The sequence below is a fragment of the Danio aesculapii genome, chromosome 11 (assembly GCF_903798145.1).
Source record: "Danio aesculapii chromosome 11, fDanAes4.1, whole genome shotgun sequence".
Classification (NCBI taxonomy): domain Eukaryota; kingdom Metazoa; phylum Chordata; class Actinopteri; order Cypriniformes; family Danionidae; genus Danio; species Danio aesculapii.
Window position 1 is genome coordinate 3810041 of NC_079445.1, and position 72089 is coordinate 3882129.

Below are 72089 nucleotides of genomic sequence, written 5' to 3' on the forward strand. Positions count from 1 at the left end.
AAATGTATCACTTAATTATGATTGGCTGATTGGAATTTTGTTCCAGGATCAACACAGATGTTAATCCAGGAACATGTGTGAAATCAGGTTGGTGTTACAGTGAAACAGACAAAAAGTTAAAAAATTAGCATTGTGTTTTTTTGCCAGCATAGTCTGGCAATAAATCATTAGCTGACACACCACAATATTATGTAAAATATTATTAAAGGCATTAATTAGCTGTCCATATTTTAAGACTAAACTCATTGTATTCTTACTGTATATAATGAGAAGCTTTGGTCAGGGATTTTACAACAGGCTTGTAACTTAGAGTAGATGTAGTTGAGAACGATTCGCTCCATTGACGACACACAGTTCAAGCTCTCACTATTAACATTAACATCTGCTCATTAATTTGGCCATGAAGGTGTATTCTGGATGAGATCTGATGTTTGTGAAAGGAAGGGTTCTTATAAACCTTGCAGAACTACTTTCTTTTGGATGGTTACACAGTTTAGTCATCATTTCTGCAGCCATGCAGGTTTTATTTTTTATTTTTTTAATGTTGTCACTTCATAACATTTGAGGTTATGGTTAACATCTTACCTGAAATTTTTTTTTATTTAAGTCAGAATACATAAAGATCCAAAAAGTAATTATTAAAAATTGTGAGGACTGTTAACTAGGACCAGCACCAGCAATGTACAAAAATCCCTCATTTTCCTTGTGATTTTTAAGGGCTATTTTTTAAAATTTGATTTAGAATACAGACTTTTAATATCAGCCATAACATTAAATATTTTCATCAATCAGTTGTACTTTTTATACCAGTGCATTCCCACTAATGGTCTTAAAATCATATTTTTATGACATACATTTTTTTAATTCCAAAATTCATTATTGAAGCTACATAAGCATCCAGTTTTTTAACAGTGTTCTAGGCTATTTTTTTTAAACAGCAGATGGTTTTTAAGCAGCAGATTGTGCTCTAGGCTAGTTTAAATAGCAGATGGCGATTTATGCTAGTTTTTAGACAGCAGAATGCGTTCTAGTCTAGTTTTTAACAGCAGACATGCTCTAGTCTAGTTTTTGAACAGCAGATATTGCTCTAGGCTAATTTTAAACAGCAGACGGCGCTCTATGCTAGTTTTTAATATCAGACAGTGCTCTAGGATAGTTTATAAACAACAGATGGCACTCTAGTGTAGTTTTTAAACAGCTGATGGCGCTCTAGTCTAGTTTTTAAACAGTAGATGGCGCTCTAGTCTAGTTTTTAAACAGCAGATGGCGCTCTAGGCTAGTTTTAAACAGCAGATGGCGCTCTAGGCTAGTTTTTAAACAGCAGATGGCGCTCTGGGCTAGTTTTTGAACATCAGATGTCACTCTAGGCCAGGGATCACCAAACTTCTTGGAGGTCCGGTGTCCTACAGATTTTAGCTCCTACCCTAATCAGACACAAGCTAATCAAGGTCTTACTAGGTAAACTTGAAACACCCAGGCAGGTGTGTTGAGGCAAGATGGAGCTAAACCCTGCAGGGCACTGGACCTCCTGGAACGAGATTGGTGACCCCTGCTCTAGGCTAATTTTAAACAGCAGACAGCACTCTATGCTAGTTTTTAGACAGCAGAATGCGCTCTAGGCTGGTTTTTAACAGCAGATGGTGCTCTGTGCTTGTTTTCAAATAGCAGATGGTGCTCTAGGCCAATTTTAAACAGCAGATGGCGCTCTATGCTAGTTTTTAGACAGCATAATGTGTTCTAGGCTAGTTTTTAACAGCAGCATGCTCACGGCTAGTTTTTAACAGCAAACGGTGCTCTAGGCTGGTTTTTATCCGGGGATGAAGCTCTAGGCTGGTTTTTACCAGCAGATGGTGCTCTCGGCTGGTTTTTAACAGCAGATGGCTCTCTTAGTTGGTTTTTAACAGCAGATGGCACTCTAGACTAGTTTTTAATAGCAAATGGCACTAGGCTAGTTTTAAAACACGCACAGTATTGCCATATTGGGCGGTTACCCACCCAATTGGGCGGTTTTGAATTTATTTTTGCGGGTAAAACAGGACATAGGCGGGTTGCATTTCAGCGGTTTTTGGATAGCTTTTCGGCTGGAATCAGTCAGCTACATCTGGCAACACTGAACAGGCAAATGCTCATGAGGAAGAGCCCTTGCACATTCGGCAAGTCATGTAAGTTGGCTTTAATATCATAAGATTAATGTAAGCACAGTTCAACATCCAAACTCTTTTTATTTACTTTTTGTAAACTTTAACTATCTTTTTTAATAATTCATTTTGGTTCAAGTGGTATATGTACGTATTTGATGCAAGCAGAGCACATGTGTTTGTAAAGCATACATCCCCATTCGCTGTTAAAAACCAAGCTCAGAATTGATTTCCCAGATTTTTTTGCGTATCATTTTGATGTTTCAGATGATTCAGAGTTTTGTAAAGGTTTGTTTTTCCCATAAGGTGCATTAACATGTGCCATTGACATAATAACAACATAAAGCTGTTTGACATTTCTTTTTTAATTAAAATACAAACCATACAGTGTCTTTCTCAGAGAATTGAAAGCGAAGAAGCTTGGCTGGTATATATATTTTAAAAATATGTGTAGTAAAAACAAGTCACTTATTTCAGTTTTGCTGTATGTTGAATGATTGCGATCTCATAATACTAGTTCCAAACACAAATGATGTTTTAAAATTGCATTTAAAGGCGGATGGCTTAATTATTTTGATGGAGATGACTTGTTCTTAAATTGACTTGAATAGACCAGAGACGATGTAGTCTGTAAGAACTCCATCAAGCAGTCCAGTGCCATTATTATGAATGAACCAACAGGGCACTTGTTCTCCGTTTTTCACATCCTGCCTGAAATCTCTCTGCAAACCCCTGTTGACACAGAATAATACAATGGTAACCTCAAATCCTTCATGTTAAGTACAAGGGCTAATCATAGTTTCTTAAACGTACCTGGTAACTACAAGCTCTTGTCCTTTCACAAACATGATGGCATCCACTTTGTTTGGATCCTTTCCTGGAAATGGTTCACCCACTTGAAATTCCAGTCCATGGTAGAACTGACCTAAAGAAACGTGAACACATCAGACCATTTAGAGACTGTTCTGCTCTGTGATTTACAACATTAACAGATAGGAAGTTAAACAAGATTTACAGTATTTTTGGCATTTTAATATATAAAAAAAAGATTACAGTACAATTTTAAATATAAGTGGCTTAGGATAAAATATAAACACTAAATTACTTATACTAAGTTGAGTGCATAATGTAAAAATAGCTATGTTAACTATTTTTAGTGTAGGAAAAATGCTTATTAAGGTTTTCTGTGTAAAGTAATATAGTATCCAATGTACAGTTAATCAAAATTATTAGCGTTCCTGTGGATTTCTTTTTTAATATTTCCCAAATGATGTTTAACAGGGCAAGGAATTTTTCACAGTATTTCCTATAATATTATTTCTTCTGGAGAAAGTCTTATTTGTTTTATATCTACTAGAATAAAAACAGTTTTAACATTTTTAAAAACATTTTAAGGTCAATATTATTAGCCCTCTTATACAATATTTATTTTCAATTGTCCACAGAACAAACCATCATTATACAATGACTTGCCTAATTACCCTAACTTGCCTAATTAACCTAGTTAAGCCTTTAAATGTCACTTTAAGCCGAACACTTGTATCTTGAAAAAAATCTAGTAAAATATTATTAATGTTTTTACTGTATGTAACCATTTAAAATTACTATAATATTAGTGATACTAAAATAACACTGTATGTAAAGTAACACTACATGTATTGCTGTAAGTTTTTATCTTACCAAGCAGGCCATGGACATTGCTTGAAAAGAGGTTACTGTCCAAGGTGTAGAAGCCAAGATAGTCTTGATGATATGGATGCTTCTTCCAGACTTTGTGCAGGATGATAAGAAACTTGACAGAATTTCTCAAAGTCACTGTTAAACTACGATCTTTGTTCACCTGCAGATCCATGCTGGAAAAAAGAAGAACAGTGGAGCCTTTTTACAACTCCTTTTGAAAGGTACACATTTCATTTAGCTCTAAATGTGTTTACATGGACAGTTTGTTGTATTAGAATAAAAAAAGGTAATTTTTCATATGTCATCCCACCAATCTTTCCTTCAGAAGATATATACAGATGCTTTGTTTTGGTCTAGGAAGGGTCATTTTGATTAATCAATTTTGTGTTCCAACAGTTTTAAAGGGGACCTATTATGCCCCTTTTTACAACATTTAAAATAAGTTTTTGATGACATTCGAGTGGGAATGTGCAGTTTCAGCTCAAAATACCATACAAATAGGGCCCTATCATACACTCGGCGTGTGTTTGGCTCGATTTGTTGCTATTGTCAGACCAGCGCAACTGTCATTTTCATATTTTGCACCACATTGTCTAAATGGCAAATCCATTTGCGCCACTGTGCACTCATGGGTGTGCTGGTCTGAAAAGGAGGTGTGTTTGTTTGCACATTGCTATTTTAAAACTGAATTTAGAAATAGTTTTGAAACAAAATTAAATATGTTGGTTAATGTATGTCTTCAGTGGAGTGAGTTTCCACCGTTTCCTTACTCCACGAAAGTAAAGGAGTAAAGTAAAGAGTAAAAGTAAAGGCAAGAGAAAGTAAAGAGGCTCAATGGAGGAGGCTTGTTCTTTATCCTTGCCCTGCAGATGGTCTTTAACTGTTTTCTCTGCAGTGAAGCATTCAGTTTTTCCCCTTACAAAGTCGGCCATGTAAATAGCAAATGCGCCATGGTGTGACGCAACTGACTCTTAAAGAGAATGGGAGACAAGTCTCTGATACGTTTAATGCACGTTATGCTCAAAACACACTCATAACTCATTAAGAGAATAAGTACAGCACTGTTAGACCAGGGCGCAGACTGTTTTTTTCTATCCTTAAAATAGCAAAAGTGGACACGCCCTTAATGCTTTTGCGCCATGCGCTTTAGACTTTGCGTCTAGATCGCTAAAATAGAGCCTATAATGTTTTATAGCTCTTTGAAACTGACCCTTTTTGGCTTTGATCATAATCGTGCTATTTTGGTGACTGTTACTTTAAATTTTAATGAGATTGTGCTCCCATCTCTCTTTTCAAATGAAATTTCATTGCATCTGAAGCAAAAGGTTTCCATGTAAACCTTGATACTGACTTTAAATGCGTAAGTTCAAATCTTACTTGGGCCCTTTCACCGTGGCAGCTTCAGCCCAGAAGAGTTTTGCATGTTTTCCTTTCTCGGTCACTGAGATTTCCTTTGTGCTCACCATCATTCTGATATCAAACTTCTCATGAATGAGCCCAAAGCGCCCAAAATAGGTGTTTACCTTTTCCCCTGGAATGACTTTCTTATCACCAATGGTTTGGCCATTGACCACAATACCTGTGGAGGGTCAAGAAACCAAATGAAAGAAATTTGACTTTTTTCAGTATTACTATGCTTTTTCATGATCCTGCGTAAGGGTCAAAGGTGAATTTATTGATTGAATGTTTTAATCATGGCACATAAATATTTTTTTAGCAAAATATATATTTAATTATGGTTCTCCAATGTTAAAGCACCTGCCTATTTGGCAAGTATACGCGTGACAGTGCTCATTCACTAAAATGTATGTAGTTTAGTCGAAAATGCATATGCAAAATGCTCATGCACCCTACGGTCAAAGTGGAAATATTTTAATGATTATGTACAATTTACATATGTAAGTTACTTAGAAGCCAAACTAATAGCAGCACATTTCTGTCAGAAAATCTGATGGGTAAAACCATATCAAACTATATGTGCTTAATGGCCTTCCTTATGACTTTTTTAAACCCTTAAAGGTGCAGTATGTAAGTTTGACACCCAGTGGTTGAACTAGTTATTGCACTCCTAGTTTAAAACACACGCAAGCACAGGTTGCCAGATTGACAACATCAACAGGAGTGTGCCTGACTCTCAAGCCTAAAGGTTGATTTAAGGCTGATTTAAATCGTGTTCTAAATAAGCAACAGCACACGATAGAAGGAATATTATCCATATTACAAGAAGTTTTCGTTTTAACCAACACATCCAATTTATATTTTAGAAACGGCTTCTAATTCTTGCAACGGAACAACAGGATAAACTGACAATGATCAGCTCAGGTACACCTCATGTGCTTTATTCAGTGTTAAATGCTAATAATGTGAGTTTGCATGCCATTTTACATGACATTTAATGTCATACTACTAAAAGCAGCAACATATCTTGACCTGAGATCTTGAAAATAAAGTTAATTGTTTGAAATTGAACTTAAGAAATGTGAATCAGTGCAAACCAACACACATCAGTGATTCAGCATGTATATTTATTAATGTTAAAGAGGTTTAATATATATTAATTAGATTCTAAACCTTACCATTTCGTTGAAGTGCAGTGAGTGCACTATTCTGTGCTTCTGAATGGCTGAATTTAAATTTCTGTTGTGTTTCGTCCGGTGCAAACAGCCAAATTGCTTATCACTGCAAATCTCGTCATGTATTGTGTTGTTAGGGGGATACAATATAACCTGCCCACCTAATGTTTACATTCGTAATATTTATATTATTTGCTAATTAATATCCACCTCATGTGGAACTCTGAATCTGTGTCTCATTTCGGAGTCTGCTACTATCCACCGGAGGTTGCATTTCACGTTTTTTTACCAAGGCAAGCCGGGGTGCTGAAATATAATTGGCTAAACTTGCATTAGGCGAGTTAAAGGGACCAAAACAAAGACAGACGGTCTGGCACGGAAAGCACATTTTCAAAGCAGAATATCTGACTTCAGCATTGTTCTGAAACAAGAATGTTCACTTCGCATGTTTCTTAAATATCTGCAACCATATTATGGTATTTTTATGCTTTAGAAGAGTCAAAAACTAACATACAGCACCTTTAATACAAAGCGTGACTCATACTTTGGATCATGAACTTAGCTCACTTTGTGTCCTTTGCTATGATATTGCTTCATTCCATAGCTAAGTTTGAAAAAATATATATTAATATATTGTATAATCCATTTAAATATTAAAGTGGAAAAGTTGTTTTGACCTGTAAGCGGGTCTTTAACCAGGTTGAAGATGGTACCAGGTTCGTCATCAATGTTGAAGCACAGAGCATCATTCTTATCTGGCAGCTCAATGATGAAATGTGGATCTCCATCAACTGTTACATTTGACAAATTGTAAGAACAAACATTACAGATGCCACTTATGAGCATTTACCAGCATTCCATAAAAGGCAGTGCAATGTCAATGACATACCATAATATGTAGGTGCATGTGAGCTGACTGGCATGGCTGAGTAACCTGCAAAACATAAAAATAAATGAATAAAATACAAAAATAATTGCACAAGAATATTTCATTTGCTTTGATTTAATTTCCAGGTTTAATTAAATGTAAAATATTTACTTACAGTACAACTTTAAGACAAGAAGGCACAAATAATAATAAATTATAAGCTCTAGGGCTCATATAGTATCCACTTATGACACCAATAGTTTAGTTATTCATAATATCTCACAGAATTTGTGAAAATGATCACAACTTAGTACTCAGGAAAGCACACAAAAAAAATAATATGCATTTTGTATGATCTCGCGCAATTACTACTGTCCTGAGCAAGATATTTTACATAAAAGTTGTTTACATATAATTCACAAGACCAAAAAAAGATAGAGCTTAAACATTAGATCCTTTGCTATCAAGTTTGGCTAATATGCAAGCGTAGCATATTAAACTCGAGAAATTACTTTTTCTGCTTGTTAAAAGATCTTATTTAAAATTAGTTAAAACAACACAATAAATAATAGCACTATTCGCACGTAAATAGAGGCATGAACATTTTTAGTCACTTCACAATAGATGCGGATTCGCAACATGGGCAGGGCTTCTGTCTGCCCGGTGACTCTAGCTTTGTAGCTAAATGGCTAACATAGATTTCATTGAGAAAGTAGCTATGCTTTGTGTGCTTAAGGAAGGCTGAAAAATAGCGTAGATTCGTTCGGCGCCGTGTCAGAGTCCACTTTCAGATGTGCACCCAGCTCTTTGAGTTCATCAGCTCCTCCTGAAACTGCACCTGGATGATGGAAGATTTCAGCAGTGCTTCAGACTTAGCCGAGCTCAGTTTGATGAGCTGTTGTTATGTGTTGGCAAGAGGATTTCCCCGCAGGACACCAACAACAGGCACTACGTCATAATTACGGCCTTACAAGCTCCTGATTGGTTAACATGACGAAAATGTTCGCTAAAGTTTAGATTTTCCAACTTGAGCAATTCACTCGTTAAAGCGTGTCAAATGCGCAAATCACTCAGTTCGAGCCGCTTCATTTGTGCGAATCGCATCTTTCGTGCCGCAGGATGTCTATTCACGTCTTTGCGACTTTGACCATCAAGGTTTTTTTGGACAATTGTTTTATGTTCAATCTACTTAGATTTTTAAAAACGATTAAGTTAACCTAATCAATTTGTGTTGGCAGAATATGAAGGAATTGTGTGGATACCTGCATTTTTTACAGCGTAGCACCATTTTTAATTTGGTTTTGTGAGCTGCATTTTGGTGCATTTGGACTCAGAAATGATGGAATGTCAAACGTAACAATCAGACTTAGACCTTTAAAGCAAATTTTTAAATATATAACTTATATTAATAAGTGCTAATGCAATGACTTACCATATCTCTGAAATTTTCCACGTTCCTCTGTGAATTAGTGTTGAGAAAAGAGTGAGTGCCATGAAACTGGTTAAAACTACTTATTAAAGTAGTCTTAGTTTGATAACGACTTTAGTCAGATTAAGGTAATTAAAAATCACTGTTTACATGGTAGACAAAAGAGTATTGTCTTAATCATTTTAAAATCAGATTATTGGTGTCCATGTAAACGTACTGATTGTGAATATCTTATAAGCATAAGTTTCTGTGATTTACAATCATTCTGCTGGTTCAGTCATACCTTCAGTCAGCTTGTCAGCAATTAATGTGTCGCTTTTGAATTCATCTTCTGGTTTAGTAACGACCATGGAGGTAAGAGGTGTAACAAAGTTGTACTTTAATGAAAGGCTCAAAGCATCAGCAGTGGCATTGCCTTTCTCCTCTGGTGTTCCCTTGTCTCTGTCAGAAAATAATGGCTGTAATTGATGGATATGATTCAGGTGGTCTGGTTAAATCATTATAAACGAGGAGTAAATATAAAAAATTTATTCTATGCTATATTCTCACATAGAGTTAACTATTTTTGTGTTGACTCATAAGAGTTTTAGGTTAGCATGCTAAAAATCATGCTTTCTCAAACTCACTTCGATTCCAAGAGCTCCTGGATGGTCAGATATGCCCAGAGACGCTCGGTGAAGTCCCCAAAGATGTATTCGTCGTCAGGAAAGATTGTATCCCACTTTTGTGCATTTGCCTGACCTTTGATCTCAAAATTGTTGTCAAACTGTTGTACATCAAACAAAGTAAGATTTCTACAAGTGTCACTTAAATGGAAAGGTTATTCTTCACTCAACCCAGGCTTATTGGAGATATGTGCCCAGGGCTACATTTTTGAAAACCAATACATAATTATTTGCTTTCACAAATCCACTGGAGGCTGCAGTTTGCATTTTTGACAATCTCAAATATGTTACTGGGGCACATTTTCTCATAGGTGCCATTTCCCTAAATCCCTAAATTCCATTACAAGCATCTAAATTTACCCCTTTCCTAAAACCAAGCTATTGCAGCCGCATGTTTTTACCACAATTTCGCACTGCATATTTTTGGTTTGCCTCCCTGTCGTGTTCATTTTACACTCAAATTCAGCCATGTATGTACTCCAGGGCATACATTTCTCAGTTCTTAAATATGTAGCCCTGGGCACATTTTCCCAATGAGACTTTGTTGCATTTATGAATGAGCTACAGTTTTTATTTTTACAGTAAGCCTGACATGGCATTAATGACTCAACCAATGATGTGAGTTTGGGGTGGAGCTAATCTGTTTGAGTATCCAATCAGAGGTGGGAGTGTTCTGAAAGCCTATTGGTACAGTGGCCGAGAGAGCTTAACACACTACAATTTAAGAAAACATATGCAAAAAAACAACTGCAATTTAATAAAAGATCTTCATCGGTTTGACAGCATACATGTTGCAAATTCTCACAACGCAAATAAATTAGGAAAATGTGTTGCATTTTCACACAATGCATTCCCTTGTCTTTTGTATATTATTAGCCTCAATAACCATAACCTAAATAGCCGGGTCTGTCTGTTTTAGGGTTCCCCAACATTTCTGTTGTGTCTCGTATTATTTACATGTGTTGTGAGAAAATGAAATGCATATTCTTAATTTGTTTGCGTTGTGAGAATTTGTAAGACGTATGCTGGTCGTAACACAATCTTATCTTAATTTGCTGGGTCTTTTTTGGTAACTGTATGGGCTTTTGTAAATGAATACCCCAGTTATTTGTATTCAGAATTACAGTTTTTCACTAACAATGAGATATCATTTTATACATTTTAAACCATCCAACTAGGGCTGCACAATATTGGAAAAATCTAACATTGCAATATATATTCAGGCTTCGAAATTAACCTTTTTGCTTGGTAGCACTGGTGCTCCTAACTTGAAATATTTAGGCGCACCTGCCAAAATTTAGTCGCACCTACCAATTATGAGCACCAATATTACAAGTTTTATATGAACAGATTTATTGCGATTGAAAAGCAAAAAAATATATATGCATGCGTGAGTAAAATATGTCTCAACGAAATCTCGTTATCACAAGAAAATACATTTTTATAACATAATTGAGTGACGAAAAGTTACACGGACCACTCACCAGCCCTGCACGCACTGCTTGACATGAAATCTGTTAACGGTACGTTAACTGTGCTGTGTTCTCACGTGTGGTTGCACAGATGCTTTTGAAATATACCTTATTATTAGTATACGTCATTTAAATAGCAATAGCGGTCAATACTGGATTCATGAGCTGCAATATTAGTTTAATCTTAGTCAGTGCAGTCCCCTTTGCGATGTTGTACGTGGTGTTAAATTTTACTTATACCTTGCCACTTGCATGGCTGACAGCGTCTGGCGATTAAATGAAGGTTTAAACAGAACCTATCTTACTTAAAATGTGTAGATGTGGCAAACAGTTACCTGAAAATTCCAACTCACAGACTTTGCAGTGAATGCTTTAGTTATATTCGTTGCGGACTTGAGGCCAATGGAAGCCTTTTATCCACTCTTCGAAAAATGTAGATGGTGGATTAACATTCACCACATGATCAGTAATCAGATGTGCCATTATTTGTAGCTTTAGGTGGTTTCTAAAACTAAATCTGTCAGTGTTGTTTTCATTCTCATCTTCAGCGCTTTACATTTTCACGGATGTATCTCTCCCTGTCATCTGAAGGCAGAAGGTTTTGACAGAGGGATTGACAGCTGATTTTAACCAATCCATTCGCGTTCAGTTTTAGAGCAGTGGGCCAATAAGAAGAGCGCGAAGGCGGGGCAAGCATTGCGGGCTTTGTTTACTGCAGCAAGCTGACATGACAACAGTTTTAAACTATTCCTAAGCGCTGCGTTTCAAGTGGAAAGATGCATTCTGCTTGAATGCGTCCTGAATCCATGCATGCGGTGAATATTTTGCTGTGAAAACTGGTCGCTCCACGCATTTTTGAATTCTAAACATAGGTTTCTGCAGCAGTCCGCGGCGCCCAGCCGTCGACTTGAGTGTACCCTGATAGAAACCTATGTTTAGAATTCTAAAACGCATGCTAGTTAAGATCAAAGGGAGCTTCTAATTCCGATTAGAGCGATAATGTGGAGAATATTGCTCTTGTGTTGAGCCCAATGAGCCTTGCATCTAAAAATAGAGCTAGCGTGTTTCTTTAATGATATCACTTCGACTCGCGCTGAAAATGGCGGCCGTAAATCAACAAACTGAGGATATGATGACGCGCCTGTCAATCAATATTGGTGGGCGGGGGGACCACTCTCCTACGTAAAGTTGCGGTCGGTTTGAAAATTTCTCCAAATGGTCCACCGTTTTTTATGTTGTTAAATTGAAAAAAAGGCACTGGGTGTGCTTTTATCACCCCAATATGACAGTCTATACACCATACATGCACATATGGCTGTCCAAACAGCTTGAAAAGTAGATTTAACTGAATGTAACTGAAGTAACTGAATGATAAAATAATTCAATAAAATTAATCATTAATTAGTTAAGGTCACAAATGGTACAATTTCTTATACCTGAATGCTTTTAAAATCATTATACAATCCCAGGCATCAAAAACACATGCAAATGATCAATTATAATACAAACTCAACATTGCATGTCCTGTGATGTGACTATTGTGAGTGATCACATTGTGATATCAATGCTGGAACAATATATTGTGCAGCCCTACATCCAACCACCATTTAGCCCATAGTTTGCGATCTTTAGATAGTACTGGAGTTATTTATTTTTTCACAGGATCTACAGATGTTTTACTCACCCCTTGTGCAGACACTTCAATGTCGAAGTCGTTTATGTCATTTAAGTCATTAAGTCGACCGGCAACCATGATTTCAGAGCCGTTGAATAGCTGTTTAAAATGACTTCTTGTCAATGAGTTAACGGTGTTGTCCGGATAGTGAAAATTCACCTCTGACAATAGAGGACTTGACACTTCTTCATAAAATCCCTTTATTGAAGATAATTAACAATATTAGTTATAATTTAAGTCATCATAATAACTATTAAGTTTAACATCTTAATGATATGGAAAGTTTGAATTCAATTCTGATTCAAAAGGATTTGTTTTGATTACATTTTGTTGCCTAAATGTGTGTGTGTTTGTGTGAAAGTATATACAACTTTTTTCTAAATAAAAGAATTTCTAATGTTTAAAGAAATATCAAGATTGGATAAAGATAACGAAGATAAAGGTACCGATCCATTTATCATTATTTACTTTTTAAACCCAGCTAATTATAACTTAAATTAATAACCTAAATTTGCATGAAATCAGTCATTTGTGAAGATTCTAGTTTTGTTACCTTCAGCTGAAGCGGAGCATCCGAGTCCTCATAAATTCTGCGAACAATGCCATTGTTTTGCTTGCTTAACGTATCCAAAAATCCATAATCTGCATCATTACCGAAGGCCAAACCGAATAGAGTGATGTTGCCATCAATGGCTTTGCGAATGCTCTCTTGGATCTCAGGAAGAGATCTCGGGTCTAAAAATGAATACAAACTAAGATTTCCATTACATGAAACAACATACTACAAATTATCTGACTACAACATACTACAAAAGAGTATACTGCAAAAAACTGGTTGATAGAATGCTGTTTAAATTGAACATGACATTTTGAAAGTTCTTGTTTTTTGGATATAAGATGTTTTAGGGTTAGTTTGTATGTTTATTAAAGCTACATGTCATAGAAAATAACAGAAACATTAAATGGTTGTTGGTATTGTCACATACATTGGTTTGGTTGTCCATCAGTCAGCAAGAGCATCATCAGTACCATATTCTTTGGCGCTGTACCATTTCTCTGTTCTGCGTACAGCATTTCCACACCATGTATTGTCGCATCATGCAATTCTGTACCTGAGACAAAAACAAAAGTTTCTCACATCGAAATAATTGTGCTGAATTAATTTTTATTTTATTATTTAATATTATGTCCTTTTATAATTAAAATATAGTGGCCTGAGGTGCTTTTTTTAGGTGTTGGTTGTTGTATTTTCCCGTGCTGTGGCAACAATTATACACCAGCTCTTACAAAATACCTGTGTTTGTTCAGTGTCTGTAACTTTGAAACCGATGTTCAGTTTTTATCAGATAATTAGTCTATTAATGCTTCGGAAGTGGCAAACCGCATCCCACTTGTCCACGCTTTCCTGTTTATTTGCTATTTTGTTTTTTATTGTGAGTGTCCCACATAGTTCGGTGGCGCAATTCTGATTGGGCAGAACGAAAGTGTGCTTACTCAATTGGATAGTAAGATTATCACACATAGACAGCAGTCACGCATTTACTCTGAGCAAGGGAAATTAAATAATACATATATATTTCATATCGCAGCCTCTTTGTCATGGTTGTCAGGTGCATGCGCTCTGTCTATTCATGTTTGTTGTTGTGACGTGGGTTTGTGTTGTAGCTTCCATGTGTCGGTTCTTTGCACACTGATTACTCAATTAGCTGGGTTTGGATATTGACAATTTGACACAATCCAGGATCGTTTCGTTCTTCAAAACTCATGCGAGAGTTGTTGTCATAGCAACAGTTCTGGTAGCTCAAACCTGCTCGAGAGCAGGCTTATTTCATATAAACAGGATTAGATCGGGTCAGTTTAAGCAAAGATAATACCGAAAGTATGTACCGATTTCTGATATTTTATTACAGTCGTAGTTATATACGCTTGAGAAAATATTAAATATATTTTTAATCTATATATAAAGTTTAAAAATATATATTAATAAAACGTATGCACTCTGCACTCTGAAATAAAAGTACAAATAGCCTACTGCCACCTGGTGGTTCAAAGACAAAATGTATTGATATGAATTTTTAAATACAAACGCATACAATTGCTTTAGTACAGTTTGTGTATGATATACATGCACAATATGCAACTTTTAAAAAAAGGAATAATCCATTTATGCAGTTATGAACATGATTGACAGTTAATATGACAGTGATTTAATGCTTCACAAAAGTTGCAGACACATTTACCAATATCAAAATGGAAAATGGTGGAACGGACACCATTTTAAATAACACAAACATAAAGCTTCATATTTGTGGTACTTTTGAGCTCAATTTATAATAAAGAAATACATTAACCTTCTGAATGACTCAGGACACAAAATTAATCCAGGTGGGCCTGTTGATCACCCCTCACCAATTTCTTTGTGGCCCCCCTAGCGCCACCTGGCAGCCCCCAGTTTTAGAACTGCTGTCCTAGATGTCCTGTTGTTTGCTTATTGTTGCACTCTTCATTGTTAAATAAAACTTTCATTTGTATTTGGATCCTTTTGACTTTGATTCGTTACCATAACGTGACACTCTTGCGATTTAGCTAATCGCAACGTTTCAAATCGTGATTGCGATTCTATTTCTATTAATCGCACAGCCTTAGTAGACTCTTAATCAAAGTATTGTCTTAACTGTATTAAAATCATAGTATTGTTGTCCATGTCAACACACTGACTGTGTGAGGTTAATGACATAAGCAGTTAGTAGTTACCACATCTGGCAAATATTTGAGAGAAATAGGCATTTTGTGAACATAGAAAAAGTTTTAGATCTTTGAGTTTCTTGAGAGAAAACAAAAGTGTTGCTGTTGTATTTTCGTATTTGTACCAAATTAATGATGTTAGTAATTTGGTCAGTGATAACAGGAAATTTGTGTATATTTCATATTCATACTTACTACCAATAACTTCAATTGTTTTGACATATTCTTGGGCTTCTTTCACATTTTCCGCAGTTGCTTTGCTTAAATATGGCCGCCATACAACAAAAGTGGTGGAAAAGACTATGATCGCAAAGTAGTCGTCTTCAGGGAGTTCACCCAGAATGGTCCCCAAAGCTTCTTTTGTCTGATTCCAGCAACAAAGACATATGTCTTTCAAAATATTGAAATTTGTCAAAATATTGACAAAATATCTATTGAAAACAGTGTTTTGTCATTATTTAATGCTTCACATCTCACCTGTGCCATTTTATTTCCCACCATAGAGTAACTGTTGTCTATCACAAAAACAACCATCTTTGGCACTCGCGGAAGATTGGCTGGTGCGAAAAAATGGACAAAGTATCCATTCACAATCTGCAGACAGTAAACACGATTTATCATTTACTGTTATACATTAGTTAATTAAAATGCAACATTTCATTATTTAAAAATACAAAAAAGAAATAGAAGTCGATGGACTAATGACAATGTCTGGATTCAAAATACAATGTATTAAAGTGCAACATGGATGGACAGGCCACAGAATAGTTTTTTTCTTCATGCATGTTTTTATTGTCCTAATGATATCTGACCTGGATGTCCCCGATGTCATGAGGACGATTGACATCATACTTAATGAAGAAATCTCCATCAATGAGTGTACCGTCACACTCAATGCATTTCCTCTGTTGATCCAGTGTTGGAGAGAAAGACACATGGGCCTGAACAAAAGTTCCAATTATTATTATTATTATTAATAGCATTACTAATATCTAACAAAGATAATGCTATTTCTAGTATTATTCAATATTCAATATAACCTCCACCACCTCCATCAAATTTTGCATCACCTTAGCCTTTTGACAAAAATCAGGCAGGCAGTCACAATAATGCTCAATCATTGGTCATGTATTTAGTTACATTTAACATTAGCCTTCTGTTAAATCTGTTAAATAAGATAATGTTTTACTTGATAAGATTACAATACTGCAAAATGTGTTTGTTTCAAATAGCAAAAATGTCATGATTGCGACCACCACCGCCTCATTTTGAGCCAGGAAAAACCCTGTATATGTTAAGCTGTATACCATTCATCCTAAGGTTTTTGAATAGTTACCTTCTTATCGGTGACAGTTTTGTCCACTAGAGGCAGCAGTTCATTGGTGATGAATGTACCGTAGGCGTCCACAAATGCAATTCCCTGAGGCTCGTAGATATCTGCCACAATCTGTGGATAGGAGACAGGACTCATCATTTTTTTCATTTATTTATTATTATTATTATTATTATTATTATTATTATTATTATTAATATATAAATTATAAATTATAAATTATTAATAAATAGATATAAAAATCAATAGATTATTGAAATCAAATCATTCATTTGAAGTAAAATGAAAATGGCTGCACTCGAAATTGCGCACTTCTATCCTTTATAGTATGTTAAAAACAGTATGCGAGCCAAGTAGTATGTCTGAGTTCATAGTATCCGAAAAACAGTATGCGAGCCAAGTAGTATGTCTGAATTCATAGTATCCGAAAAACAGTATGCGAGTAATACGAGAAATAACCTACTACTTCCAGTGAGATTCTGAAGTGCGTATCTGATGGACACTACGCTATCCCGTGATGCCATGTGAGAGAATTCAGGAATGGGAGTTAGGCGACGCAACTGATGCGAGTAGATCACGTGATCATGACTAAAAGTGTATGTAGTACGAACTCCATTCATACTACTCACAATCATACTATATAGAATGCGCTTTTCTAAGGGTCATCTAGTAAATTCTAATTCAACTGTAGTACATACTCAAGTAGTAAATTTCAGACGCAGCCTCTGCTTACAAAAACTTATTAAAAGCGTTGTTAAAGGTGCATCATTGACACCTAGTGGTTGAACTAGGTATTACAGTACGAATTCAAAATATTGGAGAAGGTTTTTTCACCCAGCCCCGACGACTGAGATGCAGGTTGCCAGATTAACGTCAAAAAACAAGAGCGAGGATGCCTAATGAGCGAGCCTTACACTGTAAACTGCTGTTTACGTTTATAATGTGTCTGCTACTGTCCTCTGGAGACCATATTTTTGGCTGCGCCTGCATATATTGAGAGTCTCAAAATCTAAATTTTAGGCCTTAAAAAGTCTCAAATTTACTGAAATCTTGTGTTGTAGTTCTTAAATCTTTTTTTAAACCGGTCTTAATTTTCCTTTGTATGGATTTTGGCCAGATTGGGTAGCAATACATAAACAATCACCAACAATCCATCTCAATAAAATCTTTTATTTTAAAAGGTAATTTTTAACTCTATTTATCATAATAGTTTAATTATTTTCCTTACAATAACATTTTGTTAAAAGTGCTCCATGTGTTTACTGCTGAGGGCACTGACTTGAACAGATTGTTGTGCATACATTTAGTTTATTATAGTTTTTAAAACTTTTAAAACATTTATTAATTTTTTTATTTTAAAGAAAGTTTATGTTGTAAAAAGGTGTATGCATACAAGTATAGTTTGCTTGTTTTTACACAATATTTAAAATATTTTGCTAAGAAATATCTAAAATATTAACATTTTTTAAATTAAGAATATATAATTGAATTATTAGATGTATTCTACTAAAATATATTGTTTTGATAGCACAAATAAAACTCTTTTTTTCATCTGGCCCATTTGAAAAAATCTAATCCTTAGTATTTAGCTCTTTATGAGTCTACAATTTCATTCTTAATGGTCTTAAAAATGTCTTTAAAAGTCTTAAATTTAACTTGGTGAAACCTGCAGAAACCCTGCTTTATGTTTTAAATGAAATGCGCTGCGCTTTCTGTCAAGGCAACACTGGGAACCGGTATATTTGGGTAAACTGGCAGGGGGCTGGTTATAGAGACCAAAACAAAGCCAGACATTCCGACACAGAACGCACAATTTTTAAGGAAGAATATCTGACTTGAGCATTGTTTTCCAGATAAATCTGTTCACTTAGTATGTTTCTTAAATATCTGCACACATGGAGAGCTAATAATTTTGACTTCAGTTGGCAAGTAACATTATTTGTGTACATTACTTGTAAGTGTTTACTTTTTTACATTTAAATAATTGAAATCTTTTACAAGTAAAAATGTAAAAAAAAAACATTATTAGTTTTAAATCTTTTTGCAATTCACTTCTAAAAATATACACGTGGCTTCAGTGTAATGCTATAAGATCTGCTGTGGTTATTTAATAATGAACCTCAAAGTGCTGGACCAGCTGTTTGGGTTTGACTCTGATCATTAGCTCGTATTTGCTAAACCGCCGCTGAAGAAGTTCCTCATGGGTCAAAATGAACGTGACACTGCTGTTTGCTGCAACATTCACTGAAACAGAAAACTTCTCCATTTTTCTACCCGAAGCCCTGGGAAAATATCAATTCGTTAGTTTCATGTTTGCATTAAGCAGTCTAAAATTTTTGTTGGCTTTTAGTTTTTGCCTTCTCACTTGACTAAACCAGCAGTCCGGCCTGAGGAAACAGCCCTCTGATACTGCTGCTGGGCCTTCTCTTTTTCCTTCACCACACCTGTGTACATCTTGCCATCAATCTCCCTGAAAAGCCCACAAAAAACATGTTGCACACTGTAAAAAAATATCTGTTAATTATCTGCTAATAAACAGTTTCTATATTTTGTGTTTTCTGTTTATTTATGGTTGTGAATTGCATTATGGGAGCTTGATCTCTGCTCTGTTGATATTTTGATTTTTAAACTCTACAGTCTAACTTTTATTGACATTTTAATAGTTTGAAATAATATAATGGTGAAGAAATAATAAATAGAGAAATACATGTGGAAAGTATTGATAGCGCTTCACTTTTTCCAATTTTTTTTTTATGTTACAGCGTTATTCCTAAAGGGATTAAATTCATTTATTTCCTCCAAATTCTACACACAATCCCCCATAATGACGATGTGAAAAAAGAGTTTTTGAAATTGTTGCAAATTTATTAAAAATAAAAAACCTGAATAATCTTATGTACATCAGTATTCACAGCCTTTGCTCAATACTCTGTTGATGCACCTTTGGCAACCATTACAGCCTCAAGTCTTTTTGAATATGATGCCACAGGTTTGGCACATCTGTCTTTGGGAATTTTTGCCCATTCCTCTTTGCAGTACCTCTCAAGCTTTATCAGGTTGGATGGGAAGCAATGGGGTACAGGCATTTTTAGATCTCTTCAGAGATGTTTAGTAGGATTTAAGTCTGGGCTCTGGCTGGGCCAGTCAAGGACACAGAGTTGTTGTGAAGCCACTCCATTGATATTTTGGTGGTGTGTTTTGATGAACCGTCGCCCCAATGTATATGTATATATAGTTATTTACTATTTTAGGGAACCTACTATGTTTGGTGTGCAATGTGAAACAATGACACAAATCATAAAAATAAAGCGTATTTATTTTTTCACAAGATCTGAAACGGTGGGGATTAAGCCAAAGGAAGGTTGTATTACTCTTATTTTTATCCACGATCTTACTTTCTCTCAGATTTCACTCCCAGGAGCATCTGACACCATGTCACACATAGGACATGCGTTAGGGCTTTCCCTACCGTAATACACCAAAAACACGAATTGCTGTAAAACTCGTCAATGGCAAGGAAGCGTTTTCTCTCGTTAACCGCAGGAAATTAGTTAGACGAAATAATTTAGCGATTTGACGCATATCATAATACCAGCCATACATGTAAAGCAAAGCACAAATAATGTCTTTCAATTCGGTCACGTCCAGCGGCCGTCACCCTTGAACCAGTCTCTTCTCCACCTGTCTGTCCTATTGCTCCGTTTGCTCCAACTTTCTTTTGCAGTCTGAAGCGCGTCAAACGCACAAAACGCCCAATTCGCGCCACATGATGTCTATATCTTATCTTTGCTATAACTTCACATGTAAATCACTCATGCTTCATCTGCGTCTGCTCACTGCACAAGCTGAAAACTCCCCCCGCCCCCCATTCCATGTACTGTAATGATTGTGAGGGCACAGGTGAGATGTCATATTTTGAAAGACACTCAAATACATCACGTGCACTGCGTATGCAACATCTATAAGTCATGTAAAACAACTCATTGCAAACTGAAATAAATATCATTTGATTTAAATGGTTTGGAATTGGATGTTTTATGAGTTTGTAAAAAAAAAAAAGTTTCTATTATTTTGGTTTTAATTAAGAATTTTGCAGGATTGCAAAAATTTGCGACTTTTTGTTGATTTTGCGTTGGATTCAGCAATCACAGAATTGCGAAAAACTAGTCTGTCAAGGTCCCATGATGCAATTCCAAAGCATAAATAAAGACAAAATTACCAAAAATAAAAACATGAATCAAAAAATTTGGATACCTGCTAAATTACAGATATTTTTTACAGGATGGATTATGCCGAGTATTGATTTCTCAAATTTGAAATGAATTCAGAGGGAAACGAACTGACATGCTGAAGTTGGTGATGAAGGATGTCTTGGGTAACTCCACCTCAAAGAACACTTCCTGTGAGACGTTGGCCTTATTAAGAGCTTTAGTGGTCATGACGGTGTGGGCGAAACGGGACGTCACTTTGCAGTTCACCTTTACACTCTGCACCTCTATCTGAAAATAGGAAATGAAACTGTGATATATTTGGTCATTTTAACATTTTGTTGCTCTCTTAACTTCTGTGCATTGATTGGTAACTGGTATCTAAACTTGTTGCTTCAAAGATATTTTATTTCTTATTAATTTAAGCAGATGCTTTTAATGAAACCTTTCCAATACTCAGCTCCGCAAATCACACAATTGGAGTGAATGGCAGAAGACTTTGCAACTGTCATTTTCTCTATTGACTGCTGGTGTATTTACATATTCATACTATGGAGATTCAAATAAAATAGCATTGACAGACAATGAAAAGATCCCACCTCAGCACTGCTCACACTTCGCTTCTGTAAGGAGGCAATTAGGAAAACAATTATTTTGGATTGCACATATAAACTAAACAGAGAGTAAAATCAAAGTTAAAGTAAATCACGGAAGCATAGTTTACTTCAAGTGCTGTGTATTAGTTGACTTGTTTATAACTCTTAAAGTATAATTGCAATACTGTTTATCAGTGGTTCTCAACCTTTTTGACCGAAAGTCTATTATTGTTGTAGTATATTACCTCTGGTATTTTGACGATACTGCTTGTTTTTTAATTTGATCTTTTTATTTTCTGAAACTTATTTATATATAATTTATTTATAAATCCTTATTTGTACATAAATAAAAGTAGTTAATTGAGTTGAAATATTATTTCAACTTTCATCTCTGAGATTTTGTTTTTAGGTCAACACTTTACAATGAGATTGTACAGTATTAGTAGATGTTGGTATCATCTAACATAAACCGATTATGAACTTTGCATTTATTACAGTATCTATTCATCTTTGTTAACGTTAGTTGATGAAAATACAGTGGTTTATTGTTCATTGTTTTGTTTTTTTAACTTTTTGAAAGGAATAGCCTAATCCGTTAAATTGAAAACTGCCCAAATACAAAAGTCTTGTTTGTATAATCATATACACACACTCACAGGCCACTTTATTAGGCACACCTCACTAGTACCGGGTTGGACCCCCTTTTGCCTTCAGAACTGCCTTAATCCTTTGTGGCATAGATTTCAACAGGCTACTGAAAATATTTCCAGATAGATTTCCAGAGATTTTGGTGCATATTGACATGTTAGCGTCACGCAGTTGCTGCAGATTTGTTGGCTGCACATCCATGATGCGAATCTCCCATTCCACCACATCCCAAATGTGCTCTATTGTATTGAGATCTGGTGACTGTGGGGGCCGTTTGAGACTTTCCCACTGGAAATAGCCATCAGAAGGTGGGTACACTATGGTCATAAAGAGATGGACATGGTCAGCAACAATACATGGTAGGCGGTGGTGTTGACACGATGCTCAATTGGTACTAATGGGTCTAAAGTGTGCCAAGAAAAGATCCCCCACACCATTACACCACAAGCACCAGCCTGAACCGTTGATACAAGGCAGAATGGATCCATGTTTTCATGGTGTTGATGCCAAATTCTGAACAGAAATCGAGACTCATCAGACCAGGCAACGTTTTTCCAATCTTCTGTTGTCCAATTTTGGTGAGCCTGTGCAAATTGCAAATTGTAATCTCAGTTTCCTGTTCCTTAGCTGACAGGAGTGGCACCCGGTGTGGTCATCTGCCTCAAGGTTGGACGTGTTTTGCGTTCAGAGATGCTCTCCTGCAGACCTCGGTTGTAATAAGTGGTTAATTGAGTTACTGTGCCTTTCGATCAACTGGAACCAGTCTGGCCATTCTCCTCTGACTTCTGGCTTCAACAAGGCATTTTGCGCCCACAGAACTGCCGCTCATTGGATATTTCCTTTTTTTCAGACCATTCTCTGAAAACCCTAGAGATGGTTGTGTGTGAAAATCCCAGTAGATCGGCAGTTTCTGAAAAACTCAAACCAGCCCGTCTGGCACAAACAACCACGTTCAAAGTCACTTAAATCACCTCTCTTCCACATTCTGATGCTCGGTTTGAACTGCAGCAGATTGTCCTAAATGCATTGAGTTGCTGCCATGTAATTGGCTGATTAGAAATGTATGTTAATGAGCAGTTGGACAGGTGTACCTAATAAATTGGCCGCTGAGTGTATATATAATGCATAAACTTCAATAAATTGATATAATGCAGAATATTTCTATAATGCAGGACATCTTTTTCAATGGTTCTTGGATATTTGTGGTTCATATAGGCTGTTATATATGAATGTGCTCTGTCTGCACCCCTGGCCTCTTAACTCTCCATTTTGTACACATTTTGTACTATTAAATCTTTACAGTGTAGTTTAAATGTATGCAAGTCTGGAACAAAAAACAAAAACAACTGTTGGCCGATCATGTGCTATCTAATTACAATATCTGGCTGATTGACTGGTGCATGTATAAAATTAAGTTTAAGTTTTACTATTCTTTCGTTAATAACAATCTTTTACATGCAAAGTTTTGCTAAAGCTGACATAATTTACTATGTGGAACAAACAGATTGGTCTCCGCTGATTCTGTGCCAACAAGATGCTTGTTTAACATTTAAATAGTCCTTTGACTAATAAATAAACAATTAAATATGAACCCCTTCATCTCTGCAGCAGTGTGTTAGACTCTCAGACTGCATTTCTGTGAATATACTGCCAGTAGCAAGTATATTTTGTCTTGGTGTTTGCTCTGCCATAATAATCTGAGCAGCAGTTGCGTAGCTGATCTATGCTTCCAAGACTAAACACATACAATGCCACACATATTCATTACCATACATAATCTCTCAGAGAGTTGTCATAACAGAAATAGTATTTATTCCTTTATTTCTTGTTGGTCTGACTCACGGTTTCATTTTCAAACCGTCTGCTAGTTTTTTTATGTTCAAGATCTGAGGTGAACTATCTGCTGCTGCTTTCAGTTGTATGGCAGTAAATGTCATGTAAAATGCTTTTAAACTCACATTGGTAGTCTTTAACATTGAATAAAGCACATAATCAGTACCTGAGGTGATCATTGTCTTTGTAGTATATTGCCAAACGGATTTTACCAAGTAGGGCATGTTCCAGGAATAACATCTATGTTGATCCTGGAACAACATTCCAATCAGCCAATCAGAATTAAGGGAATTACAGTTTATGTGAAGTTTAGGCTTACGGTTTGGTTTATGCATTATTATCCAACTATTATTCCCCTCTGATTTTGGGAATAATATACAGTTATGGTTGTGTTTAGAGGTATAAATATAGATGTTCTAGGATCAACATAGATGTTAATCCAGGATCACATCATACTTGGCAAAATCATGACTCAAGTAGTGCTGTATATGCTGTTGTTCTGCCGCCATATTGTTTGTCTAAACTTTTCTAAAACGTTTTCTAGCATTTCTAAAATAGAAATTTTGCACATCTTGGTGATGGTTAGGACAAAAACGTCTTTTAACATGGAAAAGATACCTTTTAAAGCGTGTCATGTCACCACGTCTTGTGTAGTTAGGACATGGTGTTATACTAAATGCATTAATATATAAAATAGATAAACAATTTGAGGTTACAGACGCAATTGTAAGTTTGCTATGGCACTTCTATAGGCCTCATTCCACTAGTTGAGAACCATTGCTGTATATGATTTAATGGTGTATTAGATTTTTAGGAAAGATTTTACAGTACCTTTAAGAGTCTGGTCATGGTGGTATCGTCGTGCTGATGGGGTATAAGAGGATATACAAATAAAAACATTTTCCCCATTTTTTTGGCCTTTTATTAACATTGGATTATTATTAACATTGGATTACTGACCCCATTAATCTGTTAGAAATAATTATGAATTAATATTAGTGCAGAAAAACTAAAAGAATAAGCAGACCTACCCATTGTCCATAGCTCTTTGAGATGACAAGAGTCTCATATGACCCTGAAGTAAAAGAGATGTACAAAAACATGCATAAAATCCACCTTGAAGACATGGCACACCATCTACTTTACTGCATTCAGGATTTGGAAAGACTCTGAACCTTTGTGTATGTTTTGTGCTTGTGCAAATACACATTTGAGTGGGAGTGGAGAATTAGTGATCTTTGTTCCTAAATTCACAATGTGATTGAAGCATTGATTATATGCTTGGGGGTTTGCAATAGGCAAGGCAAGTTTATTTATATAGCACATTTTATAAATAAATAGCATTTCAGCATGCTTTACATGAACAAGAGGATTAAAAAAGAGTATTTACACTGCTTTGAGTGAACTCAAATGTCAATTTCTAGTTTACTCGATCCTAGTGATATGTTTGGTTTATGTTCAGTGATTATGTCTGAACTGCATTGAGGTCCTAGGCCAGTTATTGATTTAGGAAACATTAATAACACTTTGAAATCTCTTCTAAATGTAATTGGATGGCAGTGTATAGAGTTCTGGTCAGAATCCTGGCAGTGTTCTGGATGAGCTGTCTTTACTGGAAACAAAGCATCTAATTCTTGCAATGTTTTCAAGATGATTATGTGCGGATTTAGTTATTGATTTGACATCACTACTGAAAAACTAACCATATCAAAAAAGGTTGGGACAGTATGGAAAACACAAATAAAATTGTAAAGTAGTGATTTTCAAATTTACTTTGACTTGTATTTTGCAGACAAAACAAAAAACATTATTTAATGTGTTCCTCGTGATTTTTATTTTTGAATTTTTTCAATTTTTTTTTTCACCCGGAGGAAACCCACGCACACGTGGGGAGAACATGGAAACTCCACAGAAACGGCAACTGACCCAACACAAATTCTTGCAACACAAATTAAAAAAAAAGTTTTAGCATTTACCACTATGTAATGCTGCCATTCCTTTTGACAACACTTAAAAGACATTTAGGGACTGAAGACACCAAGTGATGAAGTGTTTTGGGTGCAAATTTGTCCCATTTTTAAGATCCGTGGTCTGAAACATACAGTGTCCATTTCTTCCAAAAAATATCTGAAATACTGATTCATCTGACCACAGTACACGTTTCCACTGTGTGATGGTCCATCCCTGATGCCTCAGAGCCCAAAGAAGTTGATGGTGCTTCTGGACACTGTTAACATAGGGCTTCTTTTTGGCACAGTACAGTTTTCACTGGCATTTGCGGATGTAACTACTCATTGTGGTACTTGAAAAAAGTTTTCCAAAATAGTCCTGAGCCCATTAGGTTATATCACTTATAGATGAATGAGGATTCTTGATGCAGTGGGGCCAAAGACCACTTACTGAGGGATCAAAGACCACAGTTGTTAAATGCACTGTTGAAGGTGAAATATCCAAATGTCCTCCTGTTTTTCTTTGAGGAACATCGTTTTAATCATTTCAATAATTTTCTCACGTATTTGTTGGCTGTAATGAAGTTTACGGCCCTCTGGCCGCCAGGAAGGAGGCGGAGAAACCGACGAAGATTTTAAATATTTATTAATAAAACGGACGGCAGCTCCTCACGGAGACTGTTGTCCAAACCAAAACAAATGGACGGCAGCTCCTCATGGAGACTGTTGTCAAACTGAAAACAAAAGTAAAGCAATATATCCGGCCCGATCCTCTCTCATCCTCCTCTGCCATCATTCCTCCTCTTTTAATCCAGAGCTATTTCCGTGGGATTCCCATCTGCGGTCGACCTTGTTTCGTTCCCATGGCTCTCGGCCCCGCCCTCTCGCCACATTAGCAAACTGGCGGCCCATCTCGGCCCATCTTTGCTCCTAAAGTCTAGACATTTCTTGGATGCTGCTTTTGTACCAAATCATAATTACAATCACCTGTTTCAACTCCAACCAATTTACCTAATTACTAGCCCTAAATTGCTTCTGTCCCAACTTTTTTTTTTTTAAATGTGTACCAAACATGTGATAATATTCTCATTTGCTCTGAAGGTTAACTTAAAAAATAAATTTTCCACTTGTTCAAACTGCTTATTTAAGTTGAAACAACACAATTCTTAGATTTTTGGGGCGACATCTTAATTGTTTTATGTTTAATTCACCTAAACATGTAAAAACTATTAAGTTAACTTAATTTGTGTTAGGACAAGAAGGAATTGTGTAGAACCCTGTATTTTTTACAGTGTAGGAGTCTCTGTTTGTCTTTATGTCTGATTGTATTTTTTATGTTGAGAACCGTTCATCTAATCAAATTCCCTCAGGCATGGCCAGTGTGTTGTTGTCACATTTTAAAGCAATATGGACAGTTTGTGCAGTATGGAGATTCTGAACCATTTTAAACCAATTTAATCAAATGACAGGCTTCTGTATTTTCCCATATGAGGATTGCAAGCTCACAGATTTTGCTCTGTACAGAAAGTTTGTAGATTATGTGTTGGTATCCAAGCTGTGTCATTTGAGGACTTTGCTGAAATGTAATGTGTTATGTGTATCTATATAGCGCATTTATTGTGTATGGCCATACACCCAAAGCGCTTCACAATCATGAGGGGGGTCTCTCCACACCACCACCAGTGTGCAGCATCCACTTGGATGATGCGACGGCAGCCACAGAACAACGGTGCCAGTGCGCTTACCACACACCAGCTATAGGGGGAGCGGAAAGACAGTGATAGAGTCAATTCAGTGGATGGGGATGATTGGGAGGCCATGATGGGTAAGGGAATTTGGCCAAGACACCCCTACTCTTTACGAGAAGTGCCATGGGATTTTTAATGACCACAGAGAGTCAGGACCATCAGAAAGACAGTGCTCACTGACAGTATAGTGTCCCCTTCACTTTTACTGGGGCATTAATGCTCACACAGATCACAGGTTGAGCGCCACCTGCTGGCCTCACTGACACCACTTCCAACAGCAATCTAGTTTTCCCATGTGGTCTCCCATTCAGGTACTGACCAGGCTCAGCCCTGCTTAGCTTCAGTGAGTAACCGGTCTTGGGCTGCAGGGTGATATGGCTGTGATATCTTGAAGTTTGAATTTAGAGATACAATTCAAAAAGTGAGCAAAAATGCTAAAATTCAATGTTTAAATCTCAATTTCGAACCAAAACATTAAAATAAAAGGGGTGTTTGTATAGGGGGTTTATTTCGTAGCTACTGAATGGGTTGAAATACTATCATAAACAGCTTTGTAATAGAGCTTTGTCAGATACTGCAATACATCCAAACAACAACCATCACATATTACATACTTAAGACTACATAAAAGCTAAGACTTAATTACTCTATTGTGCAAAGGTCAGTTAAGTAACAGATGTTGTTTATATTGTCTTGAAGAGTCCAGAGACGATGTAGTCCGTGTGAACTCCATCAATGAGTCCAGTGCCATTATTGTGAATGAACCAGCAGGGCACGTCGTCTCCATTCTTTACATCCTGTCTGAAGTCTCTCTTCCAGCCCCTGGAGCAACGGAAGTATGTGGACATATGCATGAATATTATTTCGATACTCAAGTGTAAATTCATATTTATGTTCATTTCATTCACCTGGTAACTGTGAGCTTGTTTCTTTTCACAAACATAACGGCATCTTGTTTATCAGCGTCCTTTCCTGGAAATAAGTCACTGACCTCAAAGTTTACACCCTGGTAGAATTGACCTGCAGTAAAATTAGACAACAAATAAAGCTGTTGGTAACTTCAGGATTAGAGTAAATGAACTGCTCAAAGTGGAAGTGCAGTGAGGTTGAAAGCTTGACTCAAATACTGATCAATCATGAACATTTTCCCTACTTTTACATTACCTTTGCGGTCATCTTACGCTCAAAATTCATTTTTAAAAACAAGAGTTGTGTCAGTTAAAGATAGAACGATTTACTTAATTCATGAGTCGATTTGTTTCACAATACCAATCTTACGATTTTCAATATTTTGCACATTTCTTTGAAAATAAAATACATTTTGTTAGATAAAACTACATTCAGTTTTAAATCAAATTCCAAATCAAATAAAAAAATTAAGTATATTAAATGTAAACAAATTCAGTCTTGTATGTGATTTCTTGTCATTTTTAAAAGATTCTTCTTGAATTCTTTCTTGATTTTTTTTTTTTTATTGATTTTTTTTTTGTGAATCATCAGCATATCCACATTTTTCTGGCATAAGCTGAGGTCTCTGCACATTACATTTACAGTGCAGATGACAAAAAAACCCTTTCAACTCTTTTATTTCAACTTGAGAGATTGGGGTTGGGTAGCGTTTGGGGTTATTTCGATACCGTTGCTAAATCGATACTTTTAAAACGGTACTGGTGCCTGAACCGATACTTTTGAGCCAAAGAATTATGGTAGATGACGCTTGAAAAGTCTTTTATTTGACAAAAAAAAATTCATTTTAATTGAACAATATAATTAAAGTTTAAAGTAAACATCATTTCATATTTTATATATTTAAAGTGCATTAATATATTTCTTTTGATCATTTGTTTGTTAGCAGGAATTTAGGATTTGCATTATCTGATTAACATTAGGTTAGCTTAATACTAACATGAGGAAAGGCTGTCATCAAAATCAGTGAACATCTTTCTTTCTAGGGTGGGGGCTTGTTACTACGTTTACATGGACATCAGTTAGCTAATAATTTGCATTAATCTGAATAAGACAATAATAGGATTAAGGTGTTTACATGAGCTGCTTTTTAAAAAATGTTGCTTTCATGATCCCGTTTTACATGTTATAGCGCATAGATCGATAGCGTCATTAAAGCTATCCACATTTCCTCCAGAGTTTTATATAATTTCGGGTGTTTGAAACTGCACTTTCATTCAGGAACATATTGTTCATGTCCCGTGACAAACTGAGGCATTGTCAGGTAAATGTGTCCATGTAAACGTAGTCACAAGCCCCCACCCTAGAAAAAAACCCCTCAGTTTACCTGACAATTTACCTTACTACCTAGTAAAATCGCAGTATTGGTGTCCATGTAAACGTCCTCAGTGAAAGTGCCAGATGATATCGCAAGCTGTCAAAGATGTATTCCTCTGCCTTTGTTAATATGTGCCACCAAATGTTTCATTAAGTTTGATGTGTATGCAGGACCTGAAGTTTGTATTTACCACGTCTCCCTTCTCATTCGGTCGAATCCCGAAATACTGCCAAACTGCAGAAGTTGTGTTCTTTTTCGAGATCAGGGCACTTTACTATGCCACTCGCCATCTTACCTCACCTCTTTCTCTCTCTTCCACACGGTCCCATTATGGCAATCATACATATGCATTTAGGCATTAAATAAATCATATTTAATATTTAATACTTGTCTCCTATATAAGTACATTGCTTTTTTATGACGGTATAACGGTATTGAAACTTATACCGTTGCTATTTTTAGATCCAGCGGTATACCATATTACCGTATTACCGCCCAAGCCTAATAGGTGCCCAAACCTAGTCGTCACCATACTTATCGTCACTAATTTAGGACATACATAATTTGAATTGTTTTTCAACCCGCTCTCAGTGAATTGTTACATCTCAATGTAGTTCAAAATAAACTATAACTAATTAATATTAGTATAAATATAAAAAATAAAACAACAATATTGGCTACGTTCCATCACAAAACATGAGAATGTGCCTATATTAGCAAATAATCATATATGTATGCAAAACAATCTACACAGAACGATTTTACCAAGAAGGCCATGGACATCGTGTGAAAGTTGGTGACTGTCCAAGGTGTAAAACCCAAGGTAGTCTTGATGATATGGATGTTGCTGCCATATTTTGTGCAGGATAATAAGAAACTTGACTGAGTTCCTTAGGGTCACTGTTAAACTTCGATCTTTGATCACCTGCAGGTCCATACTGGGAAAAAAATTAAGGATTTAGCTCAAATGTTGCTTCTCTTGGAAGAGTAGTTCATTCGAAAACTACAATCCTGTTATTATTTTGTATCAAACTTATATTTTATATTTCAAAACTATCTCTTTAAGCACTGTCTAATATAACTGGCACATACTTGAGTCTTTTTATTGTCCTCTTGTTCGTCCAGGAGAATTTAGTCTGTTTTCCTCCTTCAGACAGCCAAATCTCCTTTGTGCTCACCATCAGTCTGATACCCAATTTCTCATCAGCAATCCCAAAGCGGTCAAAATAAGTGTGCAACTTGCTCCCTGGGATGATCTTCTTATCTCCGATGATCTGGCCGTTCACCATGATGCCTGCATATGTATCATAAATAACAGATAAGAAAAAGAAAACGGTGTCAGAATTAATTGCTTCTTTGATGCGGATGATTCGGTATCCGTTCATTAATAAATCATAACCGGTTATTACGTGCTGACATCATTTATTTAATATTGACTATGTTGCGGTAGCTTACAATGGCGAGGGAGGTGAGCACGAGTAATTAAAATGCTTCAACTTCCTAAAAAGCAGACAAATGTGCACAATTCACTACTTATAAGTTTGCTGGGACAGTCTTTCGCTGACACTAATGGCACAGCAGAGAAACCCAGGAGTCTCTATTTCATTGGGGAGGAAATTAAAGTTCCATTTATGCTTCTCTCTCTCTCTCTCTCTCTCTCTCTCTCTCTCTCTCTCTCTCTTACTGTTGACCTTTGATTAGAGTTTAGTTTCTCTGCCGATATTTTCTTTCCACTATCTTCGATCTACGCTAGGCCATGATCAATCATTTGTGTGTGTTTTTTTTTTTTTAGTTATTACTTAATTAGCCTAATTGGGTGGAAAGCTATGCCATAATTAGAAATATTATATGAATATTTTAGCAAAGTCAGTCTAAGCAAGATGTGTGGGTCGACAAAGTTGCACAATTCACAACGCTCCACCTCGTGGAACAGCATCTCCTCCACTGGAACACATTCACATTGCACATGCAAGCAGAGCTAAAGCAGCATGTGTGCAACGTCAAAGTCAGCTTTATTGTCAATGAAACACATGTACATGACATATAGAGAATCAAAATTACGTTACTCTCAGACCCTAGGTGCCTATAACATATAATATTAATACAATAAGAAGAGTTTTTAGAAAGAATTTACAATAAATACAATTATACATAAAATGTAGTCTAAAAATATACTTAAAGAATAAAAAATGGTAAACAACATGTATATAGAGCAGAAATAGAGCATAAAAATCAGTGGATCTTATCAATGCATTTATTGGGTAAAATTGGTACTTTTTACTGCCATTCAATGTGATTTTGGTTATTATCAAACACTTTGAGTGTGAGCAGCGGCAAAAATAGACCCAGTGACGAAATAATCGCAGCACTGCTGCTTCAGCTCTGCTCACGCTCCGCACTGATGCGCTGCTTCGGCATGCGGTATGAAAGCTATAATCTGTTAACATGTTAAAACATGGACACTGAAAAAACACATGCTGCTCATGCTCTGCTCGCGCGTGTGGTGTGAAAGAGGTGATAGCAAAAAAAAATGGGGACTTCCACGATGAACAGACACATGAAGCAAGCTTGCCATGATAGAAAAGATGATAGTCAGCCTTTAATGTCCTCTTTTTTAACGATCCATTCTGAATAAACTAACAATGCAGTTTACATGTCCTTGTTGCATTATTCATTAAGATGCTCATTTCTGTAGTTCAAACAACTCAGAATTGTAGTTAAGTACGTCTGTTATAACAGGCCACGTATTAAAAATAGTCGGGTTTAAATCGGGCTCGGGCTCATAATTACAGTTAATGTGTCGTACATGTAATGTAATGTACAGCTAATAAGGCGCACATGCTAGGGTACGGTCAGGTTTAATTTTTTGGGTCTGATCCAGTCTCTACCTTTGACCTGCTGGTTTGTCCGTGAATTAACATTTCCTCTCCTTTCTCAGTGCTAATTATAGTTCCAGACACAAGCATGTCCGCAAAGTAAGTTTTCTCCATAAATGCATGGACATCCTTCAGTGTCTGTCACTGCTCAGTGAACATTGCTGACCATTAGAGTCAATCACAGGCATTTCTGTTGAACACGTGAACACAGTGGCCAATTATAGATGTTTAAGAACTCACTTGACAGGGCTCAAAGCAAGTGGGGTTATTGTTTACTTTAAGTTATTTGTGGTGGCACGGTTGCTCAGTGGTTAGCACTGTTGCCTCACAGCAAGAAGGCTGCTGGTTCGAGTCCCGGCTGGGGCAGTTGGCATTTCTGTGTGGAGTTTGCATGTTCTGCTCATATTTGCGTGGGTTTCCTTTAGGTGCTCCGGTTTCCCCCGCAGTCCACAGACATGCGCATTCAGCTCATTATAAATAAGTTTGAACAAACAGCAAAAATATTTCACAATATAGTCACTCTTATGCACATCTAAGTAGACGTTTCTTTGTTTTGTTGCAGTGAATCACCTGTAAGCGGGTCTCTAACCAGGTTGAAGATGGTACCAGGTTTGTCATCGATGTTGAAGCACAGAGCATCGTTCTGATCTGGCAGCTCAATGATGAAATGTGGATCTCCATCAACTGCGAAATCCAGAGATTAACAGACAAACAGTTGCAGGTAAGAGTTTTTTCTTTACTCTTCAGATTAATCCAAACTATGAACTGCGCTTCTTACCTAAATATGAAGGAGTCAACATTCTTTTGGAAGCAGTGCCACCTTCATAGGTGTAGTTGTGAGAGAGAGAAATAGACACAAAGTTTTAATTCATTCAAGAATTTTGCATAATTCAGCGTATAGTAGCACAATTCAAGACAACATTTAATGGTTGCATTGCTCATTTTGTTTTCTCTTACTGCAAAACAATTGTATTGTATAGAATCCATTGACTTTTGCAATCTAGAGGTGTACAGGTGTACAGTCCACAAGGAAACAAGGTAGGTTTACAAGGTAGGTTAGTAAGCTGGTGCACCAAATATTTTCTAGGGAGAACTTTAACTTCTAATAGTGGTTAGCACTGTTGCCTCACAGCAGTAATGTCACTGGTTCTAGTCCTTACCAAGCCAGTCGACATTTCTGTGCAGAGATTACATGTTCTCCCTGTGCTTGCATGGGTTTCCGGCAGTTTTCCCGGTTTCCTCCCATCGTCCAAAAACAGGCGATTTAAGTTAATTGAGTAATCTAAATCAGCACCATAGTAAGTAGTTATTTCTTAATAGCAATCCCTAATTGTTCATTAGCTACAAACAGCAAGGAAGAAGTTCTCGAGATCTACCTGAGCTCAAACTCCCCTCTTGCCCTGCAAACGGGAGGGAGCCCCAGACTCAAGGATCTTATGAACTCATGACTCTCTCCTGGCACAGCCTGCCAAACTCGCTTTATAATCAATCATCAGCTAAGTGTGAACTCTTGAAGTTAATCTTAAGGTGAATTATTATTCCAATTAAAAACAAATATTTGTTTTGGTAAATCGGCAATAAAAGTCTTACTATTTGCTTCCACTTTTGAAATGGCAATGGAATGATGCACAAAAAGAAAGCCCCGCCCCCTACTCGATATTCAGTTTTAGTTGAAAGTACATCAGGGTACTGTAATAAAAGTCTCAGCAACTACACACACTCACTCTATCTCTCTAGAAATTCTCCTATTTCCCGAATTACAAGTCATGAAGCACCATCAGTGGAATACTGAAAAATGTCTTGCAGACTTTTTGTAAGATGTCAAATTGATATTGTTTATTTCAAAGCACATTGAGGAATAAACTACAAATGCTTAAAAAAAGACCATTTTTGTCTGTGAAAAGCTTTGCAATTGTCATCATACCTTTTTAATTGGGTTCAAGCTTCACACCACAAAAAAAAAAAATGATATAACTTATTACCTAAAAGTGGCCTTTGAAAATATTGTCTGAGATGTTGAGAAGTGCCAGTCAGCTGAGGTGGAGCTCCTACATCTTCAAGGGTTAGTAGAGAGATGGACAGAGAGTGTTCATTGCACAATTGCGTTTACATTATTCAGTTTGTAGTAGTAGAAGATAAGACACAATGAAGACTGAATGAATATATACTCATGCCAACTTGTGTTATGTCCTCACGCTGCTCTGTGGATAAAAAAATGAACAGATTTAATAAATAACTTAAGCATCTGTTTTGTTCCAGAGAGTTAAAAAAAATATATAGCTAGCATATAGCAGCTGATATTTCACAGATTCCCGAATCTCTTCCAGTTCAGTGCTGGATTTGGCTGAAAACTCCTCAAAGAAGGAGCAGCTCCAACCATAATAGATGAAGCTGTTGATTGTGAGCCACAACCTGTAATTATATTTATTTGTAAAAATTGATCTATCACATGCGTAGTTTTTAGCGTTAATGGTATGTTGTAGCAAGGATGTAAACAACTGGAAATGCTGTTTGCGCTGCAGTGTCTCTCTATGCGGCTTCATTAACTGCATTCTACGTCTCAGATAATGAACTCGCAAAGATATGTGAACATTTCATATTACTTACACATGCTTATTCCGAATATATGTGAAAGACACTTGTCAGATTTTATTTTAGAGAGCAGGCATGAGGTTCAGCTGTGTCCTCTTTATTTTCTGTTTGATTCAAGCTCATATACGGCTAACAGCTACTCTGACTGACAGTATTTACACAACGGCAAAGCGCGTGCTATTAGAGGCATGACGCTTTTCCTGGTGACGTGGAGCCGATCTGCAAATCACAGCACATTAAGTTAGCTGACCAATCAGAGCCTCTTGAGGGTGGGCTTTTGGAGGAACTAGGAAATATGACAGTGGTTTTCATGTTAGCTGAGTAGCAGTATATAATCAAAGTATGATGTATGATATATTTTTTACAAATGAAGCATGAGCACACATTGCTTTGCATTTTATAAACACAACCGAGCCTTAAAAATACACTCTGGACCACCCCTTTAATGTTATTTGTAATTAATAAACGTTCTAAAAACGTTAGCAAAAAACATTGTGTTGTTGGGGGAATGTTTAAAACGTTAGCATTAAAAACGTTACTATTAAGTTATGTAGGATAAAAACTTTATCATTGTGTTTTTGTTGGAACATTTAAAAAACGTTTTAAATAACGTTATTTAAATAATAATATAACAAGAGAATGACATGTTCTAAAATGTTTTTAATAATATTTTTATAATCAAACAATAATGTTAATAAAAGGTCTAAAAAAACGGGATGTTCTTATTACGTTTAAAGAAAATGTTTTTATAACTTAATGGAAACATTCCGGGAACGTTTTTATAATGTAAACATTTTTAGCTGGATATCTTAAAATTAAACAGCAGATACACATTTGCAACAGCAAGAAAGATGGCAGAATATTTATTCTTGGACGGACTCTACCTTTGAAGTTTAAAAGAAGTCTTATACCTTCAGTCAGCTTGTCGGCGACGAGTGTTTCTTCATCTTCAGCTTGTGGTTTGGTGACCACCATGGTGTCACGGATTGGTCAGGCTCTCACGATCCCCACTCACGAAGATCACCATCACCTGACTTCTAATGAGCACACAGCTGCATCACATTCACGAGCACCAGATAAAAGCACAGCACTCCAGTCGCTCATTGTCCGGGCTCGTCTCGACGAAAGCGGACAACTGAGCGACCACTCAGCGTAGGCATCCTCAGCTAAAACAAACGCTTTACTTACCTGTTCTCTTTGTATTCCTCCTAGTCTTCCTGGTCCACCCGAATCGTCCTGTCTTCCAGTCCTTCCAAGTCTGTGTCATCCTCTGTCAGCTGTATCTGGTGTGTGCTGTCCATCCTCGTGTATTCCTGTTACCCAGCCACGGAGGAAAAGACCCCAACATCATTCCTGATCCTCCTGGCTATCCTTCATGTGCTCCTTGTTGTCATTTAATAAACACCCTAACGTTTCCTTACCTCTGTCTCCTGTCCGCTTCATAACAGAAGCCCGGACCAATAACGACGACAACATGAGCACCCCCGATCACTTTCAAGAGCTGGTGGACCAGTTGAAGCGGATTCTACAGCCACCAGCTCCACTTTCCAACGCACCACCAGCACCGAGCACTTCCGCCTCCACAGTTTCTTCTTCGGCCCTTCCTTCCAGTCCCATGGCCCGACCAGCGCCCTACTCAGGCGGAGCGGGGGAGTGCAATGGTTTTCTGTTACAATGTTCCCTCATATTCGAAATGCAACCTTCTCTATATCCCACAGATAAGTCAAAGATCGCCTACATCGTATCACTACTCTCTGGGCCTGCACTTAAATGGGCTGAGACGATCTGGAACCAAGCCGGGCCGGTCATGAATTCCATCACTACCTTCACGGAGTATTTCAAAGAGGTGTTTGGACGTTCTGATGGGGAAGTAGCCGCTGGAGAGCAGCTGTATCATCTAAAGCAAGGTACTCTATCTACACAGGAATATGCTCTCCGGTTTCGCACTCTAGCAGCTGCAAGTGGATGGAATGAGAGATCGTTGTTGACCACGTACCGGCTCGGCTTGGAACCCACTCTCCGAATCCAGCTGGCCACATTAGATGATACTATGGGTCTGGAGAGATTCATCCAACATTCTCTCCGATGTTCCGATCGTCTCCGTTCCTATCAACAGGACACCATCACCCCCTCGTCTGCACTCCTCCAATCGCCTGAGTCAACAGCCTCTCCAGAACCAGAACCCATGATAATAGAGTCTGGAAGACTGACATCAGCGGAACGACAGAGGAGGCTGACCCGGGGTCTGTGTCTATACTGCGGTGTCAGTGGACACACCCGTATGGAGTGTCCCCTTCGTCCCATTCGGACTTCAGTGAGTGTATTCAGTACGAATATTGAACAATGTAAACCACTTACTACCACCGTACAAATAACTACTGCCTCTATTTCTCTCCTTGTCACAGCCCTCATCGACTCCGGGTCAGCAGGGAACTTCATCTCCCAATCCCTCTGTCGTCAACTCCACCTACGTACTGAGGCGTCCTCGCATATATACCAGATACAACCGATAACCCAGTGCACTCGATCTTCGACCCGTATCCATCGACAATGCGAAGACATCCTTCTTCAAGTGGGGTTGTTACATCAAGAGAGGATTCAATTTCTGGTTCTGGAGGGTGCAAATATGGACATCATTCTAGGGCGCCCGTGGCTGGTGAAGCACGATCCCATCATCTCTTGGGGCACAGGAGAGATAAAGAAATGGGGATCTGGATGTACACCTACCTGTTTTCCAAATCTCCCTCTTCAAGGTCGGAACCCCATTTCTTTGTTTACAACATCGGTCGAGAGTCCTCCTGAGAAGCAGTCTATCCACATTCCTAAGGAGTACAGCTCCTTTCATGATGTCTTCTGCCCCAAGAGAGCTTCCCAGCTACCGCCGCATCGGCCATGGGACTGCGCGATCGACCTAGTTCCAGATGCCCAGTTGCCAAGAGGTAGGATCTACCCGCTCTCGCTTCCAGAGAATCAGGCAATGGAAGATTACATAAGGGAGGCTCTGAGTCAGGGGTACATACGTCACTCAAAATCACCAGCCGCCTCAAGCTTCTTCTTTGTGGCCAAGAAGGACGGAGGGCTGCGTCCATGCATCGACTACAGGGTCCTAAATAACGGTACAGTAAAATACCGATATCCCCTTCCTCTGGTACCAGCCGCTTTGGAACAGCTCCGAGAAGCTAAAGTCTTCACTAAATTGGACCTCCGCAGCGCGTATAATCTGATAAGAATACGTGAGGGGGACCAATGGAAGACAGCATTCGTGACCCCTACTGGCCACTATGAATATGAGGTCATGCCTTACGGTCTGGTCAACGCCCCCTCCGTATTCCAAAACTTCATTCATGAAGTCCTCCGGGAGTTTCTTCACCACTTTGTAATAGTGTACATAGATGACATCCTCATTTACTCCCGGAGTGAGGCCGAACATCGCCAACACGTTGCGGAGGTCCTACACACATTGAGAGAACATCACCTCTACCTCAAAGCGGAGAAATGCTCATTCCACCAGAAGTCGATTCATTTCTTGGGATACATCATTGACCAAACCGGTATACGTATGGATGGGAAGAAAATTGAGGCTGTTCTATCCTGGTCAGAACCCACTTCCATTAAGGAGCTCCAGAGGTTTCTTGGGTTTGCTAACTTTTATAGACGGTTTATCAAGGACTACAGCAGGATTACATCACCTCTCACTAATCTCCTCAAGGGTAAACCCAAAGGACTGGAGTGGACCAAAGAAGCAGCCGCAGCCTTCCGCCTTCTTAAGAAGGAGTTCACAAGGGCCCCACTCCTGACTCATCCTGACCCAAATCTTCCTTTCGTGGTGGAAGTGGACGCATCCACCACCGGCGTCGGGGCAGTATTATCCCAACATCATGATACACCGCCCCGACTGCATCCCTGTGCCTATTTCTCTCGGAAGTTGAGCCCGGCGGAGCAGAATTACAGCATAGGAGACAGGGAGCTTCTAGCAATCAAGCTAGCCTTGGAGGAGTGGCGTCACTGGTTGGAGGGAGCCAAACATCCGTTCCAGGTGATCACAGATCACAAAAACCTCCAATATATCAAAGAGGCCAAGAGACTATGTCCACGTCAAGCCAGATGGTCACTTTTCTTCTCACGTTTTGATTTCTCCATTTCCTATCGTCCAGGACCCAAGAATCTAAGAGCAGACGCTCTCTCTCGTTTACACGAGCATCACGATCATGAAGAACTCCCAACGAAGATTCTTCCCGAACACATCTCCATTTGTCCGATCACCTGGAACGCTCCTCCAGTCGTTGCCACTCCGGAAGCCCCTGCTCCGCCGGGATGCCCTCCTCATCGGCAGTTCATACCACCTGAACACCGGGTAGATCTGATCCACTCCTTACATACCTCGCTAGGCACTGGACATCCAGGGATCAACAATACTCTCTCGCTAGTATCCCAACGATTCTGGTGGCCAAACATGGCAAGGGATGTGAGGCAATATGTTCAGGGCTGTAAGGACTGTGCCCAATCCAAGAGCCCACGTCATCTACCCGCTGGAAAGCTCCATCCCTTGCCGATTCCGAACCGTCCCTGGTCACACCTAGGAGTGGACTTTATCACTGACCTCCCCTCGTCAGAAGGTAATACCTGTATTCTAGTCATCGTAGATAGATTCTCAAAGTTTGTCAAACTAATCCCTCTGAAAGGTCTTCCCACAGCCTTTGAAACAGCCGACAATATCTTTAATCAAGTCTTCAGGTCATTTGGTATTCCAGAAGATATTGTGTCGGACAGAGGTCCACAGTTCATCTCACGTCTATGGAAAGCCTTCTTCAAGCTCCTAGGTGTGGCCGTCAGCCTCTCTTCTGGATATCATCCCCAAACCAACGGGCAGACAGAGAGGAAGATTCAGGAGGTGGGACGGTTCCTGAGGACCTTCTGCAGTGGTCACCAGAGCTCCTGGAGCCAGTATTTGGGCTGGGCAGAATATGCCCAAAATTCACTGCGGCAACCCTCCACCGGACTCACGCCATTCCAGTGCGTCCTGGGCTTCCAACCACCGCTCTTTCCCTGGGATGGCGAACCATCTGATGTCCCCGCAGTGGATCACTGGTTCCGGGAGAGCGAGAGAGTCTGGGACGAGGCTCATCAACATCTGCAGAGGGCAGTCCGTCGAAGCAAGGTAACCGCCGATAGAAGAAGGTCTGAAGAACCCAGATACACACCCGGACAAAAGGTGTGGCTATCCACCCGGGACATACGCATGCGACTGCCCTCTCGCAAGTTAAGTCCCCGATTTGTTGGTCCCTTCACCATCGTGGAACAGGTTAACCCCGTCACCTACAAACTACAATTACCCTCTCACTACCGTATTCACCCTACATTCCACGTATCACTCCTGAAACCCTATCACGATCCTGTTCTTCCCTCCACAGAGCCTGACCACGAAGAGGAACCCCCTCCTCCACTGCTCCTAGAAGAAGGAGCCGTCTACGCAGTGAAGGAGATCTTGCGTTCCCGACGTCGTGGTGGCCAGTTGGAGTACCTGGTGGACTGGGAAGGGTACGGCCCCGAAGAAAGGACATGGGTTCCCAGAGCTGATATTCTCGATCCTAGTCTCATGGTGGAGTTTCATGAGAGCCACCCTGAGTTCCCAGCGCCTAGAGGCAGAGGGAGACCACCACGGCGTCGGAGGTGTCGGCCCTCAGGAGCGGGCCCTGGGGAGGGGGGTACTGTCACGGATTGGTCAGGCTCTCACGATCCCCACTCACGAAGATCACCATCACCTGACTTCTAATGAGCACACAGCTGCATCACATTCACGAGCACCAGATAAAAGCACAGCACTCCAGTCGCTCATTGTCCGGGCTCGTCTCGACGAAAGCGGACAACTGAGCGACCACTCAGCGTAGGCATCCTCAGCTAAAACAAACGCTTTACTTACCTGTTCTCTTTGTATTCCTCCTAGTCTTCCTGGTCCACCCGAATCGTCCTGTCTTCCAGTCCTTCCAAGTCTGTGTCATCCTCTGTCAGCTGTATCTGGTGTGTGCTGTCCATCCTCGTGTATTCCTGTTACCCAGCCACGGAGGAAAAGACCCCAACATCATTCCTGATCCTCCTGGCTATCCTTCATGTGCTCCTTGTTGTCATTTAATAAACACCCTAACGTTTCCTTACCTCTGTCTCCTGTCCGCTTCATAACACATGGAAGTCAGCGGTGTGACGAAGTTATACCTTAACGAAAGGCTCAGAGCTTCAGCTGTGGTGTTCTCCTTGTCTTCTGGAGAACATTTCTCTCTGTTAACAAATTGAAATTGGAAAAAAGTATTCATTTAGTCATTCTCAGGTAACAGTTGAATTATTTGAGCTCATGCTTCATGCTGACCTTTTATCCAGGAGTTGCTGAATAGTCAAATATGCCCACAGTCGCTCAATGAAATCTCCAAAGATGTACTCCTGCTCCGGGAACACACTGTCCCACTCTTCAGCAATCGCTACACCCTGCATCACAAACTGGTCTTCCAACTGAAATGGGTTATATGGGACTTATGGAATGGTCCATTTAAACTGATTCTCATATAGGAGTTAAAGGTCCTATGAAGTACTTTGAAAGAAGCATTCATATTTGACATAATCTTAACCAAAACATAAGAAGAAGGCGGGACATAGTGTAGCTCCTCCACTTTAAACAAAACAGGCAATAATGTTTGGCAAGTGAGAGTGGTTGAGCTCAAGCGCATCAAACAACACAGGCTCATTGTGAAAACGTAGCCCTGCGGAAGTTTCTGGAGACAGCTAATTACGTAGGCGGAGGTACGTATGGCTGCATTTAATTTCTTTAAACGAATGCTACGGGGCGGTGTGACGCCGCTCCTTTTCGCGCTTACCAGCTGACCGCTTACCTCCGTATAGACGGCATTCCGACTGCAACCAGTATGTCCCGTTAGTGCGCCATGTCCGTCGGCGGATTTGAGATGCCGAGAGGAGTTGACCACAAAGAAGAGGGTTAGAGTCCGGTGAAGAGCGGTTCCATAAATCAGGTAAGACAAAAACAGAATCCAAAATATAAAACAAACAAGTGAATAGCAGGGTGAGGATGTGGTAAAAAAAAAGTCAGACGAGGGCTTTTATTTTTTTGGATTGCTTCAATCGATAAAATTGGTTGGGATTAGGGAAGGGGGAGGGTGGGTCAGCCGATCGTTCGCTCAGTCAGTCGGAAAGTCTGTCCAAAAGTGAGTCGACAGCGGCCTCTGGTGGGTTTACGCAAGAACAGCAGACGCGATGGCACTCGCGAGGGAAATTTGAGATCTCGAAAAGCGTACACGGCGACCTCTGGCGGATTCGCGAAAACAAAAACTGCAGAAAAACGTGCCGCCGGGACATATTTCGCGGTCTCCAGAAACGTCTTTGGAGGTACGTTTTCAGAATGAGTCTGGGTTGGCATCAAATGTGAAGCGTCTTGAAGCGGTCAGGGCATGTCAGATACTAAAGAGCATTTGATTGGTCAGACAATTTGATGAGAAACTGAAGTGTGAGATGACGTGAGCAAAAAAAAAATTATTCATTAGGCATGTGAGAAACTACAAGTTTTACATGTTTATATTGGTTTTATATCATCTACACACAAATTTTGGTGCGCACGAGCTTAACAGTTGGCTTTCCTTACCCCATTTGCAGATACTTCAGTCGGAAATGTATCGATCTCCAGTTCTTGTAGGCGTCCAGCTACCACTATCTCAGAGCCCTTGAAGAATTGTCTAAAGTGGCTTTGTGTCACGTCTGTTACAGCGTGGTCAGGGTAATTGAGATTCACCTCTATGAGAAGTGGAGTAGCCACTTCTTCATAAAAACCCTACAGAGAAGGAAATCATTCAGGATATTACTGAATTAATTCACTGTTTGAAAGTAAGTTCTACTGTACCTGTAGTTGAAGCGCAGCATCTGAGGCCTCGTAGACTCTTCGAGCAAGTCCATCATTCTGCTTAGCCAGCGTATCAAGCAGAATGTAGTCCAGATCATAGCCAAAACCCAAGCAAAAGAGACTCATGCTTCCATTAATAGCATTTCGGACATTTTCTTGGATTTTGGACAGGTCTTGCTCCCCTTAAACACAATATTCAGTGCATATCAATATAATTGAAGATTTGGGCGTTCAAAAGCAGGGGTTTTTAAACGTATTTTTTCAATTATAATTGAATATTTTTAATATCACAAAGCATATTTTGATGATTTTGAGTGATGATTTGGTCTTTGGTCAGGATGTTGATTTCTGTTTAGGGACTGTACAATTGTCAATACAGAAATCAATAAAAAAACATCTACAATCAAAACAGTTGTGTGTGGTATAATATAATAGCTTTAAAATTTACTTCATTTCATTTCTACATGGATATGTGTGATGTAGATATTAGAACAAAAGGTTAAAATAAAAATATTCTGTCAAACAGCATGGAAAAATCAGGGAAACAGTAATAAATTAGTCAGATTTTGACCTCATCCCTGCTGGACTCTAAACGCCCAATAAAGACATTATTATTTGACTTAATATTACTTGATTAGTTTATAATAATTAAATACCTATTAACAGATTTGTATATCAAATGCAAAGTCAATACAAACCAGAACTGGGTTGTCCATCTGTTAGTAAGATTATCATGGACATGTTTGGGAAAGAATCACTTTTTTCTGAGGTAAGCATGTCCACCGCGTACAATATTCCCTTGTTAATGTCAGTCACTAATGAAAAAAAGAGAATGTTTCAGTACAGTGGCATTACTTTGGCATTCAGTGTGTGAAATATATGCAGTAAAGACTTTCCTTAAACCAATTAAATGCACTTTATGGACAAAAGTATCAGGAGACCTTACCATTACACCAACATTGCATTCTAAATATATAGGCATTAATGTTGAGTTGGTTCCTTGTGAAGAATTTGTAAGGTCAGTTACTGATATTAGACAACAAGGATTGGTTTGAAATCTTTGTTCTAGTTTATCACAAACGGATTTGTTATGGTTAAAATCAGGTAAACATTTTGTTCCACACCATTCTCATCCACCCAAATATTTATGTATCCTTCTTTCAGCACTGCTCACTGATGAGCATGTCTCAGCATGTCTGACATACAATTCTAACCAAGAAAGAACTTCTCCAACCAAACAAATCTATAACTTATCCATTCAATTGAACTTCACACACCACATTGTCAGAATGGCCCGATCCTGTTCTTTTAAGATAATTAGACCCTTCCTATCTGAGCATGCTAAACAACTAATTGTCCAGTTTTATTCTGTCCAGACTTGACTATTCCAGGGCTCTCTTGTAGTTCTGTCCAGTCAGTCCTATCCAAACTCTGCAATTGACTCTAAATGCGGCAGCAAGACTGGTATTTAATGAGCCAAAAATAACAAATCCTTAATCTTTTCATGAAATTGGGTTTCCAATAGGTGCTCACATCAAATTCAAAGAACTGAGGTTTGCCTTCAAAATGACCACTGGCTCTGCAACCCTTTATCCAAATTCACTAATTCAGACTTCACTGTATTCTCCAGGTGAAAGGTTTAACGTGGTGCATCCTGAAGATACACAAAATCAAAATGTACATATATGTACATATATATAGTGTATTGACCTTTAAACACTAAAAACCCCTTTCAGTTTACAGCGAAATTAAATTTACAGTAAAAGTATGTTATAAAATTGCATGTACACACAAAACTAGTACATACCTGTTTCCATAGTACATTTATTCTTTGCACAGACTGATTATAGGTGATTATGTCGGTAAGACAAATTTAGATTGGGGAGAATTTTTATTGGTATATTTCAAATTATAAAATATCTCCCATCACTAATTTTTAAGCCCACTAAACACATTTCCATTACTCAAGAGCCCAGTGGTGGAGTGTTTTACATCACTCCATCCCAATCTTGGCATTGTTTTTGGGTGTTTGAAACTCTTCAGCTGTGGAATTAGCACAGTGTTGCCAAATTTTTGGCACAGTGTGCATCAACACATCTTTTTCCACTACTTTTGTCCATATAAGTGTCCCAATTCCATGGCTGCATCGTTTGAAAGTCCACTAAGGTTGAGCCTTAGTGTTGTAAAATTGGAGGGTCTGTGTTGCTCTGTGGTGCTTTGATGCAGTTCATCTTCGAAAGTGGCCTTCAAAGGATGCAGTCTTGGGAGGCAGCTATCATGGTAATGAAATGGAGGCATGTTTTGCCGTGTTACATCGGAACCATGGTTCTATGTGTTCTCAAACCTAGGCTATCACCGTGTAACAAATGGCACACTATGCACTAAAGCACTATGTATTTATGCACTTACACACTCAAGAGCATAGTATATAAATTTAGTGTCATCCCAAGTGGAACACTAACATTATTTTAGTAACCGTAAATTCAAAGTGTTGCTAAATTAGGGAAACAAATCACCAAAGTTCTAAATACAACCCCAAATCAGAAAAAAACTGGGACATATGGCAAACAAAAATAAAAAAGAAAGTGATTTCTGAATTTACTTTGACTTATATTTCATTGCAGATGTGTTATTCATGATTTTTATTTATTTATTTAAAAATTAATAGGTATTTGGTTCTTGCCACACATTCCAAAAAAAAGTTGGGACAGGAGGAGTTTAGGGCTAGTTATCTGATAAATGGGTAAATAATGATGTGATTTGAAACAGGTGATGTCAACAGGTGATTGTAATTATTATTTGGTACAAAAGCAGCATCCAAGAAAGGTCTAGTCCTTTAGGAGCAAAGATGGGCTGATGATCGCCAGTTTGCCAACAATTACCTGAGAAAATGATTGAAATGTTTCTCAAAGAAAGAGAGGAAGACATTTGGATATTTCACCTTCAACAGTGCACAGCATCATTAAAAGATCTAGAGGAATTTCAGTGCGTAAAGGACAAGGGCGCAAGCCTAAATTGAACCACCGTGATCGCTGATCCCTCTGCACTGCATCAATTTTCTGATTTGGGGTTGTAGTACCTTTCATGAGTATAACAGCATTAACCATCGGGTGGTGCCATAATTCCAATCATTTATTTACAATCGAAAATAAATAAACTAATCTAACATCAGTGCCTGATAGCTCCGCCTCTTCCGCTACATAAGCAAAACTGCAAGTGTTGAGTGTGTGAAGTGTCCAACATTCCACACTTCATAAGTGAAAAGAATATTTCAGTGTGAATGCACTACTATTACTATTTATGCATACTATTTAGTGCATAATTATGCGATTTGGGACACACCTTATGATTTTGGTTCATACTTACTAGATCTTGCATTAATAGTCTGGACATATTCTTTTGCTTCTGTCACATTTTCAGGTGTAGCTTTGCTAAGGGATGGTCTCCATGCCTCTATAGCGTCATCAAACATGACCAGCCCAAAGTAATCATCTTCATGCAGTTCACTTAATATTGTCATCAGAGCTTCTCGAGTCTACCAACAGATAAACAGATGATTCATATGCACAAATGTAGTGGAAATGTATGGTAAAACAATTTCTAGACTTACCTGTTTCATCTTCTTTCCCATCATGGAGCCACTTCTGTCTATCACAAATACCACATTCTTAGGCATTTGTGGTAAACCATCGGGGGCAAAAAAGTGTACAAAGTAGCCATTTACTATCTGAAACAGAGAAACATGAGAATAACATCTAAATAAGTCAGTTTTAATAAGTAATTAGTAGGCCCACACGGAATCTGCACCCACTAAAATCAGCAAATTCCCATAGATTTTTTTTACCCCATCAATAAGTCTGTTTACTAATGTAAATGTGTATAAATATATATAAATAATGTGTATAAGTATATATACAACCCAATTCAGAAAAAGTTAGGACAGTAAGTGCAAATAAAAAAAAGAAAGTAGAGATTTCAAAATTTACTTGTATTTCATCGCAAACGATACATTACATTATTTAATGTGTTCCTCATGATTTTTACTGTTTAAAAAATAAATTTCCACAATAAACACGTTTTCTAATTTTTGTTCTTGCAACACATTTAAAAAAAAGTTGGTAAAACATTTACCACTTTGTAATGTTGCCATTTCTTTTCACAACACTTAAAAGATGTTTCAAGAGTTCACACTTAGCTGATGATTAATTATAAGCTTGTTTGGCATGCTGTCCCGGGAGAGAGCCCTGAGCTCGTAAGATCCTCGAGCCTGGGGCTCCCTCCCGTTGCAAGGCGAGAAGGGAGTTTGAGCTCAGGTAGATCTCGAGAACTCCCCCGCTGTAATAACCAATGAACAGCCAGTGATTGCTCTTGAGAGATAACCATTTACTAGGAGCATGTCTATAGTGCCGGTTTGGATTAGTCAATTAACTTATGTTGCATGTTTTTTGGACTGTGGGAGGAAACCGGGAAACCCGGGGGAAACCCACGTGAGCACGGGGAGAAAATGCAAACTCCACACAGAAATGTCTGCTGGTTTGGTAAAGCCTAGAACCAGAGACATTCTTGCTGTGAGGCAACAGTGCTAAGCACTGGGCCACCGTGTCACCCATCTAGGAAGAAGGAGGAGTAGGGGTGGATGGGGGGATTCTTCAAAACGAAGATAGCGGTGGTACGTAACCCAGGGTATTTGAAGTAGCTTAGGAGTCGTCTGATTGGTGCATTGAGAATTGGATAATGCGGATCCAGCCGCTAGCAATCATAAGCACGTGATCCTCTCGAAACTTGTTTATAACTAAACTTCACTTAGGGACTGAAGACGCCAAGTGATGAAGTGTTTCAGATGTCATTTTGTCCCATTCTGCAAACAAGTCTTAAGGTGGGCAACAATACGGTGTCTTCGTTGTCACATTTTGTGCTTCAAATTCCGCCACACATTCTTTATTGGAGACAGGTCGGGACTGCAGGCAGGCCAGTCAAGTGCCTGTATCGTCTTCCGACAGACCCTGGTGCTTTGAAAATGTTGACCCGTTGGACTTGTTGCTGGTAAAAGTCTGAATGATCCTTTTCTTCTTTGGTCCGGAGCACATGGTGTCCATTTCTCCCCAAAATTACCTGAAATACTTATTCATCTGACCCCAGTAGACGTTTCATCTGTGCGATGGCCTCCAAGCCCAGAGATGTTGACGGCACTTCTGGACATAGGGCTTCCTTCTTGGCACAGTATAGTTTTAACTGGCATGTGTGGATGTTACTACTTATTGTGGTACTTGACAAAGGTTTGCCAAAGTAGTCCTTAGCCACTGTGGTGATATCACTTATAGATGAATGAGGATTCTTGATGCAGTGCCGCCTGAGGGATCGGAGATCACGGTAGTTCAGCTTGGTTCCGCTCTTATCCTGAAATTCCTCCAAAATTTTTAGTTACTGTACTCTTAAAATCATTCAATCCACATATTTTTTATTCTTTTTAAAGATTTTTTATATATTTTTATTTTTTACAAACTTCTGTGCAGAAATGGCACAAAATATCAGCAGATTCTGTCTGGCTCTGGTAGTGACTAAGTAATTAAGTGTTATACCTGTAGTAGTATAATTACTAATTAGTAGTATATTAGTAGAATATTACTTTAATAATTAGTAATAAGTACAATTAGTAACTAAGTATTATACCTGTATTTCACCTATATCTTGTCCGTGGTTCACATCATACTTGATGAATAAATCTCCATCGATCAGCGTTGCTTCACAATTGGAGCATTTTTTCTGCTGATCCAGTGTTGGTGAGAAGTACACGTGTGCCTGAGGAGAATCACAAAGCATCGGTGTTATGAGCAAAGCTGTAAAATGTTTACCCTAGTAGTTAAATGCGTTTAACTTTCTTGTCTTTTTATAGGTATAGTTCACTCAGTTTTATTCTGTCATCATTTACTCAACCTTTACTTGTTTTAAACTTCTATGAGTCTCTTCTTTTTTAAACAGAACCTGCAACCATTCCGTCGTACTGTAGTTGTTTTCTGCTATGGACATCAATTGTTACCGGTTTTCAGCTTTATTTAAAACATCTTCTTTTGTGTGTAACAGAAGAAAGTAACCTAAAGATATGAGGGTGAGTAAATAATTAGTACATTTTCATTTTTAGATAAACTGTCCCTTTAATGCTTTTACAAATTCACTGTTTAAAATATGAAGTATCGTCTGGTAAGAAAACTAGTCAATTGAACTAAACTTATCTCAAGATGACATGAGAATTGTGAAAGATTAAAAGAAATAAGGTTGCAGTGGCATAAGATATTAAGTCGTATTTATGAAAACAATCACTGTTCATATACAGTCATGCATTACTTTGATTGTCCCTTCTTAGAATTTTAATTCTAACCTTTTTATCGGTGACTGTTTTTTTTACTAGAGGCAGCAGCTCATTGGTGATGAATGTTCCGTTGACGTCCACAAATGCGATTCCTTTAGGTTCATAGATATCTACCACAATCTGTAGATAAGAGACAAGACGGATGTTACATAGTTGACAATATTTAAACATTCCACTAAAAAAATATCCACATAGCAAAATTTCTCTGGCCCACACAATCAGCTTTTGCTTGGCCGCAGTGAATTACCATACATGGCTTCCAGACAAGGGCCAAACATGAACCAAATCTGGGCCAAGTCTCTGCCAAGTTAATGACTCATCTGGGCCAGAAATTTTGCTGAGTCACGACTGCAATAAAATAAGCCGATTTGAATGTTATCACTTGATTGAATGGACGTAAATCAGTGGTTATCAACATAATATTACATTTTACGTCTGACCCAAATCTTGTGTGCCGCCTTAAAGACGGTGCCACTTCTACCAAACCCAGGCCATGTTTGGCCCACATGCTGTATCCCAGTTCTGGATGAATGCCTGCTGTGCCAGCTTTATGCCAAATCTGGACCAGAATTCTTTGCTACCGGGGTAACCTCAAAATGATGAACCTCAAAGTTCTGAACCAGCTGTTTAGGTCGGACACCTATCATGATCTCATAGCTGCCGAGGCGCCTCTGCAGCAGCTCTTCATAAGTAAGAGTGAATGTGACACTGCTTTGTGCTGCGATGTTGACCGACACCGAGAATTTCTCCATATGCCTTCCCGAAGCCCTGAAAAAGCATAAACAACTCTGATTTTCGATAAACTGAGATTAGCAAACACTAAAGCAAGTTAAAATTTGATTGTGCTTAATTTATTTTTTAAATATTTCTCAAATGATGTTTAACAGATTCAGGAATTTTTCACATTATTTCCTATAATATTTTTTCTTCTGGAGAAAGTCGTATTTGTTTTAATTCGGCTAGAATAAAAGCAGATTTTAATTTTTTAAACCCGACTAAGGTCAATATTATTAGCCCCCTTAAGCAATATTATTTTTCGATTGTCTACTTAACAAACCATTGTTGTACAATGACTTGCCCAATTACACAAACTCTCCTAATTAACCTAATTAAGCCTTTAAATGACACTTTAAGCTGAATACTGGTAACAGAATTTGGGGAAAACAATATACAGGGGGGCTGATAATTCAGTAGGGCTAGCAATTCTGACGTCAACTGTATGTGTACTTAGTCAGCATGCCAGAAATTTGGTGTTGATCTTTACTTACTTAACCAGGCCAGCAGTCTGACCGGATGTCACAGCGCTCTCATACTTCTGCCTGGCCTGCTCTTTTTCCTTCACCTCGCTGACATATATCCTGTTCTCGATCTCTCTGAAAAACAAATGCAGAGTGTTTGCAGTTGCAATTGCAGTATATTAATAACTTGTTTAACCAAAGGAAGGACTAACATGCTAAAATTGGTTATGAAGGCCGTTTTGGGTAAGTCCACCTCAAAGAAGATTTCCTGCGAAGTATTGGCTGTGTTCAGGGCTCTGCTGGTCATGACGGTGTGAGCAAAACGAGATGCAACCTTGCAGTCCACTCGCATGCTTTGCAGTTCAATCTGATAAAGAGAGATAGAGAAAGAGAGTTCACTGTACATATTTTCAGTATTTAACTATATATTCAAAGTACAACTGAAATCAAAACTAACCATATTGATTTTGTTAGCTCACATTGCTAGTTTTGTGGTGAACAATTCATCTTTGCATGTCATTAAGAGAAGAAAACAATTGTTTGGCCTTGCAATCTGAAATTAAAATCGGAAATGCACTTCCTGTCTGTTTTCAGTAAAAACTTTTATTAGGTCAGTCTGAGGAATTGGGCGTGGCTAACATACTTAACCACGCCCCTCCAGCTGTCACTTTTGACAACAAACAGAAATGGTGAGGAGAAGGAGAAGTCTGTTAGGTTGTAATAACTCTTCCCAATCCCTTTTCCCCATTTGAGAGATTCAAAGAGATTCAAAGGTATATGGCGCCCACCATTTAAGGAATTCAGAGGTGTCTGGCGCCCACCATTTAAGGGATTCAGAGGTGTCTGGTGCCCACCGTTTAAGGGATTCAGAGGTGTCTGGTGCCCGCCTGTCGAGGAATTCAGAGGTGTCTGGTGCCCGCCATTCGAGGGATTTAAAGGTGCCTCCCCACCATTTAAGGGATTCACAGGTGTCTGGCACCCGCCATTCGAGGATTTCAGAGGTGTCTGATGCCTGCCATTCGAGGGATTCAGAGGTGTCTGGCGCCTGCCATTCCAGGGTTACAGAGATGTTTGGCGCCCATCATTCGAGGTATACAGAGGGTTCTGGCGCCCACCATTCGAGGGATTCAGTGGTGTCTGTCAACGTCAATGGCTCTGACGACGGTGACGGTGACTCTGGCAGCTCTGATTCTTGTAGCTCACGAGATGGCACTTCAGGAACTAGAACAATGATAGGAACCATGGCAGGAACATACTTGGGACAGGAAGCCATTTTGTGAGCTGGTGGCAGACTGGCCATAACCATCTTTTGAGTTGGGGATCTGCCATCTTGTGAACTGGCGGCTGAAGGCGGTCATCTTGTGAGCTGGAGAATTGGACGCAGCCATCTTGTGAGCTGGCGGACTGAAGGCGGCCATCTTGTGATTTGGCTATAGTCTAGGCTGGTGAACGGGAAACAGGAGTACGGGAGATGCCAGTTTAATAGTGTTACTGGCAGGGTTGGGCAGCAAGCTCTGTCGCCAGCGGAGGTTTCCTCCAACTCGCCAACGGTGAAGAATGACCCACTGGCCAGCAGAGCCACATCCAGAACTTGCTGGAAAGACCCCCGAGGACCATAAGGAATGAGTGTGGATTTCAATGGTTGATTTAATCCGTGATAAAAAATCAATAAGAATACAGTCCAGGAGAGTGGTTTCGTTAGCAATGTCCAGAAAAGAATTTAAAGACTGATAGTGTAGATCCAAATGCAAGTTTATTAAACAGAGAATGGTCAGGAAAGCAATGGTCAAACCAGGAGTAAGCAGATGTACATTGGAAATCCAGAGTCTTAGTCAAATAAGTTGGCAGATGGTTAGAAGGCAGGCAGCAGGCAGGAATAAACAGATAAACAAGGCGAGGGTCCAAACACAGCAAAGCAAACCAAAGGAATAGTGTTGTAATGTCACAAGTGTAGTGAACAAGACTCAGCAACAGTGTGTGTGTCTGTGCTGCTTAAACGGCCATGAAACCCCCCTTTTTCAGTTCAAGTCTACATCAGAAAATTTTCAAAAAATGCTCAGATGGGTGTGGAGGAGTGGACGTGGCCGACAATGGCGGGGTAAAAGAGTGGAGCGAATTGTTAGTTGGCTCAGTAGGCTCGTCAGTTGGCTAGTAACTGATATTGGTTTATTTTGAGTCATAGGGGGTATCCGGTATGTTAGTACTTACTGAAGACGCAAACTGTTTCACAACAACTCCGTTCAATTTAATTAACTGGGTTGACCGGTTCACTTAGAAGATCTGGTTAAAACAAACGATTCATTCGCTTCATCACCCGTCATTATTACAGTCAGAAACAGAAACAACGGCAGGCCGGAGACTTACATTTTTGCAATGGTTTCTTGTTTTTTTTTAATTCATCGAAGACAAGAAGTGGACTGTTGTTAAGTGTAGATTATGTGTAAGTAAAACTCTTATCAACTGCAGGAAACACAACATCGAAAAAACCCCAAAACAAAACTGGATGCAAAGCACTATACCCGCATCCCACCTTCAGCTATGATTGACATCAGTTCACGTTCTTCAGGTAAAACAATTAATTTGACTAAACTAAAAAAAAACGGTTATTGCTTTTATTTTTGAGGAGGTACTGCCACAGTCTAACGTTACAGTAGAAGCGACAATGTTTTGTAATATAGTACGATTTTTTTCTCTTTTGGGAAATGGTTTACACATTCGTTAAGGCCACGTGAAGCAATTTATTCAATGTATAAAGCGCAAAGATTTAATTTGATTTGCGGATGTTTTTATCGTCTTACTGTTCATTTTGTTATTAAACATTTTAGTTTTTGCCTTAATAAATTATTTCATGTTAGTACTCTCAGGCTTTATTGCAATCTTTATCTCAATGGACAGTGAATTTACTTAACTAGTAACACAAAACATACAAAAGTAGCAAATACATTACTTTACATGCTTTCATCAATCTGTAAGTGCAGCATGTATAGCTCTGGGCTCAGAAATTTTACAAAATTGGGTTTTGAGTAGGATTAGGAATGTAGAATAAGATCATACTTTATAACTAATAATGAACAGTTAATAACTTAATAATAGGCAGGTAATAAAGTAGTGGTTATTAGCATGAATTGTGACCTAAACTAAAGTATTACCTTTTTTTGTTGAAGGAAACAAACAATTGCACTTTTTACCTGTTCTTGAAAAAGATTCCAGAAACTGAAAAGCATGAATGGATTGAAGTACAGAATTGATAAACCATACCTGTCTTGCAAAGTTGTTGCTGTCATCTCTGATAGATTGAGCTTTGGCAATGAGAAACAGACAAAAAAGTGCACACATCCATAGCATGACTTTCACTGCAGACATGGTGAAATCTGGGTCCTGGATGGCTTTAGACTGACTTCAGCTCTGTTGATGTTCTTAAATGTAAGTGAAAAGAGAGAGACAGATGAATGAGCGCCTCTGTGTGTTGTACATACGGTTTGCCAAAGGGGTGTGTGAATGTGCCCAATAATCTGGTACTTTCTACAGTGCCTACTCACTCCCTCCACCCGAAACAGCAGAATTCACATCTAATGACCAATTATGGCCAACTAAAAAGTTTTCTAGATTACCATTCAAATATGAACCAGTCAGTAGGACTTGGCGGTATGACAGTACACAGTGGGGAAAATAGGTATTGAACAAGTAAGCATTTTTCTCAGGAAAAAATATTTATAAATGTGCTGTTGACTTAAAATTTACTTCGGATGTTGGTAACAACCAAAGAAATCCATATACGCAAAGAAAACAAAACTAATTAATTTACAAATGAAGATATGCATAATGAAATGAAATCACACAGGGAAAAAGTATTGAACACATGAAGAAAGGGAGGTATAGAAAAGCAGTGAAAGCCCAGACAGTAGCTGAAATTTCTCAGAAGTTCTTCAGCAACCCTCTGCCCTTCCTCAGTGTAAATGAATATCAGCTGCTTCAGTCCAACATCTGCATGATCAGGGGGATGAAGATGAAACCAGGGTGGACATTTCACCAAGACAATGATCCAAAACACAGCCAAGGAAACTCACATGCGTTCAGAGAAAGAAAATCAAGCTGTAGAACTGCGAATCACCTGACTTGAATCCAATAGAGAATACAAAATAAAGATCAGATTTTATAGACGAGACCCACAGAACCATCAAGATTTTTACACTCTGTTGAAGTCTGTGGAATAATCACACCTGAGCAATGCATGTGACTTCATTCTCCATGTGAGAGTCATTATTCAGGCTACCATCACCAATAAAGCCTGTTATATAAAGTATTAAGTACGTTTCAGTGGTTCAGTACTTTCTCTTTGAGTTATTCTATTGTTGTTACACAGAACTCATTTTTTAGATTTTTTTATTTTGTTTTATCTTTGTGTTTGTATTGTTGTATTTTTTATTAATTTTTATTATTATTATTTATTTTTTTACCAAAATCTGCTTCAATTGCATGTCAACAGCTCCTTTAGAAATATTGTTCCCAGGAAAAAAACATGTGTTGAATACTTATTTCCCCCTCTTGTTACCTGCAGAATACATTTTTAATAGATTTTTTAAATTCCTTGTATACCGTGACATGTAAATAAAGGGGCGTGCCTAACTGGGCATAGCTGTCTGGAGCGCTCATAGTAATATCAGGTCAGCAATCTAAGCTGAAAATTTACCTGTGATCTAGATCAGGGGTGGGCAAGCTCGGTCCTGGAGGGCCGGTGTCCTGCATAGTTTAGCTTCAACTCTAATCAAACACACCTGAACATGCTAATCAGTGTCTTCAAGATCACTAATTATCTATAAGCAGGTGTGTTTGATCAGAGTTGGAGCTAAACTGTGCAGGACACCGGCCCTCTAGGACAGACTTTGCCCACCCTTGATCTAGATGAACCATTTTCAAGTACCAACTTAAAACTGCGAGTACAGAATAACTCTGTGTACAATATCCCTCTGTTAGTTAAACAGCCACTTATGTAGCATGCCTCCCCCAGGTCCTATCGCCCACCTGGTATTAGACTCTGAAAATGAAAACAAAATACACAAACTACATAAAGTTTTGTCATGAAAAGTCTTGTTTGACGTATTTGGTCAGAATATATGAAAAAAGGATTTACTTGTTGACTGTGAAACACTCATTCAGATCTTATCATCTGCTGGTCAGTGATGTGGAATGTTAAAGTGCTATCTCTCTATCATAACATTACAGATATTTTCTGTGGTGTTCTGAGAAACTCTTTAAAACCTTAATTCACCTGAATAGGTCACACAGAAGATTTCATTTATCATAAATACCTCGAACAGTCCACCTCTATACTGAACTGTGTGTTCTGAAAGAAAGTTAACAGAACAGCAGCCAAAGGACAAGTAATCAAGCTGCTGAGAGAAATGAGAGGGATGAAGGGTGTCAATGAGTCTGTTCATGGTTTTCGGGACTTCAGTGTGTCATGTCTGCTCGGCATTGCTAGGGTGCAAGTGTTTGTGTGTGTTTGGCTTTTCTCGCCACTCCCTTTTTAACAAGGCTGAAGTCAGATATGATGTCATTCTTCAAAAGGTAAACATTCAGTTCAGGCTAAAGCAGCAGAGCTTAATTTCGAATATTTTTATGGGATCTACAGTACGTCTAGCTCCTCTTTTTTCCTTTTTGGGCCTTTAAAACATATAGAGTGGCACAAATTAAAGAAAATAAATGACACTGTAAAAAATATCCGTAAATTAGTTTTTGAATGGTTTTGAATTGTGTACTGGAGCCTTGATTGCCCTCCAACTTTTAACTTTGAAAAGTTTTACGTGACTTTTATTGACATTTTTAATAGTTTAAAGTGATATATTGTCTGGGTTGGTGCTGTATATTACGCTACAAAAACCTTGTAATAAGTTTATATATTATATATATATATATATTATATATTATTAGCTATATATTATTTATGACTAGTGGTGTAACGGATCACAAATCTCACAGTTCTGATCACACTACGGTTTTTTAAGTCACGGATCGAACCATTTTTTTGGATCAGCAAAAAAAGAGAGGAGACTAATGTCATTTGCTTTCCATTTACACAAAAATATAACTGCAAAAACCATTGGTTTTAACAAACAGAACTTAGAACCTGTAATTTTAATACAAATTAAAATCAAGAAAGAACCAGCTTAAAAAAAGGATAATATTCAATACGAAAAATGATCTTTGCTGCTGTTGCTGATAATGCCAAATATAGAAATCTAACACCTTGTACAAAATATATTTATTTTCAATTAATGATTCAACAATTCACACATAAAACTTCATGTTTCATTATGGTGGATCATTTTTGAAAACCTATTCAGTAAAATAATTTTGATGGTTGTTTGTTGCCACCGTTTGGTTAAACAATATATTTGCTACAACATTCACCAGCGTAAAGTTCCATTATTCGCTGATTTTAATCTTTACCATCAACATCAGTGTTTATATCTGAACTTTAAACTGTTCTCCCAGTGCTTCTGTGTTATTTAAGCTTAAAAAAAATGTAAAAACTGAATCTCTCTGTATATTTTACAGGAAATCCAAAATGCTTTCATTCACGTGATTTAAATGACGATAGAGGCGATCTTTCTGCAATTGTTATAATTGTTGGATGGACCTACAAGTTAAAAAAAGTTAAAAAAAAGTGATTAATTCGCAGGCCACGTGGGCTCCGATCCATATGGTTCACGGATCAACCATAATCCATTACACCTCTATTTATTACACATTATATTATTTCAAACTACTAAATAAAATAGATGTCAATAACATCTACTAAAATTTAACTTTGTTAAACTGTAGAGTTGAATTTTCAACATCAAAAGTCTACAGAGCAGAGATCGACATCCCATAATGCAATTCACTACAGTAAATAAATGGAAAACACTTGTGAATCACAAAATATGGAAATATGGTTCATTTACTGATTTTTTACAGTATATATTTGATACAGCTAGTTGTGATGAACATGATGCAGGGTAATGAAACACTTTGCGGTAAAGCCTGAAATCTAAGGATGCTTTTACATCAGTAGTACATTTCCTTTGGTCTGGACCAAAGATAAAAATGATACATTGTAGCATTTTTCAGCCATTTTGGATCAGTTTCACACCAGACTGACTGATCTGAACCGAACCAGTTGATGTGACAACATCCACATCAGTCGCTGGCTAGATGAATTTCCTGAACGGCATTTTAATTGTTCAAAATCAACACACGGGAAGCTCATGTGCGCAACACATAGAAGTAAACAAAGAGCGGAGGAGGAACACTGTAAAATCAAGCAGTGATATTAATGAAATGAAATGAGCTCCTTTGACTTACTTTTTTAAATGAAAGTACATTTAACTTAATAAAAACAAGTTACGTGATCTTCAAATTTGATTGTATCAAACTAAACTTAAGCTAAATGGCTAACCATGCAGATTGCTAGTTCCCAGCATGTTTTCTGTCTGATAATGGTAAAATAAATCAGTTATTAGAAATTAGATAAAACTATTATGTCTAGAAGTATGTTGAAATAAAATCTTCTCTCTGTTAAACAGAAATTGGGGAATATAAAAGAATTCAACTTTAACTGGAGGGCTAATAATTCTGACTTCAACTATACATTCGAGAGTTATATATGAGAGATAAACATTTGGACCACACTGTACTTTTTTCATCTATGCTCCTCAAAACCTTGTCTCTAAACTTCATTTTAGGGGATCTATTTGGCTTTTCCTTTCTGTGTTAGCTTTTTAAATCCCAGTAAGAGTCCCATTGTTTGGTTAGTAATTCCTATGAAATCTTTGGGCTGCGATGAAGCTTTCAGTTCTGTCCTGTGGCTCCTACGATCTCACTCTGCCACATGCCATAGAGGGGTGAGTTTGTGCCGTCACAATCTCAATTTAGACGATGACATCAGACCACACCATCACCATAGAAACATTTTGGGCAAGGAGAGGGTTGTGTGTCTGAAATAAATCTAGACTGAGCTCACAGTATTTAAAAAAAGAAAAAAGAAATAAATAAGTTTAACTTTTTAATTTTTTCAATGTGTTTCAATCCACCTTTTTTTGTGCGCAATTTGGAATAACGCATAAAAAAATGCTTAAAGAGCCCATATTATACATGAAATAGGGTCATATGTAGGTTTTAAGGGTCTCCAACAACAGTCTAATATGCATGCAAGGTCAAAAAACACTTTGATGGTCTTATAATCTGCATTTATTTTTACCTAATTATCCCAGCGACTCCCATATGAATCGTTCAGCGATTCATTTGTTCCCAACCCCCTCCTCAGCGCGAAGCTAATATGCGCTGATTGGACCGATGACAGCCTGCTGCGATTAGTCGACAGTGACAGGCTTCAGCACGAGACAGAGTGAAATGCCCAGCTGGTAATCAACTATATAAAAGTAGTCACAGTGCACACACGCTTCATAGTGTAAGGCTTTTTTTCACACACACACACACACACACACACACACACACACACGCACACACACACACACACACACACACACACAAACACAAACACAAACACACACACATCACGTTCCTCCTCAGAACTAGGGAGATCAACACGTGTCTCCTGTCTCCTAGCTTCCGATGGCCATAGCAACGACAAACGGCAGTGGAACGCGAGCTCACAAAAGCCTTTAACGTTAAATCCGTAAACAAAGCGGCACGCGTCGCGTTTTTAACGTGGCTTACATGTGATAAGAGAATATAAAGAGTAACCGCGTGTACTGTACCAGGTTAACAAGTAACAAAACACAATAAATACATAATTTGCAAGTTAAACGAGGCAACAATTTTAATCGCACTTACTTACACTAGTGAATAAACCTCAACCACTGACTCTTCACAGTTCACAACTCATCTTTGGGTAGAGACTGTCAATATTATCCATCTGAGCACAGCGTGACTTCATTCGACCGGCGGCGTCTGTGTGTGTGTGTCTAGTGTTTTTTCTGTGTTAGTGGGCGGGGCCGCAGGTTTCAAATCTCCCTGGTTTGCGCGCGTAACTACTGGCGATATTTTACAGTCTATGCTGGCGAGGCTTGTGTTTCGTGGCTGCGTCATCGCGAAACACCTAATGACTCGTCATCAAGACGACTCGTTTGAAGCACTATGAGTCGACTCTTTTATAGATGAATCAATAGTTTTAAACACTGTACACTTACAGATTTAAGCCTTAGCTGGATATTTCACTTCACTTAGAGCTGTGTTACACACTACATGGAAAGGCATTTTCAAAAACCCATAATATGGGCTCTTTAATAGATATGCCAAGATGCGCATACATTCTGAAAAATGTATATATGCACAGGATAAACTGTTTGTCAAGAAAAAAATGTGCATAAATTACAATGGAAACACATTTACTGAATAAATTCCACACTGAAAAAAATTACTCAAAGATGATTCCTTGGATTTACTCAATTTTTTTACGTTGAGTGGTTGTAAACAATTTATTTGGGCTGAATTTAAACAAACAAATTAAGTTGAACGTTATTAAATTTAATTTGTTTGCTTAAATTCAACACAAATAAATTGTTTGCAACAGTTTTGCATGCAACACTTTTTTCAGTGCAGCTTGCGGGTCAAAAAAGTGATTTGGCATTATGTGATCAAAAAAAGGGCATGATGGGACGACATTAATGGACAAACCAGCATTTTGAGCATGTTGTAAAACATCTGAAATGTTGTTTTGTTCATTCTAAAATCCCTCAGCCACAGTCCATCATCACATCATCATTTATATACCTCCAGAACTGGCTTGAACATCTGCGATTCCAAAGAGTGTCTCACGCCTCCAAAAGCCAGTGTTCTTTGCATTTTGTCTTCGTCTTCTGAGGTGCAAATCATTTATTATATAAGAAAAAAGGCCCGCTGTGGCTTCTCCGACTGCTATAAATTCCAGTTTCTGTTAGATCAGGCATGTCTAAGCTCGGTCCTGGAGGGCCGGTGTCCTGCAAAGTTTAGTTCCAACCCCAATCAGACACACCTGGGCTAGCTAATCAAGCACTTACTAGGCTTTCTAGAAACATCCGTGCAGGTGTGTTGAGGCAAGTTGGAGCTAAAATCTGCAGGACACCGGCCCTCCAGGACCGAGTTTGGACACCCCTGTGTTAGATGTTTGGTGCCAAGTGCTACCTGTCAGGAAATGACAATTTTGTTCTTTTTGACTCATTGGATGAAAACATTTTTTCACAGAAGGTTTTATGTAGCATTCCAGTTTTACACATAAGTTTAATTCACATTTTAGATGGAAACATAGCTAATGATTCCAAGATATGCCCACAAAACAAACAAACAAAATAAATTCACAAAATGATTCTAAAATGAGTTCTGTGTGAACAACCAGATGTCATTGAGGGATGAGCAAACATGTAAACATAGGGTTGTACAAAATGTATATGAATTATCCACCAAATCAAAATTTCTAATTCCCTGGTAGGCACTCTTCAGTTTTTGGTAGCCTGAAATAAGTGGCCCAAATAGGAAATATATTATTTACTAAATAAAAAAGGCATACATTTACTAAATGAAAAAGATTATATAAAAACATTCGTTATAGGCTATATATATATATATATATATATATATATATATATATATATATATATATATATATATATATATATATATATATATTTGAAAGTAACCACATTTTATATCATTTTTTACATTTGGAATTTATTCAATTTTACTTTTATTCATTATTTTATATAAAAGTAATGATTCTTTTCACCTCACAAAATTGCCTTAGTGCAAAGGTTAATAGTGGTTCTGCGATGCATTTTATGAAATTACATTCTGTACAACATATTTACCCAATTTGAAAGAGAAGGCAAAAGCATTCAAATGGCTTATATTAGATTGTCCAATTGGCAGGGCAATGAGCTGATTACTTTTTGGTAGCCTACCTGGAAAATATAATAGCCCAAAGAAGTTGAGCTATAGTAGTTTTGCGAGCCCTGTTACAAATTTGCATAGGATACACTGGGGAAACAAATATTCCTTGGATTTACTCAAATTTTATTAAGGTAAGTGGTTGCAAACAATTTGAATGGGCTGATTTTAAACCAACAAATTAAATTTAGTCATGTTCAATTTAAATTGTTTCAATTCAGCCCGTATACATTGTGTGCAACCACTTACCTTAAAAAATTTGAGTAAACCCAAGGAATTTTTAAGATTTCTATTTCATTTATTTTTCATTTATTTACTATAACCAATATATATGAAGGAAATAAACTTTCTCATGAACTTAAAGCATTATATTAAACAGTCGTGAAAATAGTAGTAAAATTGTTTTTTTTTTGATGCCAGGATATTTATTATAGTTTTCCCCCCTAATGTTTGACTTAATTTGTTTGTTTAAATTCAGCCCATATAAATCGTTTGCAACCACTTTTTAAATTGAAATTGAGTAAATCCAATGAATCTTTTTTTTTAGTGTAACATTGAAGCAACCATATTCTTCTTTGAATATTAATTAGCTCAGTTTGATTCTCCCTGGGATATTAGTCTGAGATATGTGTGTGTGTGTGTGTGTGTGTATGGGTGTGTGTGTGTTGTGGCTCTTTAGCCGTGATTAGATGGCTGAAGTGTATTTCCTTGAGGGCGAGGGCAGAGGAATTGACCCAGATCATGTCGGAAGTTCAGGAGTTGAGCTGCATTTGAAGGAGTCTGAGAGGCCAGAGGGAGAAAAATTCACAACAGATGTGCCTCTCAAAGCTTTTAAACAGCGAGATATAATGCCTCTATACAAGTCTGCAGCTCGCTATAGTCTGTGCTTGTTTTACACTACAAAATTATGCTTTGTGAAGTGATTTAAAAAGCTTTATCAAGTGTCATTTTTCTAGATCAACTCTATACTGTGAAGGTTTTATTAGTAATCGAGGAATACTGACCGTCCTGGGAATGTTTCCGATCTAAACACTAGATGGCAGTAAAGTCACAATGTTGATCCAGATGTGCTGTCCGCTAGATGGCAGCACAAGTTGATAGATTAATCTGGGTTTGACTTTTGAAACGATTTATTTGGTGTGTATTCTGAGGTAAATGAGTTTTGTGGCATTTATTGATTTGAAATACTGTTTTATTTATCAATATTATTAATAATGTAGTTTAAGCATTATTTTATTTACTACTTTGAAAAAAAAAGAATGTACTATACTGGTTTGTACTATACAAATTGGATTGGATGTACTATATTGTTTTTGAGGTAACTAATTTATTTGGGCTGAATTTAAACAAACAAATTAAGTTAAACATTACTCAATTTAATTAGTTTGTTTAAATTCAGCCCATATAAAGTGTTTGCAACATTTTTTTTCAGTGTACTTGTTTTTTTATTATTATTTATATTTAAGGTAAATACTTATTTACAATAACATAATAAAATAAACCAATCATAAATATAACTCACTGTAACAAATGCTGGGTTCCACATGATCAATTTGTGTTGGGGCAACATGAAGGAATTAAGGTAACATTATTTGTAACAAATTTAAGTAGATTGAACGTAAAACAACTAAGTTGTCCCCCCAAAAAAGTCATGTGAACAAACAACATAGAAAATTGTTTTGAATGCCTTGCAGGGTTAAAATAATCTGTTTTATTTAGATTTATACACATTTATTTACTTCATACAAATAACCAATATAAAATGGGAATGTTTGTGGGAAATTAAAGTTTTTCAGGGAATTAAAGCATTATATTAAACGGTCATAGCAGTAAAATTGTGGTTTTTAATGTAATTCACTCTCTCAGATAAAATGGTACAATGTTGTATACTGAAAAAAAGTGTTGCATGCGAAACTGTTGCAAACAATTTATTTGTGTTGAATTTAAACAAACAAATTAAATTGAGCAATGTTCAACTTAAATTGTTTGTTTAAATTCAGCCCAAATAAATTGTTTACAACCACTTAACCTAAAAAAATTGAGTAAATCCAAGGAATCATCTTTGAATAATTTTTTTCAGTGAAAAGGTACTAATCCCCCGCACTGGGGCAGTACCTTTTTATAGAACAGAATTGTACCTTAAGAAACAAATTTGTACCATTACAGTTTTTACCTTTAAGGACATGATTTTTACCATGGGAAACCAAAATGTAGCTTAAGTTTTTAAACCTGCAGATACAAAGTTCTACCTTCATGAAAGGTACAAATCTCATCCATGTAGGTACCACTACAGTGACAAGACACTTTGTACCTTAACAGTGTCAAATGTGTTTCTTCAGGAACTATTTAAAGGCATTTTGCTATATCCAAAGTCATGGGTCAGCTTATTTTCAGTAAATATAAAACGTCAAATACATTTTTAAACAATGTTTTAAAAAAGTGTTATTTTGTGTAAAAGCACCTTTTCCATTTACAATAACGAATCAAAATACTTTAACATTAATTTAAAAGATCAATTTTTTCCTAAATATTTCACAACACTTTCACAAAAATGTTACAGAAAAACATTCTCCCCTCTACAATATATATATATATATATATATATATATATATATATATATATATATATATATATATATATATATATATATATTTTCACACAATACCTTTATAATCACTTAAAAGTTAATTAAATCGACTTAATTTTAAAATAGAAATAGAATTATGTAAAAGTATTGTAACGAGATATGCTCAACGTTTGATTAGTTTTACAATATTAAAATGTCAGCATGAACACTTTGCATACGCAGGACCAGCTCACGTGCGTAGCGGAAAGCAGATGCCAAAATGTGCGGATATCAGTAATGAAAATGTATTCATCAGGAAATGTTTACCAAATGTTTGTTGAAATGGTTTTAAATGTTTAGTTTACAATACCAATAGTTTTCTTTTATCAGTTGTTTTGTATTATCAAACTAAATAATTAATGTTTATGAGTTTCTTTAAACATCCTTTAAAATAATGATTCATGTTGTAATATGGAAATTATTCATAAAATCATTGCCTTTTCAGTAATATTTATTTTCATAGATATTGTAATACAGGAGGAGTTGTTCAACACTTTTGTACCCTTTTTATGAGAACAATTGTGTACCTTCAGCTTGTTTTATATTGTTTAGCTGGAATTATGAATGAATATGTGGAATTACACTGTAAAAAAAAATGCTGGGTGCCACACAATCAATTTGTGTTGGGACAACATGAAGGAATTAAGTCAATGTATTATTGTTTTATAAATTTAAGTGGATTGAACATAAAACAATTTAGCCGTACCCCCCCCCCCCCCCCCCCCCAACTCATTTTAAAAATGTAGTTTGAACAAACAACAAACATATTTTGTTTAGAGAGTGTAGAGAGTGATATTAAAATATTGGCAGGCACTGTTTATACTGACAGGTTAGAGCAAAACTAAAATATTACGAGAACAAAAATGCTATCCGCTTGTTAAATCGTGATGTTAGCAATAGTGTTTCTGAACTGTGTGTGATCCATCAGATTTTCAACTAACAAAAAAGTTCAGGTCTGTGGGATGTTGCATAATTGGTCCATTTTTTCCAGGACATAATTCATTCTTTCAATTCATTGTCAGACAAAGAGCGACATTAAAAAAAGATACAGTAGACCTCAGAAGGTTAAATGTGGAAAGACTATGTTTATGTTCAGCTCCAACCCAACAAACACACTTATACAAACATGCAAGGTATATTTGAAACTTGCAGGCAGGTGTGTTAAGGCAAGTTGGAGCTAAACTCCAGGACTGAGATTGGTGACCCCTGTTCTTGAGTGACTTTAAACTAGAGAGACTATAATGATATTAAGACGCTGACAGACTAGAGCAACATTAAACTACTGTCAACCTGTATCAGCATTAAACGCTGAAAGTCAACAGTGACATTCATACTCTGAGACTACAGTGACATTAAATTATCATCATTAAAATATTGACAGAAAACAGGGACATCAAATACTGACAGAACAGAGCATTTAAATATGGATAAAACAGAGTAACATTATTGAGAGAGTGCAGTGATATTAAACTCAAACTGGGTGTCTGCAGGCTTTCGCATTTAAGTTCTTCATTTTAAGGCCCTTTTAAGACCACAATGAATGATATTTAAGACTTAAAGATGGTGAAATGCTAAGGAGTTGTTGCTAATTGCCCGGTTGGGCCAGTGGAAGGTTAAAATTGAGTTATTTTCTAGTCTAAATTTTAACAATGTATGAAAACAAGCAAACTCTAGTTGTATACTAGAGTCTGTTCAGGTCAATGTCCCCCCATCAGGTAGCTACAAATACATGGAGAACATTTAAGTGAGGTTTATTAATAAAGTAATTTCGAGAGGATCACGTGCTTATGATTTATCACAGCCGGTCTCGTATTAAGCTAATCAGTATCGTCCAATCATATGAGCCATAAGCTACTATAAATAACCACAGTTTTCAGTCCACCTTATCTTCGTTTGGAAGAAACCCCCCTTCCTCCCCATTCTCCTCCTTAAACCTTAGATCGGGCGGCACGGAGGCCCAGTGGTTAGCACTGTTAGCCCCACAGCAAGAACACTGCCAACCCTGGTCCTGCCAGGTCGGTAGGTGTTTCTGTGAGGAGTTTGTATGTTCTCCCCGTGTTCGCGTGGGTTTTCCCCGGGTTCTCCAGTTTCCTCCGACCATCCAAAGATATACATCACGCATAACAATGAAACATTTGTCTAGCCCCTTCTTTTTTCCTCACGTGTTCCCTTAGCTACTGCAGACGGGGAGTTCTGAGATCCACCGAGCTCAGGCTCCCCTCTCGCTCTGCAAACGGGAGGAAGCCCCGGGCTCGAGGATCCCTTGAGCTCGGGGCTCTCTCCCGGGACAGCATGCCAAACAAGCTATGGATGAATCATCAGCTAAGTGTGAACTCTTGAAACAAATGTTAGAAGATAATGAAACCATTTTAAGGTCAACGTTATTAGCCCCTTTAAGCTATATTAGTCTACAGAACAAACCATTGTTATACAATAACTTGCCTAATTACTCTAACCTGCCTAGTTAACCTAATTAACCTAATTAAGCCTTTAAATGTCACTTTAAGCTGTATAGAAGTGTCTTGAAAAATATCTAGTCAAATATTATTTACTGTCATCATGGCAAAGATAAAAGAAATCAGTTATTAGAGATGAGTTATTAAAACTATTATCTTTAGAAATGTGTTGAAAAAATCTCTCTGTTAAACAGAAATTGGGGAAAAAATAAACGGGGGGCTAATAATTCTGACATCAACTGTTTATATGTTTTCTTTGACTTATTAAATCCATTTTTAAGAATAGTAAAGTTCAGCTCCTCATGCATTTTGAACTACTGTAGCATTTTGTTGAAATGTGCGGGTTTTACATTATTTTACTTTGCCTCTAAATTTGCAAGCCAATCTGGCAACACGAGGGAGATCACTGATATACAGTACAGCTAAGTAAATAGACATGTGATGCTGTCAAGCTCAAAAAAAACAAACAAATAATGATCACAGGGGGATTATAAATTAGATCTGGTCACGTCATGCAATTACACTGATCAGAAAGCAATCCAAAATCATGAAACAGAACATTAATTTCAAATCTTGTCCTATTAGATCAATTTAATGCAAATAAAAGTATATTTTTTCCCTCCTCTTGATTACCCCGAGCTTTTAAATTGTAGCATATCATGGTTTCATGGTTTGTCATGGTTTTCAACATTGATAATAACAAATTCCTTGAGCTTCATATTAAAATGATTTTAATGAAATCATGCGACACTGAAAACATGAAGTAATGATGCTGAACATTCAGCGTTGACCTCATAGCGTTAAATTACTTTACAGTCAGTATATTTTATTCAAATAAAGCCAGCTTTGGTAAGCACAAGACACTGATTTTCAGTCCACATAATTAAGCTTGACCTCTTCCCACGGCAAAAACACGCCTTTCTTACTTCGATTTTTAGTCGTGTTTGGGTAACACTTTATAATAGCTACACACTATGAAGCATTTAATAAGCATTGTCAAATAGTTCATTCATTATCTGTTATGCATTAACTCTACATTAAAATACATTAGTACACAGTTTATAAATACAGCTACACATGCTCTATTCTTGACTTATGAGCACATTTAGAATGAGCTTTATGATTGTGTTTTCATACTTTGTTAATGATTATTTTTTCATTACGTAAGTATTGCAATATTTACAAACTAGTTATTTAAGAATAGTTGGTGCTATATTAAGATCATTCTTAAAGGCGCTTCAGGCTCCCCTGGAAAAAAACCAGCAAACTGAGGAACAACTTTTCACCCAGAACTATCTTCCTTTTGAACTCTGCCCCTCACTGACTCTTTTGCCCCCTTCATACACCCCCACACTCTCCTCATAACTTATCCTCCCCATAATCACTGCACTATTTAATTTTGCAGATTTAAAAATTGCACATATTCATTGTACTACTTTAATTTGAGTTGTACATACCCACTGTACATATACATTTGTAATTGACCCTTCGCTAAACCACACCCAAAAACCGCCACCCACCAATCGTGGCTTAGCAACTGTAGTAACGCGCAGGGGCTCTGTCAAGCTTTCGAGCAAGGGAAACAAGCCGAAGTGTTGTGCATATGGATTGTGCACATATGATACCCGTTGTCCTTAATGTTTAGACAGGGTGGTGGAATTTTTTCCCTTTTCAAAACCTAAAACCCAAGGGGAGAAATGCCAGCGTGGATCAAGCTCTGTGAGGGGCGTTATAGGAGCAGAGTTAAGTTGGTTTTGTTTTGATATTCCTGACACATTCAGTGATAGACTGACGGCAATATCTCACACACCTCTTACCCTAAACAGATCTAAACTGAGTTTCCTACAAAAATACAAAGCAGGTTATGTTTCCCAGCCTGATCTCACGAGAAAAAATAAGTATTTTACGTTTTGTCAGTTTAGTTGCTTTTTCGTACGAATTCGTTCGAGTTCAGTCGTACGAAATTGTACGAGTTTAAAAAGGAGGCGTGGCACCTAACCCCACCCCTAAACCCAACCGTCATTGGGGGATGAGCAAATTGTACTAAATTGTAAGAATTAGATGTAATTGTAAGAATTAATGTTGAATTCATATGAATTAGCCACTAAACCAAAAAGTTACGAATTGCCGTGAGATTGTGTTGGTTTCACAGCTTTTTTTTTTTTTATCGCTCGATATTATGAGCACTTCTCTGTTTAAGCCCTCGCCATAGTAGTCACATTAATAGCAATCATATTTCCATCTGTTTCAAGCTACGAGTATTTGAAATTACATATCAACAGAACAAAACCGAGATATGAACACAATCTGAGCACTTGCGATCAATATACTTTACCAGCAGCTGTTTTTCAGTCATTTAAATTCCTCTATAAAAATAGAGAACACACAGTTTAATTTGGTATTATTAGATAATTTTTTAATTTCACCTCTCCTGCTGTGTAGGACTAAGCTGTTTAATGGTCAGCATATGAGGCGGCAAGGCTTCAATTTTGATTAAATTGTTTTCTAATTGGTTACCTATTATGTAGTGAATATACCTCTATAATGCTTCCTGCAGTCCTTTTTTGTCTGGCTTTCTCGGATATCTCACCTTTTCGCCAATAATGACTAATTATATTCCTGGCAATGTCTGACACCGGCGCATACATATTGTAATAGACGTGCCAGGCACGAAAGCTTGACAGGCGCAGCAACAGTAACTAAGGAGGGCGGGGCTTAGCGAAGGGTCAATTACTGTATGTTCATATCTACCTGCACATTTCTGATTATTAATAGCAACCTGTACATATACTTTAGATTAGGTCACAAATCTGGATGAAGCTGAGTTAATAAAGCATTTATTATCATACATAGTTACTATATGCGTAAATAATAAAATATATAAATGTTGATTTTTAATAGTTTATTAATCATTTACGAACTCATTCTGAATGATACTAAAAGCCACCAGCTGCTCTTAAATACAAATGGTTTGTAAAGAATGCAAAACTGAATTTAGTAATGAACAAATAATAATCAAAGTATGAAGATACAACTATACAACTTCTAAGTCATGAATAGATCATGTGTATTTATAAACTGCTTACTAATATCTATTAATGTAGAGTTAAAGGGCACCTATGGTAAAAAATCTACTTTTCAAGCTGTTTGGACAGACATATGTGCATGTATGGTGTATAGACTGTCATATTGGGTGATATAAGCACACCCAGTGCTTTTTTTTCAATTTAACAACATAAAAAACGGTGGACCAATTGGAGCGGTTTTCAAACCGACAGGCGCGTCATCATATCCTCAGTTTGTTGATTCACGTCCGCCAATTTCAGCGTGAGTCGAAGCGATATCACTAAAGGAACACGCAAGCTCTATTTTTAGATGCAAGGCTCATTGGGCTCAACACAAGAGCAATATTCTCCACATTATCGCTCTAATCGGAATTATTGGTTGTATCTTTAGGTAGGTTTGCAAACATGTGTACTTCTCATTGAGTCTACCTTATACTTCAGCCGTTTGCATTTCTCACGATCCCAGAAGCTCCCTGTGATCTTAACTAGCATGCGTTTTAGACTTCTAAACATAGGTTTCTATCAGGGTACACTCAAGTCGACGGCTGCAAACTTGAAGCACCGTTGTGTGTACCCTGATAGAAACCTATGTTTAAAATTCAAAAATGCGTGGCGTGACGATTCGGGACACATGTTTCTGCCGCGCCATAGAGAGTGTCTGGTGTGCCGTGTCGCGGCTTCGAGCGGCGCATCCAGTGCCTCAGTCAAAGTTAATTCAGTGTGCGTGGTTATTAGTCTCGGTGTACAAGCTCGGCACTTGAAACTAGCACACAGTTGGCTGTAAAACTGTACAAAGACACAAATGATTTTGTACTCTCTGCTTGGTCTGTGTCCGAGTCGTACATGTACGACTGAATGCGGCTCCTCTCAGTCTGCGTGTCAGAATCTGTTGCAAACACAGAGCGGGGGAGTTCATGGCTCCGCCCCCTTGTTACAATGGGCGGGAAGCCGAAACTAATTTACATGTGAAGCAACACACCCCTAAATCAGCGAACTGTGGACACGCCCCCAACATGACACTTTTTAGCACATTATAATAAAACAATCTGAATTGTGTTTTAAACTGAACCTAAACTGGCACAATCAGAACCATAATATTAATATTAAATCATAAAAAAGAGGTAAACTATGTGCCCTTTAATGCATAACAGATAATGAATTCACTATTTGCTAATGCTTAATAGATGATTCATAGTGTGTAGTTATTATAAAGTGTTACCATTGTTTTTTTGTTTAGTTTCTAAAAATGCTTAAATCAAGAAGCATTTTTTCTACACTGTAAAACCCAAAAAGTTAAGGTAACTCGAACCGTTTGAGGAAACCGATTGCAACAAACCATTTAAGTTCAAAACCTAATCCTAATGAGTACTGTGAACTTAATCCATTTGAGTAAACAAAGCAATTTGAGCACAGTAAAACCCAATAAATAAAGGCAACTCAAACCGTTTGAGGAGATTTTATTTTTATTTCATTCATTCATTCATTCATTCATTCATTCATTCATTCATTTCCTTTTCGGCTTAGTCCCTTTATTAATCCAGGGTCGCCACAGCGGAATGAACCGCCAACTCATCCAGCATTTGTTTTACGCAGCGGATGCCCTTCCAGCCGCAACCTATCACTGGGAAATTATTTTTATTTCAGTTAACGAAAATTATTTAAAATTTTAGTTTTCGTTTTTTCATTCGTTTTCGTTAACTATAGATCTTTTTCTTCATTGCTGCAAGGAGTGCACCATAGTGACCAGCGCTTTCCGGTAGGGCACTTACATTTTCCTTTAAGAATTGCCATCAGATAGAGCAGCGTTTCTCAACCGGGTGTCAATACTATTTTGAGGTGCTTACGGAGTGTTTTTGTGATGCAAAACTTTAATTTAGAAAGAAAGACGTGTGTTAAAGCCGTTATGCTTCTGTCAGAAGCGGTTCAGGTGCGAGAGAAAAACGCTCTCCTAATTTAGTGTCTTCTGTCATATCAGATGCTGAAATATAGCTATATATGGTGTTCCTGATTTGTCAACTGTTATAATGTACTCCGCGGCTCTTCAATGCAAACACACACACACAAACAATACCTCACTGCATTATAAATAGGAAATATGGCATGAAACTAGCAGGTATGTTAGACATGCAATTTCGAAAAATGACCAATAAAAGTACATGACGGATACTCTGCTGGCTGATTTGCAACCCAGGCTCATTCTG

General features: G+C 37.7%; 2 protein-coding genes across 3 annotated transcripts; both read right to left on the minus strand.

Moving 5' to 3' along the window:
* Positions 1-2485: 2485 nt before the first annotated feature.
* On the minus strand, positions 2486-24722 carry itih3a.1 (inter-alpha-trypsin inhibitor heavy chain 3a, tandem duplicate 1). 2 transcript variants are annotated; one of them, XM_056468675.1, is made up of 21 exons: positions 24695-24722; positions 21386-21409; positions 20923-21077; positions 18944-19048; positions 18698-18860; positions 16582-16692; positions 16058-16186; positions 15723-15839; positions 15441-15609; positions 13487-13612; positions 13054-13235; positions 12510-12698; positions 9315-9454; positions 8972-9129; positions 8692-8718; positions 7281-7325; positions 7069-7182; positions 5196-5397; positions 3819-3991; positions 2952-3063; positions 2486-2870 (listed from the first exon to the last, which is right to left on the minus strand). In XM_056468675.1, the coding sequence occupies exons 1-21, from the start codon at positions 24710-24712 to the stop codon at positions 2732-2734; spliced, it is 2598 nt and encodes an 865-aa protein (XP_056324650.1). In that variant the 5' UTR covers positions 24713-24722; the 3' UTR covers positions 2486-2731. The 2 variants fall into 2 exon arrangements, with proteins under 2 accessions (XP_056324650.1, XP_056324651.1); XM_056468676.1 differs by lacking the exon at positions 21386-21409 and having other exon boundaries at positions 24695-24718.
* Positions 24723-28049: 3327 nt separating this feature from the next.
* itih3a.2 (inter-alpha-trypsin inhibitor heavy chain 3a, tandem duplicate 2) lies at positions 28050-54243 on the minus strand. Its single transcript, XM_056468351.1, has 22 exons — positions 54073-54243; positions 51027-51181; positions 50845-50949; positions 50182-50344; positions 49586-49696; positions 48880-49008; positions 46820-46936; positions 46576-46744; positions 43908-44024; positions 43210-43391; positions 42955-43140; positions 41674-41813; positions 41492-41585; positions 36224-36284; positions 34889-34921; positions 34703-34774; positions 33499-33540; positions 33291-33404; positions 30937-31138; positions 30610-30782; positions 28469-28580; positions 28050-28382 (listed from the first exon to the last, which is right to left on the minus strand). The coding sequence occupies exons 1-22, from the start codon at positions 54175-54177 to the stop codon at positions 28244-28246; spliced, it is 2721 nt and encodes a 906-aa protein (XP_056324326.1). The 5' UTR covers positions 54178-54243; the 3' UTR covers positions 28050-28243.
* Between the last annotated feature and the right edge of the window lie 17846 nt (positions 54244-72089).

Bases quoted from the DNA above. Each gene is read 5' to 3' on its own strand.
- itih3a.1 (XM_056468675.1), bottom strand. The intron at 13,236-13,486 runs GTATGTGACAAT...ATTCATTTTTAG, and splicing joins TGATGGACAACCAAACCAAT to ACCCGAGATCTCTTCCTGAG. The intron at 2,871-2,951 runs GTACGTTTAAGA...CTGTGTCAACAG, and splicing joins CAAGAGCTTGTAGTTACCAG to GGGTTTGCAGAGAGATTTCA.
- itih3a.2 (XM_056468351.1), bottom strand. From the start codon at position 54,177: ATGTCTGCAGTGAAAGTCATGCTATGGATGTGTGCACTTTTTTGTCTG. The intron at 51,182-54,072 runs GTATGGTTTATC...TCTCTTTATCAG, and splicing joins GCAACAACTTTGCAAGACAG to ATTGAACTGCAAAGCATGCG. The intron at 34,922-36,223 runs GTATAAGACTTC...TTTTATCCACAG, and splicing joins CGCCGACAAGCTGACTGAAG to AGCAGCGTGAGGACATAACA.